The sequence below is a fragment of the Hemiscyllium ocellatum genome, chromosome 44 (assembly GCF_020745735.1).
Source record: "Hemiscyllium ocellatum isolate sHemOce1 chromosome 44, sHemOce1.pat.X.cur, whole genome shotgun sequence".
NCBI classification, from domain to species: Eukaryota; Metazoa; Chordata; class Chondrichthyes; order Orectolobiformes; family Hemiscylliidae; genus Hemiscyllium; species Hemiscyllium ocellatum.
This window is the reverse complement of record NC_083444.1, coordinates 24,796,150-24,857,097: the sequence shown is the minus strand read 5'-3', so window position 1 is coordinate 24,857,097 and position 60,948 is coordinate 24,796,150. Positions and strand designations below refer to the sequence as shown.

Sequence of the window (60,948 nt, the reverse complement as noted above, 5' to 3'; positions counted from 1 at the left end):
GGGTGTGTGTGTGGGGGGGCGGGGTGGGGTGTGTGTGTGGGGGTGGGGTGTGTGTGTGGGGGGCGGGTTGGGGTGTGTGTGTGGGGGTGGGGTGTGTGTGGGGGGGCGGGGTGGGGTGTGTGTGTGGGGCGGGGTGTGTGTGTGTGGGGCGGGGTGTGTGTGTGGGGGGGGTGGGGTGTGTGTGTGGGGGTGGGGTGTGTGTGGGGGGGGTGGGGTGGGGTGTGTGTGTGGGGCGGGGTGTGTGTGTGGGGCGGGGTGGGGTGTGTGTGTGGGGCGGGGTGTGTGTGTGGGGCGGGGTGTGTGTGTGTGGGGTGAGGTGTGTGAGTGCGTGTGTGTGTGAGGTGTGTGTGGGGTGAGGTGTGTGTGTGTGTGTGAGGTGTGTGTGAGGTGTGTGTGGGGTGAGGTGTGTGTATGTGTGTGTGAGGTGTGTGTGTGTGAGGTGTGTGTGAGGTGTGTGTGGGGTGAGGTGTGTGTGAGGTGTGTGTGTGTGAGGTGTGTGTGAGGTGTGTGTATGTGTGTGTGGGGTGAGGTGTTTGTGTGTATGTGGGGGGTGTGTGTGGGGGGGGTAAGGTGTGTGGGGTGAGGTGTGTGTGTGTGGAATGAGTTGTGTGTGTGGGGTGAGGTAGGTGTGTGTGGGGGGTGAGGTAGGTGTGTGTGGGGGTGAGGTATGTGTATGTGGGGTGAGGTGTGTGTGGGGTGAGGTATGAGTGTGTGTGGGGCGAGGTGTGTGTGGGGTGAGGTGTGTGTATATGTGTGTGTGGGGTGAGATGTGTGTGTGGGGTGAAGTGTGTGTGCGTGTGGGGTGAGGTGTGTGTGCGTGGGGTGAGGTGTGTGTGAGGTGAGGTGTGTGTATGTGTGTGTGGGGTGAGGTGTGTGTGTGGGGTGAGATGTGTGTGTGCGTGGGGTGAGGTGTGTGTGGGGTGAGGTGTGTGTATGTGTGTGTGGGGTGAGATGTGTGTGTGGGAGTTGTGTGTGTGTGTGGGAGTTGTGTGTGTGTGTGTGGGGGGGGTGCGTTGAGGTGGGTGTGTGTGTGGGGTGAGTTATGTGTGTGGGGTGAGGTGTGTGTGGGGTGAGGTGTGTGTGTGGGGTGAGGTGTGTGTGTGCGTGTGGGGAGAGGGGTGTGTGTGTGGGGTGAGGTGTGTGTGTGGGGTGAGGTGTGTGTGTGCGTGTGGGGAGAGGGGTGTGTGTGTGGGGTGAGGTGTGTGTGAGGTGTGTGTATGTGTGTGTGGGGTGAGGTGTGTGTGTGGGGTGGGGTGTGTGTGTGCGTGTGGGGAGAGGGGTGTGTGTGTGGGGTGAGGTGAGGTGTGTGTATGTGTGTGTGGGGTGAGATGTGTGTGTGGGGTGAGATGTGTGTGTGGGGTGAGGTGTGTGTGTGCGTGTGGGGAGAGGGGTGTGTGTGTGGGGTGAGGTGTGTGTGTGGGGTGAGGTGTGTGTGCGTGTGGAGAGAGGGGTGTGTGTGTGGGGTGAGGTGTGTGTGGGGGGGGTGAGGGTGTGTGAGGTGTTTGTGTATGCGAGGTGTGTGTGTGTGTGTGTGTGTGGGAGTGTGAGTGTGTGGGGTGTGTGTGCAAGTGTGTGCGTGTGCGTGGAGTGTGTGTGTAAGGGGTGAGGTCTGTGTGTGTGTGTGTGGGGTGAGGAGTGTGTGTGTGGTGTGTAGGGTGAGGTGTGTGTGTATGTGGGGGGTGTGTGTGTGGGAGTGTGTGTGTGTGTGGGGTGTGCTGGTCACCAGCGCTGCTCTGTGGTTTAACAGCATCTCTATCCACCATCGCTGCTGTGTGGTTTAACACCTTCTCTGGTCACCAGCGCTGCTCTGTGGTTTAACACCATCTCTGGTCACCAGCGCTGCTGTGTAGTTTAACACCATCTCTGGTCACCAGGGCTGCTGTGTGGTTTAACACCATCTCTGGTCACCAGGACTGCTCTGTGGTTTAACCCCATCTCTGGTTACCAGCGCTGCTCTGTGGTTGAACAACATCTCTGGTCACCAGCGCTGCTCTGTGGTTTAAACCCATCTCTGGTCACCAAGGCTGCTCTGTGGTTTAACACCATCTCTGGTCACCAGGACTGCTCTGTGGTTGAACAACATCTCTGGTCACCAGCGCTGCTCTGTGGTTTAAACCCATCTCTGGTCACCAAGGCTGCTCTGTGGTTTAACACCATCTCTGGTCACCAGGACTGCTCTGTGGTTTAACACCATCTCTGGCCACCAGCGCTGCTCTGTGGTTTAACCCCATCTCTGGTTACCAGCGCTGCTCTGTGGTTTAACAACATCTCTGGTCACCAGTGCTGCTCTGTGGTTTAACCCCATCTCTTCCCACTATTTCTGCTCTGTCGTATAACCCCATCTCTGGTCACCAGCGCTGCTCTGTGATTTATTACCATCGCTGGTCACCAGCGCTGCTCTGTGGGTTAACACCATCTCTAGCCACCAGGACTGCTCTGTGGTTTAACCCCATCTCTGGTCACATGGTCTGCTCTGTGGTTTAACACCATCTCCGGTCACCAGTGCTGCTCTGTGGTTTAACCCCATCTCTGATCACCAGCGCTGCTCTGTGGTTTAACCACAACTCTGGTCACCAGCGCTGCTCTGTGGTTTAACACCATCACTGGTCACCAGGACTGCTCTGTGGTTTAACACCATCTCCGGTCACCATCGATGCTGTGTGGTTTAACCCCATCTCTAGTCAAAAGGGCTGCTCTGTGGTTTAACCCCATCTATGGTCACCAGCGCTGCTCTGTGGTTTAACCCCATCTCTGATCACCAGCGCTGCTCTGTGGTTTAACCACAACTCTGGTCACCAGCGCTGCTCTGTGGTTTAACACCATCTCTAGTCACCAGCGCTGCTCTGTGGTTTAACCACAACTCTGGTCACCAGCGCTGCTCTGTGGTTTAACACCACCTCTGGTCACCAGCGCTGCTCTGTGGTTTAACCCCATCTCTGGTCACCAGCACTGCTCTGTGGTTTAACACCATCTCTGGTCACCAGGACTGCTCGGTGGTTTAACACCATCTCTGGCCACCAGCGCTGCTCTGTGGTTTAACCCCATCTCTGGTCACCAGGACTGCTCTGTGGTTTAACCCCATCTCTGGTCACCAGCGCTGCTCTGTGATTTATTACCATCACTGGTCACCAGTGCTGCTCTGTGGGTTAACACCATGTCTAGCCACCAGGACTGCTCTGTGGTTAACCCCATCTCTGGTCACATGGTCTGCTCTGTGGTTTAACATCATCTCCGGTCACCAGTGCTGCTCTGTGGTTTAACCCCATCTCTGATCACCAGGGCTGCTCTGTGGTTTAACCACAACTCTGGTCACCAGCGCTGCTCTGTGGTTTAACACCATCTCTGGTCACCAGGACTGCTCTGTGGTTTAACACCATCTCCGGTCACCAGCGCTGCTCTGTGGTTTAACACCATCTCTGGTCACCAGGACTGCTCTGTGGTTTAACCACAACTCTGGTCACCAGCGCTGCTCTGTGGTTTAACACCATCTCTGGTCACCAGGGCCGCTCTGTGGTTTAACACCATCTCTATCCACCAGCGCTCTTCTGTGGTTTAACCCCATCTCTGGTCACCAGGGCTGCTCTGTGGTTTATCCCCATCTCAGGTCACCAGGACTGCTCTATGGTTTTACCCCATCTCTGGTCACCAGGACTGCTCTGTGCTTTAACACCATCTCCGGTCACCAGCGCTGCTCTGTGGTTTAACACCGTCTCTGGTCACCAGCGCTGCTCTGTAGTTTATCACCATCTCTGGTCACCATCGCTGCTCTGTGGTTTAACACCATCTCTGGTAACCAGCGCTGCTCTTTGGTTTAACACCATCTCTGGTCACCAGCGCTGCTCTTTGGTTTAACACCATCTCTGGTCACCAGGACTGCTCTGTGGTTTAACACCATCTCTGGTCACCAGCGTGGTTCTGTGGTTTAACCCCATCACTGGTCACCAGCGTTGCTCTGTGTTTCAACACCATCTCTGCTGTGTGGTTTAACACCATCTCTGGTCACCAGCGCTGCTCTGTGGTTTAACACCATCTCTGGTCACCAGGACAGCTCTGTGGTTTAACACCATCTCTGTTCACCAGGTCTACTCTGTGGTTTAACCCCATCTCTGGTCACCAGCGCTGCTCTGTGGTTTAACCCCATCTCTGGTCACCAGCGCTGCTCTGTGGTTTAGCACCATCTCTGGTCACCAGCGCTGCTCTGTGGTTTAACACCATCTCTGGTCACCAGGGCTGCTCCGTGGTTTAACACCATCTCTGGTCACCAGCGCTGCTCTGTGGTTTAACCCCATCTCTGGTCACCAGGACTGCTCTGTGGTTTAACCCCATCTCTGGTCACCAGCGCTGCTCTGTGTTTTAACACCATCTCTGGTCACCAGGGCTGCTCTGTGGTTTAACCCCATCTCTGGTCACCAGCGCTGCTCTGTGGTTTAACACCATCTCTGGTCACCAGGTCTATTCTGTGGTTTAACACCGTCTCCGGTCACCAGGACTACTCTGTGGTTTAACCCCATCTCTGGTCACCAGGACTGCTCTGTGGTTTAACACCATCTCCGGTCACCAGCGCTGCTCTGTGGTTTAGCACCGTCTCTGGTCACCAGGGCTGCTCTGTGGTTTAACACCGTCTCTGGTCACCAGCGCTGCTCTGTGGTTTAACACCATCTCTGGTCACCAGGACTGCTCTGTGGTTTAACACCATCTCCGGTCACCACCGCTGCTCTGTGGTTTAATTTTTTTTTCTTTTTTCCCTCTTTTTTCTTTTTAACTTTTTTTTTCTCTTTTATTTTAATCCCACACTCCCACCTAACTGCGGTAGTGCTTATTTTTCCCCAGCCCCCATGCTGTGTGTGTGTGCAGGTGTCAGACACAGAGACACAAAGTGCATGAATCTTTATTCAATTTCCACCATCAGGAAGAGACACCTGTTTTTTTTTATTATAGGAAGATAGGAAACACCCGAGTGGCCTGTGACAAGCAGTGCCCTTCACATCAAAGGGCAATGCTGTGTGATCAAACAGTGAAGGGGAGGGCAGGAACTAAATCAAAATAGGGTTGGAGGGGGTGCTCTGTGGTTTAACACCATCTCTGGTCACCAGCGCTGCTCTGTGGTTTAACACCATCTCTGTTCATTCAAGAAATAAACCATTCAATTGCCTGGTCCTCTGAAATAGCTTACTGTGTTAGCAACACACAACACCCATGCAAATAAATTATACAATGCATATCAAATAACTCAAACCTTTACAAGCCAGCAAAGTACCCAGATGTGAATCAGAAATGGTCAATTTCAAACCATTCAGCCTCTAGCCTCGGAGGCTGAGGGGTGACCTTTTAGAGGTGTATAAAATCATGAGGAGCATGGATAGCATAAACAGACAAAGTTTCTTCCCTGGTGTGGGAGAGTCCAGAACTAAAGGGTATAGGGTTTAGGGTGAGAGGGGAAAGATATAAAAGAGACCCGAGAGGCAACTTTTTCACGCAGAGGGTGGTACGTGTATGGAATGAGCTGCCAGAGGATGTGGTGGAGGCTGGTACAATTGCAACATTTAAGAGGTATTTGGATGGGTATATGAATAGGAAGGGTTTGGAGGGATATGGGCCAGGTGCTGGCAGGTGGGACTAGATTGGGTTGGGATATTGGGTCGGTATGGCCGGGTCGGACCGAAGGGTCGATTTCCATGCTGTACATCTCTATGACTGTAAACCTCACTGGGTAGTCGTCACGTGATCCACAGTGCACCTCCTCAGCAGCATAAAGGAAGCTGGTGAGGGCTCCCATGTGATACCCAGCTGTCAACTGGAAGGGGAGAAAGGGCTGGATTGAGATGGGTTTGCGGAGCATTCTACTGTGGAATAGGCGTCTCTGTCCCCTCCCTCCCCCCCCCCCCCCCCCCCCCCCACCACACACATGTGCGCCCACTAACAGCCCTGAGGGTACCCAGACACAACACAGCTTTCAGCACAGCCTGAGACGGACAGGCTCCTGGGTGAGGGCATGGCCCTCTCTCCACTGCCACAAGTGGTGGATGAATCAGGCAGGAGATTCCGGGCGCAGCATGAGCAAGGGCAAAGGGTGAAGGAGGAAGGAGCTACTGGGAGGGGGTGGCATTGAGGTGATTGGGAAAGTGCCAGGGTCTGTGAAAACACCAGCCCACAGGGAAGATCGGAGTTGGATGGGATCAGAACCCTTCTGGTTTACCTTTGAGAAGTATAACTGGACGAGGGAAGCATCACTAAGGGATTAATCAGAGTGAAGTACAATCATGCAGGTGGACAGACACCAGTCTGCAAACATGGCTTCACAATTCACTGCCCTGGTTCGATGTTTTCACAGCAACATCGCAACTGTTCATGGATTTGGATGGGCTGCATGGCCTAATTTCTGCTCGTCTGTCTTACGGAATTTCGAAGATTAAAGGGTGGCATCCTCAAAGCTTTCAAGATATCGAGAGAAACAAACACCATGGGGAGGGAGAAATTGCTTCGGGGGGGGTTGGAAAATCCCAGACTCAGAGGCAAAGAATGAAAATGTGATCCAGCCCTTTCAGGAGCAATCACTTTGACAAAGTGAAGGAGATGGAAATTTGGAATTCTCTTCCACAAATATCACTGATGCAGGGTCAATTGTCGAATTTTAAATCTGATATTTTCCTTTTGATGACCACAGACCAGCCGTGAATTTCAATGGAAGGTCGATCCGGGTCTGAGTGGTCTCCCCCTATTCCTCCACAGGCCTGTACGATCTAGCAGCATGGATACCTCATCCTTTTTCGATGAAAGCGTCCTTCCAAGACTGCAAAATCCGTCCACATATCCGTCCACAATAGGGTTTGCCTCAATCGGTGTGCAAGCGGAAGAGGAACGAGACTCTCGCCATCTCCACGGTGTGAGGTCTGACCACAAGGCACGTGCGTTCAGGAGAAGATGGTTGGATCCAGGAGCCTGAAGGACTGGATGATGGTTCGGAACTGCTCCAGGGTCCAGTGGGGGGCAGCGCTGGCAGAGGAATCTCCTGCCTGCGCAGAGCTCCCACCCACGCTACTGCTAAAAGGACTAGTGATGGGACAGGGAAAGAGAAAAACGAGAGAGCCACAGTTAAAGAAAATGACTGCACCAAGAATTGTCACAATCCCCAAGAGCTTGGACACCCCCGATAGCTGTAATAGAGTCATAGAGATGTGCAACACAGAAACAGACCCTTCAGTCCAACCTGTCCATGCTGACCAGATATCCCAACCCAATCTAGTCCCACCTGCCAGCACCCGGCCCATATCCCTCCAAACCCTTCCTATTCATATCCCCATCCAAATGCCTCTTAAATGTTGTAATTGTACCAGCCTCCACCACATCCTCTGACAGCTCATTCCATACACGTACCACCCTCTGTGGGAAAAAAGTTGTCCCTCAGGTCTCTTTTATATCTTTCCCCTCTCACCCTAAACCTATGCCCTCTAGTTCTGGACTCCCCCACCCCAGGGAAAAAACTTTGTCTATTTATCCTATCCATGCCCCTCATGATTTTATAAACCTCTATAAGGTCACCCCTCAGACTCCAACGCTCCAGGGAAAACAGCCCCAGCCTTTTTTTAGATTACTTACAGTGTGGAAACAGGCCCTTCGGCCCAACAAGTCCACACCGACCCGCCGAAGCGCAACCCACCCATTCCCCTACATTTACCCCTAGTACCTAACACTACGGGCAATTTAGCATGGCCAATTCACCTAACCTGCACATCTTTGGACTGTGGGAGGAAACCGGAGCACCCGGAGGAAACCCACGCAGACACAGGGAGAATGTGCAAACTCCACACAGTCAGTCATCTGAGTTGGGAATTGAACCTGGGTCTCTGGCGCTGTGAGGCAGCAGTGCTAACCACTGTGCCACCGTGCTGCCTGTTCAGCCTCTCCCTGTAGCTCAAACCCTCCAACCCTGGCAACATCCTTGTAAATCTTTTCTGAACCCTTTCAAGTTTCACAACATCTTTCCGATAGGAAGGAGACCAGAATTGCACACAATATTCCAACAGTGGCCTAACCAATGTCCTGTACAGCTGCAACATGACCTCCCAACTCCTGTACTCAATACTATAACCAATAAAAGAAAGTTTACCAAACACCACCTTCACTATCCTATCTACCTGCGACTCCACTTTACCCTAGAATATAGCAACATCTGAATTAGGGGAAGGCCATTCAGCCCCTTGGACTTACTCTGCCATCCATTAGATAATGGCCATAATCCCACTTTCCTGTCTGCCATGAAAGGCAGATCACGCTTAACAAATCCACTGGAGATTTTTTGAAGATGTAACTCAGAGAATAGATACGGGAGAACCAGTGGCTGTGACAAATTTGGATTTTCGGAAGCGTTTTGATAATGTCCTTCATGTGAGTTTCAGGGAACAAGCTAAAGCACACACGAGAAGGTGTATTATATTGGTACTGATGGAAAATTGGTTGTCAGACAGGAACCAAAGGATAGGAATAAATAGGACATTTTCTGAGCAGCAGCTAGCATTCAGCAGGGTCAGTGCCTGGGCTCCAGTGACACACGGATTTACATGAATGACCCAGAAAGAACCAAATGCAACATTTCCAAGTTTGATGGTAACACAAAACTAGGTGGGATTGTGAATTGTGAAGCAGGTTCAGAGAGGTTCAAACTAGTTTAAACAAGAGGAAGTGAGTGGGGAAATACATGGCAGATGCGGCTCAATGTGGAGTTGGTGGTGAAAAACAGAAAGGAATATTGTTTAATTGGGATAGATTGGGAAACGTGACTGTACAAAGGGTGTTCTTGTCCACCAGTCAATGAAAGGAGACAGGTAGGTGCAGCAAGTAATGAGGTAATGGTGCCTTGGCGGGTCAGAGTTCAGAAGTAGGGATGTTTTCCTGGACCTATACAAGGCCTTGGTGAGACCACAGCTTTGGGAGGTTATACTTGCCAGAGAGGGAGGATAGTGGAGGTTTATAAAGCTCATCCGGGTAAAGCACCACTGCCCAAAAGGACAGACTGGTTCAACTGGGCCTGTATTTTCTGGAGTTTTTCTAGAACCAGGGGACACTGTCTCAGGAATCAGGGTAGACCATTCAGGACTGAGACAAAGAAACATTTCTTCACTCAAAGGGCGGTCAAGCTGTGGAATTCTCTACCACAGAAGGCCAAGTCACTGAATATATCCAAGAATGGGGACAGAAACATTTTTAGATTTTGATGGCATCAAAGGCTTCGAGAGTGCGGCAATATAATGTTGAGATACAGGATAAGCCATGACCATATTTAATGGCGGAGCAGGGTTGAAAGGTCAAATGGTCTACCCCGGTTTCTACATCCCTCCATATCCTTTGATTCCCTCACCAATCAACAATCTGCCTAACACGGCCTTGAGTATATTTGATGACCCAAACTCCAATGTTCTCTGGGGGAGAAAAATTCCCAACAGTAATGGCAAAAGGGTCCAGAGGGGTAACAGTTTCACACAGAGGGGCGTGAGGATCTGGAACTAGTGGTAGTAGCGAGTTTAACTTTGTCATTTAAGAAACATTTCGAGGGATATGGTCCAAATGCAGATAAACGGGACTGGTTTATTTGTGAAAACGAGACGGTATGGGAGAGTTGGGCTAATGACCTTCTGAAATTCCTGCTCAGCCCCATTTTAAATGGGAGACCCCTTATTTTTAAACTGCGTCCCCTAGTTCCATTCTCTCCCATCAGGGACAGCATCCACCCTGTCAAACACCTCCCCCCCCCCCATCAGAATCTTACCTTTCAACAAGTTTACAAAGTTGAAGCATATACAGTGCCTTTAAAAGAAAGGATGCTTAAGTATTGTAAATAGTTGTTGTTTAATGGTCACTTTCAGAGTTAAGGAATACACTAATATTATTTTCTTTAAATAGTGGAAGTTGGGAGTTCTCTGTTACTCATAGTGGGTGGCACTGCTGCCTCCCAGCGCCAGGGACCCGGGTTCGATTCCCGCCTCGGGTGACTCTCTGTGTGGAGTTTGCACATTCTCCCCGTGTCTGTGTGGGTTTCCTCCGGGTGCTCTGGTTTCCTCCCACAGTCCAAAGATGTGCGGGTCAGGTGAATTGGCCATGCTAAATTGCCCGTAGTGTTAGGTGTAGGGGAATGGGTCTGGGTGGGTTGCGATTCAGCGGGTCGGTGTGGACTTGTTGGGCCGAAGGGCCTGTTTGCACACTGTAAGTAATCTAATCATACTTTCACAGATGACGAGGTGAGGTGAGTTTGTCTGGGTGTTTGGGTTAACTAACAGAAGGGTTCACCGTCCTGTCATGACAGTGCTGTCTAAGGAGCTTGGGTGAGTTACTAAGGTACATGACCCAGGATGGCCTCTCACTCTTCTCAACCCCAAACCGTATAGTCCCAACCTGTTCAACCTCTCCCTGTGGAGTTGGCACAACCGAATGTACTGTGCTCTCAGGACATGGGAAGATCCCAACTCCAGCACCCAGCTGAGTGGCCAGTCTGTCTGCTTTTCAGTGAAGGGAAGATTATCAGGCGAGGACCTTCGATAATCTGTAACCCTGTCCTCCCCAACTTTCTCTTCTTCAATGGACTACTACCCTCAAATTCCCCCTGGAGGGCCCAGACTCTTTTGTGTGTTATGAAGAAAGGCTGAGGGAGCTAGGGCTTTTCTCATTGGATTAGATCAGATTCCCTACAGCGTGGAAACAGGCCCTTCGGCCCAACAAGTCCACACCAACCCTCCGAAGAGCAACCCACCCAGACCCATTCCCATACATTTGCCCCTGACTAATGTATCTAACACTACGGGCAATTTAGCATGGCCAATTCACCCTAACCTGCACATCTTTGGACTGTGGGAGGAAACCGGAGCACCCAGAGGAAACCCACACAGACACGGGGAGAACGTGCAAACTCCACACAGAGAGTTGCCCAAGGTGGGAATCAAACCGGGGTCCCTGGTACTGTGAGGCAGCAGTGCTAACCACTGTGCCACCGTACCACACTAAATGATGAGAGTTGATCTGATATACATGTACAAGATGATGAGAGCCATAGATAGAGTGGAGAGCCAGAGACCTTCTTCCCAGGGCGGAAATGGCTATCACGAGGGGGTATAACTGTCATGTGATTGGAGGAAGGTTTAGGGGAGGTGTCAGAAGACTCTCTTAACAGAGAGTGGGGGGTGTGTGGAAAGCACTGCCAGCGGGGGGAGTACAGTCAGAGACAGGAGGGACATTTAAGTGACTCTTGGAGAAGTGCTTGGATTGGCAGTACAATGAAGGGTATGTCAGCTAGTGTGATCTTAGAGGAGGCCAGTACAACATTGAGGGTGGAAGGGCCTGCACTGTTCTATGGTCTATGAAAGAGCAGTGGGAGCAGGTTCTAAAGAAACTTTCAAAAAAGGAAGAAATACTTGAAAAGGAAAACAGGTTTCTGGGCAAAAAAAAAAGATTTCTGTTCCTTCTGCAATTCTTCTCATTCCAAGCTAGTTAGTGATCAATTACCTGATTACTGTGGGATCATTGAATGTAATGAGGATATCAGTGGAGTACTGTGGGAGTCTGAACAGGGCCAGGTGAATTGTCACAGTATTCCTAGCCTGTTACAAAATAAAAAAGACAGAAGTAGATTAAGACAAAACAGGCAAATCACATTGTTCCCAACAGTAGCCTGATGGTCACTGGAGCTGTACTGACTGACTTCAGTGATAAAACGCTCTCCCAAGCCCAGAGATCCACACAAACTCTGCTGCCCCACATGCTCACTTATTCAAGTCCCCCTGATCCCCTGTACGCCCGTAGCCTCTGCACCAGCAGGGTCTGATATAAAAGCTCATTCTCATCCTCCAATCCACACCATCTTCCACACCCTGTAACCTCTGACCCCACACCTTCTAGGTTCCCTGCCCACCTTCAATCCCAGCCTTTAGCACCTCCACCTTCAGTATTAATGACCCCCCCATTTGCAGTTGGACCTTCAGCTCCCTGTGCCCCCCACACCTCCTTTCAAACATCCCTCTTTTTAAAAATTAGATAGATGCCCTACCATATGGACACAGGCCCTTCGGCCCAACCTGTCCACACCGACCCTCCGAACAGTAACCCACCCTGACGCACTCTCCAACTCTATATTTAATGTGTTGCTGGTTTAAGCACAGCAGGTCAGGCAGCATCCAAGGAACAGGAAATTCGACGTTTCGGGCATAAGCCCTTCTTCGGGAATGAGGAAAGTGTGTCCAGCAGGCTAAGATAAAAGGTAGGGAGGAGGGACTTGGGGGAGGGGCGATGGAGATGTGATAAGTGGAAGGAGGTCAAGGTGAGGGTGATAGGCCGGAGTGGGGTGGGGGTGGAGAGGTCAGGAAGAAGATTGCAGGTTAGGAGGGCGGTACTGAGTTCAAGGGAATCGACTGAGACAAGGTGGGGGGAGGGGAAATGAGGAAACTGGAGAAATCTGAGTTCATCCCTTGTGGTTGGAGGGTTCCCAGGCGGAAGATGAGGCGCTCCTCCTCCAGCCGTCGTGTTGTTATGTTCTGGCGATGGAGGAGTCCAAGGACCTGCATGTCCTCGGTGGAGTGGGAGGGAGAGTTAAAGTGTTGAGCCACGGGGTGGTTGGGTTGGTTGGTCCAGGCGTCCCTGAGGTGTTCCCTGAAGCGTTCCGCAAATAGGCGGCCCGTCTCCCCAATATAGAGGAGGCCACATCGGGTGCAGCGGATGCAATAGATGATGTGTGTGGAGGTGCAGGTGAATTTGTGGCGGATATGGAAGGATCCCTTGGGGCCTTGGAGAGAGGTAAGGGAGGAGGTGTGGGCACAAGTTTTACATTTCCTGCGGTTGCAGGGGAAGGTGCCGGGAGTGGAGGTTGGGTTGGTGGGGGGTGTGGACCTGACAAGGGAGTCACGAAGGGAGTGGTCTTTGCGGAACGCTGATAGGGGAGGGGACCTCACTTTTTACTCCAACTCTATATTTACCCTGACAAATGCACCTAACACTATAGGGTAAGTTAGCACGGCCAATTCACCCTGACCTGCACATCTTTGGACTGTGGGAGGAAACCCACACAGACACGGGGAGAATGTGCAAACTCCACACAGACAGTCACCCGAGGCTGGAATCGAACCTGGGTCCCTGACGCTGGGGGGGCAGCAGTGCTAACCACTGAGCCACCTTGCCTCCCACTGATTTGGTCATTCATCCCTGATATCTCCTTCTGGCGGTTGGGGCCTGGTGGGCCGGCGTTCTGCCACGTACCTCCTCGTTGAACTTTGCCACCTGCTGCCTCCCGGAGAGGAACCAGGCGCTGCTGGGATCTTGCAGTGTCAGCTGCTCACTGCTGACGGGTTCCACGCTCAGAATCTCTGCACCGTCCACCCCCGTTGCATCGTTACTGCCCGCGAGGTCAGCAAAGTGGTACCTGACAACACAAAGTAGCGCTGAATCTCCAGCAACAACCTGCATTTATATAGCCGGCGCAGCAACAGAGAATCTCAGCCAATCCCGGTTCAGCAAGAGCCGTGGGCAGCTTGTCTCCCAACCCGGAAAGATTAAAATGGCGTCTTTAAATGGACAGGCCACAATCCCGCGCTAACTGTTGGCCTTTTCAATGCTGTTGCTGTTAGTCCCACAGGCGTCCATCCTGCTCCAAGCTAATTCCAGGCACAGCTTCCCACTCCCTCCCTACACTCCCACTCTAACCACCACCAACCACACCCCCTGCCCCAGCCCCCAGGGAAACCGCCCACCACCAACAATCACCCATAACCAGCTACCTTCCCATATCCCATCACCACCCCACCCCCTCCCCCCACACTGCCCCCCACCCACACACCAACGCAGCCTCCCCACCCCCCCCACACTCCCCCCCACCCACACACCATCCCAGCCTCCCCACCCCATCCACACTCCCCCCCACCCACACACCATCCCAGCCTCCCCACCCTCACAACCACCACACCCATCCACCCCAACAACCCCCATCCCACACCACGACCCTCACAACCACCACACTCCACCACCACCCACACTCCCCCCCACCCACACACCATCCCAGCCTCCCTACCACCATCCCAGCCTCCCCACCCCACCCACACTCCCCCACACCCACACACCATCCCAGCCTCCCCACCCCACCCACACACCATCCCAGCCTCCCTACCCCCACCCCCCCACTCACCATCCCAGCCTCCCTACCCCCACCCCCCCACCCACCATCCCAGCCTCCCTACCCCCATCCCAGCCTCCCTACCACCATCCCAGCCTCCCCACCCCCACCCCCACCCACAGTCCCCCCACACACACCATCCCAAACTCCCCCACACACACACCATCCCAGCCTCCCCACCCCCACTACCCCACCCACACACCATCACACCCTCCCCACCCTCACAACCACCACACCCCCCAACCCCACACCCTCATAACCACCACCCCCCCCCACCCCAACAACCCCCATCCCACACCCCCCACCCTCACAACCACCACACCCCCCACCCCAACAACACCCACCCACACACCACCACCCTCACAACCACCACACCCCCCCCACCCAACAACCCTATCCCACATCCCCACCCTCACAACCACCACACCCACCACCACCCACACTCACCCACCCAAACACTATCCCAGCCTCCCCACCCCCACCCACACTCCCCCACCCACACACCACCACCCTCACAACCGCCACCTCCCCCCACCCAACAACCCCATCCCACACCCCACCCTCACAACCACAACCACCCCACCCCAACAAACACCATCCCACACCCCCCACTCTCACAACCACCACACCCCCCCACCCCAACAACCCCATCCCACACCCCCCACCCTCACAACCACCACACCCCCCCATCCAACAACCCCATCCCACACCCCCCACCCTCACAACCACCCCACCCCAAACAACCCCATCCCACACCCCCACCCTCACAACCACCACAACCCCCCAACCCAACAACCCCATCCCACACCCCCCACCCTCACAACCACCACACCCCCACCCAACAACCCCATCCCACACCCCCCACCCTCACAACCACCACACCCACCACCCCAACAACACCCACCCACACACCACCACCCTCACAACCACCACACCCCCCCACCCCAACAACCCCATCCCACATCCCCCACCCTCACAACCACCACAACCCCCACCCCAACAACACCCACCCACACACCACCACCCTCACAACCACCACACCTCCCACCCCAACAACCCCATCCCACACCCCCCACCCCAACACCCACCCACACACCACCACCCTCACAACCACCACACCCCCTCACCCCAACAGACCCCATCCCACACCCCCCACCCCAACAAACCCCATCCCACATCCCCCACCCCAACAACCACCACACACCCCCCTCACAACCCCATCCCACACCCCCCACCCCAACAACTCCATCCCACACCCCCCACCCTCACAACCACCACACCCCCCACCCTCACAATCCCACCCTCACAACCCCATCCCACACCCCACCCTCAAAACCACCACAACCCCCCCACCCCAACAACCACCACCCCCACCCCCCCCCACTCGGAGAGCGGTGCTGCGGTTGCAGTCACTGGCCTGGCCTGACCTGGCTGCTTCCTGATCAGCAACGTGAGCCTGGTGCTCCAGCAGCTCGATGATGATGCTCTGGTCTGTGTCGCTGTGAACAAACACCTCCTGGTTATCAGGGACTTCACGCATTTCACTGGGGGAGAGAAGGAGACCAAAGTAAAAATCCACCGCGCTGTGTTCTGTCAGGATGGTGAACGGCTCGGTGGCAATGCTCCCATGTGTCAGCTGTCCTTATCCTTCATGATGGGAACGGTCATTGGGTTTGACCATTGGTGAGTTACTGCTGACAGTCGACATTGCTGTGACTGAGCATTGCTGGTTGAGGGAATTGGTGTGGTGCAGAGCGACTGGAACGAGGCCAGGAGGATCTCATTGAGTAAGAGATCCCGGAGTGCAGCTGTTGACCTGGTCCAGTTGTAGAGTGCTGGCTGACAGCTTTAAACAGCAATCTCAGAGATTTTACAGGAAGGATGTTATTAAGTTGGAAATAGTGTAGAAGAAATTTACAAGGAAGTTGCCAGGACTCAATGGTTTGAGTTACAGGAAGAGGCTGGAATGGCGGAGTGGACTCGATGGGCTGAATGGCCTTATTTCCACTCTTATGGACAAGCTGGGAAGGAGACTGAAGGGGGACCTTTATAGAGGTGTGTAAAATCATAAGAGGTGAACGCACTCAGTCTTTCCCCCAGGGTTGGGGAATCGAGGACTCGAGGCCATCAGGTTAAGGTGAGAGGGGAAAGAATAAAAGGGAACCTGAGGGGTAAACTTTTTTTTCCCCCCAGAGGCTGGTACGCAGATGGAATGAGCTGCTAGTGGAAGTGGATTAGTGGTGCTGGAAAAGCACAGCAGTTCAGGCAGCATCCGAGGAGCAGTAAAATCGACGTTTAGGGCAAAAGCCCTTCATCAGGAATACAGGCAGGGAGCCTGAAGGGTGGAGAGATAAATGAGAGGAGGGTGGGGGTGGGGAGAAAGTAGCACAGAGTACAATAGGTGAGTGGGGGAGGGGATGGAGGTGATAGGTCAGAGAGGAGGGTGGGGGAAGGTAGCAATGGGTACAATGGGTGGATGGAGGTGGGGGTGAAGGTAATAGGTCAGAGAGGAGGTTGGAGTGCATAGGTGGAAAGGAAGATAGGCAGGTAGGACAGGTCATGGGGACGGTGCTGAGCTGGAAGTTTGGAATGAGGGTGAGGTGGGGAAGGGGAAATGAGGAAACTGGTGAAGTCCACATTGATTGGGGCGGGTACATTAACAACATTTAAAAGGCATTTGGACAAATACATGGATAGGGAAGGGTTAGGAGGATATGGGCCACGTGCAGGGTAATGGGGTTAGCATGGACGGACATTTTGGACAGCATGGACCAGTGTGGGCCGAAGGGCCTGTCTCCGTGCTGTAGGACTCTATGACTCTACTTGTTACCCATCCCCAATTGCCCTTGAACTTGCTGTTGTCAGGTGGCAGTTCGGAGTCAACCATGTTGTGATGGGTCAAAAGTCACGTGTAGGCCAGACCAGGGAAGGATGGTGGATTCCCCTCCCTCAAGAGTGTTACTGAACCAGAGTGGGGGGAGGGTTTATGACAGTGAATGGTCACCTTTACTGAAACCAGCTATGTATCCCAGATTTATTCACTGGATTTAAATTACACCAACTGCCAGGGCGGGGCTCAAACTTGTACCCTTAGCCTGGGCCTCTGGGATCCCAATCTACCCAATCGCCTTCCTCATTCCCCGCTCCCCCCTCCCCCCACACCCAAAGAAGATGAGTGCTGTAAGATGGTGAGTTACAGGATTAGCAGTTAGACCTGGAGGAGGTCAGACACTGCTGTGGTTCACATCTCTTTGCTGCAGTTACACTTGGGATGACAAGACAGGTCGACAAAGGTCGAGCAGTGGACGTGGTGTATATGGGCTTCCCCATGGTAGGCTCATTCATAAAGTCAGGAAGCATGGGATACAGGGAGATTTGGCGATCTGGGTACAGGATTGGTTGGGTAACAGAGGGCTATCGCAGGCCGCAGCGTGACAGGATGCAGAGCTGGGCTGAGAAATGCAGATGGAGTTCAACCTGGATGCATTTTGGAAGGTCGAATTCGAATGCTGAATATAGGATTAAAGACAGGATTCTTGGCAGTGTGGACGAACAGAGGGATCTGGGCGTGTACGTACATAGATCCCTCAAAGCTGCCATCCAAGTGGATAGGGTTGCTAAGAAAGCAAGTGGTGTTTTGGCTTTCATTAACAAGGGGGATTCAGTTTAAGAGCTGCGAGGTTTTGCTGCAGCTCTACAAGTCCCTGGTGAGATCACACTTGGAATATTGTGCCCAGTTCTGGTCGCCTTACTGTAGGAAAGATACAGAGGCTTTGGAGAGGGTGCGAAGAAGGTTTACCAGGATGCTGCCTGGACTGGAGGGCTTGCCGTTTGAAGAAAGATTGACTAAGCTCAGACTTTTCTCTCTGGAGAGAAGGAGGAAGAGAGGAGACCTGATCGAGGTGGACAAAATAATGAGAGGAATAGATAGAGAGAATAGCCAGAGACTTTTCCCCAGGGCAGGATTGACTGGTATGAGAAGTCATAATTTGAAGATACTAGGAGGAAGGTATAAAGGAGACGTCAGAGGAAGGTTCTTTACGCAGAGAGTTGTGAATGCATGGAATGTGTTGCCAGCTGTGGTGGTGGTGAAAGTAGAGTCATTGGGGACATTTAAGTGACTGTTGGACATGCACATGGATAGCAGTGAGTTGAGGGGTGCGTAGGTTAAGTTACTATATTTTACATTAGGATTAAACCTCGCCACAACACCGTGGGCCAAAGGGCCTGTTCTGTGCTGTACTTTTCTATGTTCTACGAGAGCTCCAGCCTCAAACTGGGACTGACTGATGGGTGAGGGGTGTTTCTGCCCGAACCCCTGTGACTATATTTGCATATGAACCACACAGTCCCCACTGTGCCTGCGATGTGACAACTATAACTCAACAGCCCGTTTCATCCCCCTCGGAGGCAGCAGTAGGCAGCAGATCAGCTTGTGCTGTGGTGCCCTCCACAGGCCACCAGCCCAGCACTGAGGGGCAAACGGAGCCGAAGGAAGGACAGGCTGACACCTATAAGAGCCACCGCCGACAGACGGAACGTGGGCAGGCCGAGGTCAGTGTGAGGCAAAAGGTTACTGAGCAGGGGGTTCAGGGTCACCTGCTTCCGGCTCACACACAAAGGTCAGGAGTGGGGTGTATGGGTGTGAGGAGGCTAAGGAAATTTGGCATGTCTGTACAAGTGTTCATAGACGCACCACAGAAAGCACCTTATGTAACTACATCATGGTGGCACGGTGGCACAGCGGTTAGCACTGCTGCCTCACAGAACCAGAGACCCAGGTTCGATTCCCGCCTCAGGCATCTATCTGTGTGGAGTTTGCACATTCTCCCCGTGTCTGCATGGGCTTCCTCCGGGTGTTCCGGTTTCCTCCCACAGTCCAAAGATGTGCAGGTCAGGGTGGATTGGCCATGCTAAATTGCCCGTAGTGTTAGGTGAAGAGGTAAATGTAGGGGAATGGGTCTGGGTGGGTTGCGCTTCGGAGGGTCGGTGTGGACTTGTTGGGCTGAAGGGCCTGTTTCTGCACAGTAGTGAATCTAATCTAATCACAGTGCAGTATGGCAGCTGCGCTTCCCAAGACTGCAAGAAACTACAGCGAGTTGTGAACACTGAGTTGTGAACACTACAGCGAGTTGTGAACACTACAGTGAGTTGTGAACACTACAGCGAGTTGTGAACACAGCGAGTTGTGAACATGACAGCGAGTTGTGAACACTACAGCAAGTTGTGAACACAGCAAGTTATGAACACTACAGCGAGTTGTGAACTCTACAGCGAGTTGTGAACACAGTAAGGTGTGAACACAGTGAGTTGTGAACACTGAGTTGTGAACACTACAGCGAGATGTGAACACAGCGAGTTGTGAACACAGCGAGTTGTGAACACTGAGTTGTGAACACAGTGAGAAGTGAACACTACAGCGAGTTGTGAACACAGCGAATTGTGAACACAGCGAATTGTGAACACTGAGTTGTGAACACTGAGTTGTGAACACAGTGAGAAGTGAACACTACAGCGAGTTGTGAACACAGCGAGTTGTGAACACTACAGCAAGTTGTGAACACAGCAAGTTGTGAACATTACAGCGAGTTGTGAACACTATAGTGAGTTGTGAACACTACAGCGAGTTGTGAACACAGCGAGTTGTGAACACCACAGTGAGTTGTGAACACTGAGTTGTGAACACTACAGCGAGATGTGAACACAGCGAGTTGTGAACACAGCGAGTTGTGAACACTGAGTTGTGAACACAGTGAGAAGTGAACACTACAGCGAGTTGTGAACACAGCGAATTGTGAACACAGCGAATTGTGAACACTGAGTTGTGAACACTGAGTTGTGAACACAGTGAGAAGTGAACACTACAGCGAGTTGTGAACACAGCGAGTTGTGAACACTACAGCAAGTTGTGAACACAGCAAGTTGTGAACATTACAGCGAGTTGTGAACACTATAGTGAGTTGTGAACACTACAGCGAGTTGTGAACACAGCGAGTTGTGAACACTACAGTGAGTTGTGAACACAGTGAGGTGTGAACACAGTGAGGTGTGAACACAGCGAGTTATGAACAGAACAGCGAGTTGTGAACACAGCGAGTTGTGAACACTACAGCAAGTTGTGAACACAGTGAGGTGTGAACACAGCGAGTTGTGAACACCACAGTGAGTTGTGAACACTACAGCAAGTTGTGAACACAGTGAGGTATGAACACAGTGAGGTGTGAACACTGCAGCGAGTTGTGAACACAGTGAGGTGTGAACACAGCCCTGTCCATCTGGCAAACCAGGCTTCCACTCCATCCCTACTTCCCTCTGCCTTGGGAAAGCAACCGACACAATCAAAGACTCTTCCCACTCCAATTATACTTTCTTTCACCCTCTTCTGTTGGGCAGAAGATATCAAAGTTTGTATACACGCATGGATTGATTCAAGGACAGCTTCTTCACCGTTAACAGACGTTTAAATGGATCTCTTTAATGTTAATGTTGAGATCTCGGAGAAGGAACCTGGTCTTGGCTGCACAGGGCTGCACAATAACGTTACTGACTGCTCTCTGGGCAATGAGGGATAGGCAGCAAATATGAAAAAAAGTCTTGCTTTCTGACCGCAGTGGACAGCGAAGAGGGTTACCTCAGATTACAACAGGATCTTGATCAGATGGGCCAATGGGCTGAGAAGTGGCAGATGGATTAATTTGGATAGGTGCAAGGTCCTGCATTTTAAGAAAGCAAATCTTAGCAGGACTTATACACTTAATGGTAAGGTCCTAGCGAGTGTTGCTGAACAGGTAGATAGGATAGTGAAGAAGGCGTTTGGTATGCTTTCCTTTATTGGTCAGAGTGTTGAGTACAGGGGTTGGGAGGTCATGTTGCGGCTGTACAGGACATTGGTTAGGCCACTGTTGGAATATTGCATGCAATTCTGGTCTCCGTCCTATCAGACAGATGTTGTGAAACTTGAAAGGGTTCAGAAAAGATTTACAAGGATGTTGCCAGGGTTGGAGGATCTGAGCTACAGGGAGAGGCTGAACAGGCTGGGGCTGTTTTCCCTGGAGTGTCGGAGGCTGAGGGGTGACCTTATAGAGGTTTACAAAATTATGAGGGGCATGGATAGGGTAAATAGGCAAAGTATTTTCCATGGGGTCGGGGAGTCCAGAACTAGTGGGAATAGGTTTAAGGTGAGAGGAGAAAGATATAAAAGGGGCCTAAGGGGCAACTTTTTCATGCAGAGGGTGGTACGTGTATGGAATGAGCTGCCAGAGGATGTGGTGGAGACTGGTACAATTGTAACATTTAAGAGGCATCTGGATGGGTATATGAATAGGAAGGGTTTGGAGGGATATGGGCCGGGTGCTGGCAGGTGGGACTAGATTGGGTTGGAATATCTGGTTGGCATGGACGGGTTGGACCAAAGGATCTGTTTCCGTGCTGTACATCTCTATGACTCTAATACGCTAACCGACAGGGAACAAATTCCTTGCTTACCTGACATCGACTGAGTGAGGGGGGATAATTGCTTCGAAGGAGCCTCCAAACAGTGGATGAGGCACGTTACTGTTCATCGCCACGTCAACTGGTTCCACACAATGTATCACTGAAGAGAGACAGGAACAGCAAAGGGTTAGATACAGAGTAAAGCTCCCTCTACTCTATTAAGCTGACCATAGTGCTCCACCCACTCACTTAAACTGACCCGTCGACAGAAAAGGAAACTGTCCCTGAACTGTTCCTATCTAACACCTCGCAAGACAAGGACAGCACAGGGTTAGATACAGAATAAAGCTCCCTCTCAAATGGAAGTAAATGGAAAATAAAGTCCCCGTGACACTTTGCCCATCGTCTGCTCAGTCAAGTTACAATACAGATTAAATATGTTAAACCCTCTTTAAACTATAATTTCCCTATATAACTGGCCCGGGACAGACACACAGCACATGGTTCAATATAAAGCTGCCTCTACTCTTAACTAAAAATAAAGCTCTCTGCACTATCCCCATCAAATACTCCCAGGACAGGGACAGGTACATACAGAATAAAGCTTTCTCCACTTCTGAAAGTAAAGCCTCCTCTACACATTTAAACTGACGGTAACTTTTCTCTCCCTCAAACACTCCCACAGACAGGCACAATCAGGGGTTCCATACCAAGAAAAAATACCTCTGCATTTTAAAATTAAAATTAGAGCAGCCTGGACATTGTCCTTATCAAACACCCCCAGGACATGGACAGCATTGGGTCAGATACAGAATAAAACACCCTCAACTCTTTTGAACTGAAAAGTAAAGCTGCCTCTACTCATTTAATCAAAGGCAATGTTCCCTTGACACTGCCCCCTTGGTATTTGTACTGCACGGACACGGACAGTATTAGGTTAGATAGAGTAAAGCTCCCTCTCATTATCAATGTTCACATGTTTCCCCTGGCATTGATTATCACTGGAATACGGTGGGTTCCCACGTTATGACTGGCACTGAGAGTCCAGGCTGGGACACACACATGATTTGCAGGGGAGCACTCGGTGCAACAGACATTGAGTCTCAGCGACTGTGACTCTCATTGGGATAAATATCTATCAGAGACGGTACAGTGTTGGAGTGGGGTCCCACTGGCAGTGACTCTCACATGGGAGGAGGCAGGGGGTTGGTTGGGCAGCACAGGCAGTGAGTGCTCCAGGGGAAGGGGGCCCGACCAGCATTGGGTGCCCCAGGACTGGGGGCATGGGGTGCTCAGGAGCTGGGCACTCTGTTGGTAGAGGGCACTCCAGGGGACATGAACCCAGCTAGCAGGGGGTGCCCACAGAGAGGGGGCGGGGCCTCCACCCACAGGGGGCGGGGTTTCCACCGACAGGGGGCGGGGTCCCCACCCACGGGGGCGGGTCTCCACCGGCAGGGGGCGGGGTCTGCACCGGCAGGGGCGGAGTCTCCACCGACAGGGGGCGGGGTCTCCACCGACAGGGGGCGGGGTCTGCACCGGCAGGGGCGTCACAGGGGGCGGGGTCTGCACCGACAGGGGGCGGGGTCTCCACCGACAGGGGGCGGGGTCTGCACCCACAGGGGGCGTATCGGGGGGGCCGGGGGCCTGTACCAACAGGGGCGGGGTCTGCACCGACAGGGGGCGGGGGTCTGCATCGACAGGGGGCGGGGTCTCCACCCACAGGGGGCGGGGTCTGCACCGGCAGGGGGCGTCCCAGGGGGCGGGAACTGCACCGACAGGGGGCGGGGTCTCCACCGGCAGGGGCGTCCCAGGGGGCGGGAACTGCACCGACAGGGGGCGGGGTCTGCATCGACAGGGGGCGGGGTCTCCACCCACAGGGGGCGGGGTCTGCACCGGCAGGGGGCGTCCCAGGGGGCGGGAACTGCACCGACAGGGGGCGGGGTCTCCACCGACAGGGGGCGGGGTCTGCACCCACAGGGGGCGTATCGGGGGGGCGGGGGCCTGTACCAACAGGGGCGGGGTCTGCACCGACAGGGGGCGGGGGTCTGTATCGACAGGGGGCGGGGTCTCCACCCACAGGGGGCGGGGTCTGCACCGGCAGGGGGCGTCCCAGGGGGCGGGGTCTGCACCCACAGGGGGCGGGGTCTCCACCCACAGGGGGCGGGGTCTGCACCGGCAGGGGGCGTCCCAGGGGGCGGGGTCTGCACCCACAGGGGGCGGGGTCTCCACCGGCAGGGGCGGAGTCTCCACCGGCAGGGGGCGGAGTCTCCACCGGCAGGGGCGGGGTCTCCAGCGGCAGGGGGCGGAGTCTCCACGGACAGGGGGCGGGGTCTCCACCGACAGGGGGCGGGGGTCTGCACCGACAGGGGGCGGGGTCACCAGCGGCAGGGGGCGGGGTCCCGCTCCTCCATTGGAAATGGTGGAGAGCAGCACGTGGCGGAAGCCCGGGTGATCCTGAGGTCAGTGTGAACCCCGATGGGAACCATTGGAGCTTCGCCGCAGTCCGGAGCCGCCTCAGACAGCACAGGGCCCGGCCCGGCCCGGAACGGCCCGTGTAACCGCTCCACCCGCCCGTCCGCAGCCATCTCTCCCTCACCGTTCCCGTCCCTGGTCCCTCTGCCATCGGAGCAAGGCCGGAAGTAGCCGAGCCGGGCCGGAGGTGGCCGAGTGGGACCGGAATCACCCGAGTCTGTGCCGGAAATGACGAAGGGCGAGCGGAATCACCCGAGAGTGTACCGGAAATGACGAAGGGCGAGCGGACCGGAAACAGCCGAAGCGGCTCCGGATCCCTCCCGGAAATGGAGGAGTGCAGCTGTAAAAGTGGAACGTGTGGCCATCAGGAGCGGGATGGTGCTGCTGCTGCTGTCAGTGGGAGGGGGCGGATGGTGCTGCTGCTGCTGTCAGTGGGAGGGGGCGGATGGTGCTGCTGCTGCTGTCAGTGGGAGGGGGCGGATGGTGCTGCTGTCAGTGGGAGGGGGAGGATGGTGCTGCTGTCAGTGGGAGCAGGCGGATGGTGCTGCTGCTGTCAGTGGGAGGGGGAGGATGGTGCTGCTGTCAGTGGGAGCAGGCGGATGGTGCTGCTGCTGCTGTCAGTGGGAGGGGGCGGATGGTGCTGCTGTCAGTGGGAGCAGGCGGATGGTGCTGCTGCTGCTGTCAGTGGGAGGGGGCGGATGGTGCTGCTGCTGCTGTCAGTGGGAGGGGGCGGATGGTGCTGCTGCTGCTGTCAGTGGGAGCAGGCGGATGGTGCTGCTGCTGCTGTCAGTGGGAGGGGGCGGATGGTGCTGCTGCTGCTGTCAGTGGGAGCAGGCGGATGGTGCTGCTGCTGCTGTCAGTGGGAGGGGGCGGATGGTGCTGCTGCTGCTGTCAGTGGGAGGGGGCGGATGGTGCTGCTGCTGCTGTCAGTGGGAGGGGGCGGATGGTGCTGCTGCTGCTGTCAGTGGGAGGGGGAAGGATGGTGCTGCTGCTGTCAGTGGGAGGGGGCGGATGGTGCTGCTGTCAGTGGGAGGGGGCGGGTGGTGCTGCTGTTGTCAGTGGGAGGGGGCGGATGGTGCTGCTGCTGTCAGTGGGAGGGGGAGGATGGTGCTGCTGCTGCTGTCAGTGGGAGGGGGAGGATGGTGCTGCTGCTGCTGTCAGTGGGAGGGGGCGGATGGTGCTGCTGCTGTCAGTGGGAGGGGGCGGATGGTGCTGCTGCTGCTGTCAGTGGGAGGGGGCGGATGGTGCTGCTGCTGTCAGTGGGAGGGGGCGGATGGTGCTGCTGCTGCTGTCAGTGGGAGGGGGAGGATGGTGCTGCTGCTGTCAGTGGGAGGGGGAGGATGGTGCTGCTGCTGCTGTCAGTGGGAGGGGGCGGATGGTGCTGCTGCTGCTGTCAGTGGGAGCAGGCGGATGGTGCTGCTGCTGCTGTCAGTGGGAGGGGGCGGATGGTGCTGCTGCTGCTGTCAGTGGGAGGGGGCGGATGGTGCTGCTGCTGCTGTCAGTGGGAGGGGGCGGATGGTGCTGCTGCTGTCAGTGGGAGGGGGCGGGTGGTGCTGCTGCTGTCAGTGGGAGGGGGCGGATGGTGCTGCTGCTGTCAGTGGGAGGGGGCGGATGGTGCTGATGTCAGTGGGAGGGGGAGGATGGTGCTGCTGCTGTCAGTGGGAGGGGGCGGATGGTGCTGCTGCTGTCAGTGGGAGGGGGAGGATGGTGCTGCTGCTGTCAGTGGGAGGGGGCGGATGGTGCTGCTGCTGTCAGTGGGAGGGGGCGGATGGTGCTGCTGCTGTCAGTGGGAGGGGGCGGGTGGTGCTGCTGCTGTCAGTGGGAGGGGGCGGATGGTGCTGCTGTCAGTGGGCGGGGGAGGATGGTGCTGCTGCTGTCAGTGGGAGGGGGAGGATGGTGCTGCTGCTGCTGTCAGTGGGAGCAGGCGGATGGTGCTGCTGCTGCTGTCAGTGGGAGCAGGCGGATGGTGCTGCTGCTGCTGTCAGTGGGAGGGGGCGGATGGTGCTGCTGCTGCTGTCAGTGGGAGGGGGCGGATGGTGCTGCTGCTGTCAGTGGGAGGGGGAGGATGGTGCTGCTGCTGCTGTCAGTGGGAGGGGGAGGATGGTGCTGCTGCTGTCAGTGGGAGGGGGCGGATGGTGCTGCTGCTGCTGTCAGTGGGAGGGGGAGGATGGTGCTGCTGCTGTCAGTGGGAGGGGGCGGATGGTGCTGCTGCTGCTGTCAGTGGGAGGGGGCGGATGGTGCTGCTGCTGTCAGTGGGAGCAGGGGGATGGTGCTGCTGCTGTCAGTGGGAGGGGGCGGATGGTGCTGCTGCTGCTGTCAGTGGGAGGGGGCGGATGGTGCTGCTGCTGCTGTCAGTGGGAGGGGGAGGATGGTGCTGCTGCTGTCAGTGGGAGGGGGAGGATGGTGCTGCTGCTGCTGTCAGTGGGAGGGGGAGGATGGTGCTGCTGCTGCTGTCAGTGGGAGGGGGCGGATGGTGCTGCTGCTGTCAGTGGGAGGGGGCGGATGGTGCTGCTGCTGCTGTCAGTGGGAGGGGGCGGATGGTGCTGCTGCTGTCAGTGGGAGGGGCGGATGGTGCTGCTGCTGCTGTCAGTGGGAGGGGGAGGATGGTGCTGCTGCTGTCAGTGGGAGGGGGAGGATGGTGCTGCTGCTGCTGTCAGTGGGAGGGGGCGGATGGTGCTGCTGCTGCTGTCAGTGGGAGCAGGCGGATGGTGCTGCTGCTGCTGTCAGTGGGAGGGGGCGGATGGTGCTGCTGCTGCTGTCAGTGGGAGGGGGCGGATGGTGCTGCTGCTGCTGTCAGTGGGAGGGGGCGGATGGTGCTGCTGCTGTCAGTGGGAGGGGGCGGGTGGTGTTGCTGCTGTCAGTGGGAGGGGGCGGATGGTGCTGCTGCTGTCAGTGGGAGGGGGCGGATGGTGCTGATGTCAGTGGGAGGGGGAGGATGGTGCTGCTGCTGTCAGTGGGAGGGGGCGGATGGTGCTGCTGCTGTCAGTGGGAGGGGGCGGATGGTGCTGCTGCTGTCAGTGGGAGGGGGCGGATGGTGCTGCTGCTGTCAGTGGGAGGGGGCGGGTGGTGCTGCTGCTGTCAGTGGGAGGGGGCGGATGGTGCTGCTGTCAGTGGGAGGGGGAGGATGGTGCTGCTGCTGTCAGTGGGAGGGGGAGGATGGTGCTGCTGCTGCTGTCAGTGGGAGCAGGCGGATGGTGCTGCTGCTGCTGTCAGTGGGAGCAGGCGGATGGTGCTGCTGCTGCTGACAGTGGGAGGGGGCGGATGGTGCTGCTGCTGCTGTCAGTGGGAGGGGGCGGATGGTGCTGCTGCTGTCAGTGGGAGGGGGAGGATGGTGCTGCTGCTGCTGTCAGTGGGAGGGGGAGGATGGTGCTGCTGCTGTCAGTGGGAGGGGGCGGATGGTGCTGCTGCTGCTGTCAGTGGGAGGGGGAGGATGGTGCTGCTGCTGTCAGTGGGAGGGGGCGGATGGTGCTGCTGCTGCTGTCAGTGGGAGGGGGCGGATGGTGCTGCTGCTGTCAGTGGGAGCAGGGGGATGGTGCTGCTGCTGTCAGTGGGAGGGGGCGGATGGTGCTGCTGCTGCTGTCAGTGGGAGGGGGCGGATGGTGCTGCTGCTGCTGTCAGTGGGAGGGGGAGGATGGTGCTGCTGCTGTCAGTGGGAGCAGGGGGATGGTGCTGCTGCTGTCAGTGGGAGGGGGAGGATGGTGCTGCTGCTGCTGTCAGTGGGAGGGGGCGGATGGTGCTGCTGCTGTCAGTGGGAGGGGGAGGATGGTGCTGCTGCTGTCAGTGGGAGGGGGCGGATGGTGCTGCTGCTGCTGTCAGTGGGAGGGGGCGGATGGTGCTGCTGCTGCTGTCAGTGGGAGGGGGCGGATGGTGCTGCTGCTGCTGTCAGTGGGAGGGGGAGGATGGTGCTGCTGCTGTCAGTGGGAGGGGGCGGATGGTGCTGCTGCTGCTGTCAGTGGGAGGGGGAGGATGGTGCTGCTGCTGCTGTCAGTGGGAGGGGGAGGATGGTGCTGCTGCTGCTGTCAGTGGGAGCAGGGGGATGGTGCTGCTGCTGTCAGTGGGAGCAGGGGGATGGTGCTGCTGCTGTCAGTGGGAGCAGGGGGATGGTGCTGCTGCTGTCAGTGGGAGGGGGAGGATGGTGCTGCTGCTGTCAGTGGTAGGGGGAGGATGGTGCTGCTGCTGTCAGTGGGAGGGGGCGGATGGTGCTGCTGCTGCTGTCAGTGGGAGGGGGAGGATGGTGCTGCTGCTGCTGTCAGTGGGAGGGGGCGGATGGTGCTGCTGTCAGTGGGAGGGGGCGGGTGGTGCTGCTGTTGTCAGTGGGAGGGGGCGGATGGTGCTGCTGCTGTCAGTGGGAGGGGGCGGATGGTGCTGCTGCTGCTGTCAGTGGGAGGGGGAGGATGGTGCTGCTGCTGCTGTCAGTGGGAGGGGGAGGATGGTGCTGCTGCTGTCAGTGGGAGGGGGCGGATGCTGCTGCTGCTGTCAGGGGGAGGGGGCGGATGGTGCTGCTGCTGCTGTCAGTGGGAGGGGGCGGATGGTGCTGCTGCTGTCAGTGGGAGGGGGCGGATGGTGCTGCTGCTGCTGTCAGTGGGAGGGGAGGATGGTGCTGCTGCTGTCAGTGGGAGGGGGAGGATGGTGCTGCTGCTGCTGTCAGTGGGAGGGGGAGGATGGTGCTGCTGCTGCTGTCAGTGGGAGGGGGCGGATGGTGCTGCTGCTGTCAGTGGGAGGGGGCGGATGGTGGTGCTGTCAGTGGGAGGGGGCGGATGGTGCTGCTGCTGCTGTCAGTGGGAGGGGGCGGATGGTGCTGCTGCTGCTGTCAGTGGGAGGGGGAGGATGGTGCTGCTGCTGTCAGTGGGAGGGGGCGGATGCTGCTGCTGCTGTCAGTGGGAGGGGGCGGATGGTGCTGCTGCTGCTGTCAGTGGGAGGGGGCGGATGGTGCTGCTGCTGTCAGTGGGAGGGGGCGGATGGTGCTGCTGCTGCTGTCAGTGGGAGGGGGAGGATGGTGCTGCTGCTGTCAGTGGGAGGGGGAGGATGGTGCTGCTGCTGCTGTCAGTGGGAGGGGAGGATGGTGCTGCTGCTGCTGTCAGTGGGAGGGGGCGGATGGTGCTGCTGCTGTCAGTGGGAGGGGGCGGATGGTGCTGCTGCTGCTGTCAGTGGGAGGGGGCGGATGGTGCTGCTGCTGTCAGTGGGCGGGGGCGGATGGTGCTGCTGCTGCTGTCAGTGGGAGGGGGAGGATGGTGCTGCTGCTGTCAGTGGGAGGGGGCGGAGGGTGCTGCTGCTGCTGTCAGTGGGAGGGGGCGGATGGTGCTGCTGCTGCTGTCAGTGGGAGGGGGCGGATGGTGCTGCTGCTGTCAGTGGGAGGGGGCGGGTGGTGCTGCTGTCAGTGGGAGGGGGAGGATGGTGCTGCTGCTGTCAGTGGGAGGGGGCGGATGGTGCTGCTGCTGTCAGTGGGAGCAGGCGGATGGTGCTGCTGCTGTCAGTGGGAGGGGGCGGATGGTGCTGCTGCTGCTGTCAGTGGGAGGGGAGGATGGTGCTGCTGCTGTCAGTGGGAGGGGGCGGATGGTGCTGCTGCTGCTGTCAGTGGGAGGGGGCGGATGGTGCTGCTGCTGTCAGTGGGAGCAGGCGGATGGTGCTGCTGCTGCTGTCAGTGGGAGCAGGCGGATGGTGCTGCTGCTGCTGTCAGTGGGAGGGGGAGGATGGTGCTGCTGCTGCTGTCAGTGGGAGGGGGCGGATGGTGCTGCTGCTGTCAGTGGGAGGGGGAGGATGGTGCTGCTGCTGTCAGTGGTAGGGGGAGGATGGTGCTGCTGCTGTCAGTGGGAGGGGGCGGATGGTGCTGCTGCTGCTGTCAGTGGGAGGGGGAGGATGGTGCTGCTGCTGCTGTCAGTGGGAGGGGGCGGATGGTGCTGCTGTCAGTGGGAGGGGGCGGGTGGTGCTGCTGTTGTCAGTGGGAGGGGGCGGATGGTGCTGCTGCTGTCAGTGGGAGGGGGCGGATGGTGCTGCTGCTGCTGTCAGTGGGAGGGGGAGGATGGTGCTGCTGCTGCTGTCAGTGGGAGGGGGAGGATGGTGCTGCTGCTGTCAGTGGGAGGGGGCGGATGGTGCTGCTGCTGTCAGTGGGAGGGGGCGGATGGTGCTGCTGCTGCTGTCAGTGGGAGGGGGCGGATGGTGCTGCTGCTGTCAGTGGGAGGGGGCGGATGGTGCTGCTGCTGCTGTCAGTGGGAGGGGGAGGATGGTGCTGCTGCTGTCAGTGGGAGGGGGAGGATGGTGCTGCTGCTGCTGTCAGTGGGAGGGGGAGGATGGTGCTGCTGCTGCTGTCAGTGGGAGGGGGCGGATGGTGCTGCTGCTGTCAGTGGGAGGGGGCGGATGGTGCTGCTGCTGCTGTCAGTGGGAGGGGGGCGGATGGTGCTGCTGCTGCTGTCAGTGGGAGGGGGCGGATGGTGCTGCTGCTGCTGTCAGTGGGCGGGGGAGGATGGTGCTGCTGCTGTCAGTGGGAGGGGGCGGATGCTGCTGCTGCTGTCAGTGGGAGGGGGGCGGATGGTGCTGCTGCTGCTGTCAGTGGGAGGGGGCGGATGGTGCTGCTGCTGTCAGTGGGAGGGGGCGGATGGTGCTGCTGCTGCTGTCAGTGGGAGGGGGAGGATGGTGCTGCTGCTGTCAGTGGGAGGGGGAGGATGGTGCTGCTGCTGCTGTCAGTGGGAGGGGAGGATGGTGCTGCTGCTGCTGTCAGTGGGAGGGGGCGGATGGTGCTGCTGCTGTCTGTGGGAGGGGGCGGATGGTGCTGCTGCTGCTGTCAGTGGGAGGGGGCGGATGGTGCTGCTGCTGTCAGTGGGAGGGGGCGGATGGTGCTGCTGCTGCTGTCAGTGGGAGGGGGAGGATGGTGCTGCTGCTGTCAGTGGGAGGGGGCGGATGGTGCTGCTGCTGCTGTCAGTGGGAGGGGGCGGATGGTGCTGCTGCTGCTGTCTGTGGGAGGGGGCGGATGGTGCTGCTGCTGTCAGTGGGAGGGGGCGGGTGGTGCTGCTGTCAGTGGGAGGGGGAGGATGGTGCTGCTGCTGTCAGTGGGAGGGGGCGGATGGTGCTGCTGCTGCTGTCAGTGGGAGCAGGCGGATGGTGCTGCTGCTGTCAGTGGGAGGGGGCGGATGGTGCTGCTGCTGCTGTCAGTGGGAGGGGGAGGATGGTGCTGCTGCTGTCAGTGGGAGGGGGCGGATGGTGCTGCTGCTGCTGTCAGTGGGAGGGGGCGGATGGTGCTGCTGCTGTCAGTGGGAGCAGGCGGATGGTGCTGCTGCTGCTGTCAGTGGGAGCAGGCGGATGGTGCTGCTGCTGCTGTCAGTGGGAGGGGGAGGATGGTGCTGCTGCTGCTGTCAGTGGGAGGGGGCGGATGGTGCTGCTGCTGCTGTCAGTGGGAGGGGGCGGATGGTGCTGCTGCTGTCAGTGGGAGGGGGCGGATGGTGCTGCTGCTGCTGTCAGTGGGAGGGGGAGGATGGTGCTGCTGCTGCTGTCAGTGGGAGGGGGCGGATGGTGCTGCTGCTGCTGTCAGTGGGAGCAGGCGGATGGTGCTGCTGCTGCTGTCAGTGGGAGGGGGGCGGATGGTGCTGCTGCTGCTGTCAGTGGGAGCAGGGGGATGGTGCTGCTGCTGCTGTCAGTGGGAGGGGGCGGATGGTGCTGCTGCTGCTGTCAGTGGGAGGGGAGGATGGTGCTGCTGCTGCTGTCAGTGGGAGGGGGCGGATGGTGCTGCTGCTGCTGTCAGTGGGAGGGGGAGGATGGTGCTGCTGCTGTCAGTGGGAGGGGGAGGATGGTGCTGCTGCTGCTGTCAGTGGGAGCAGGCGGATGGTGCTGCTGCTGCTGTCAGTGGGAGCAGGCGGATGGTGCTGCTGCTGCTGTCAGTGGGAGCAGGCGGATGGTGCTGCTGCTGCTGTCAGTGGGAGGGGGCGGATGGTGCTGCTGCTGCTGTCAGTGGGAGGGGGCGGATGGTGCTGCTGCTGTCAGTGGGAGGGGGCGGATGGTGCTGCTGCTGCTGTCAGTGGGAGGGGGAGGATGGTGCTGCTGCTGTCAGTGGGAGGGGGAGGATGGTGCTGCTGCTGCTGTCAGTGGGAGGGGGAGGATGGTGCTGCTGTCAGTGGGAGGGGGCGGATGGTGCTGCTGTCAGTGGGAGGGGGCGGATGGTGCTGCTGTCAGTGGGAGGGGGCGGATGGTGCTGCTGCTGCTGTCAGTGGGAGGGGGCGGATGGTGCTGCTGCTGCTGTCAGTGGGAGCAGGCGGATGGTGCTGCTGCTGCTGTCAGTGGGAGCAGGCGGATGGTGCTGCTGCTGCTGTCAGTGGGCGGGGGCGGATGGTGCTGCTGCTGCTGTCAGTGGGAGGGGGCGGATGGTGCTGCTGCTGTCAGTGGGAGGGGGCGGATGGTGCTGCTGCTGTCAGTGGGAGGGGGCGGATGGTGCTGCTGCTGCTGTCAGTGGGAGGGGAGGATGGTGCTGCTGCTGTCAGTGGGAGGGGGAGGATGGTGCTGCTGCTGCTGTCAGTGGGAGGGGGAGGATGGTGCTGCTGCTGCTGTCAGTGGGAGGGGGCGGATGGTGCTGCTGTCAGTGGGAGGGGGCGGATGGTGCTGCTGCTGCTGTCAGTGGGAGGGGGCGGATGGTGCTGCTGCTGCTGTCAGTGGGAGGGGGCGGATGGTGCTGCTGCTGCTGTCAGTGGGAGGGGGCGGATGGTGCTGCTGCTGTCAGTGGGAGGGGGCGGATGGTGCTGCTGCTGCTGTCAGTGGGAGGGGGAGGATGGTGGTGCTGCTGCTGCTGTCAGTGGGAGGGGGCGGATGGTGCTGCTGCTGCTGTCAGTGGGAGGGGGCGGATGGTGCTGCTGCTGTCAGTGGGACGGGGAGGATGGTGCTGCTGCTGTCAGTGGGAGGGGGAGGATGGTGCTGCTGCTGCTGTCAGTGGGAGGGGGAGGATGGTGCTGCTGCTGCTGTCAGTGGGAGCAGGCGGATGGTGCTGCTGCTGCTGTCAGTGGGAGGGGGCGGATGGTGCTGCTGCTGCTGTCAGTGGGAGGGGGCGGATGGTGCTGCTGCTGCTGTCAGTGGGAGGGGGCGGGTGGTGCTGCTGCTGTCAGTGGGAGGGGGCGGATGGTGCTGCTGCTGTCAGTGGGAGGGGGGCGGATGGTGCTGCTGTCAGTGGGAGGGGAGGATGGTGCTGCTGCTGTCAGTGGGAGGGGGCGGATGGTGCTGCTGCTGTCAGTGGGAGGGGGAGGATGGTGCTGCTGCTGCTGTCAGTGGGCGGGGGTGGATGGTGCTGCTGCTGCTGTCAGTGGGAGGGGGCGGATGGTGCTGCTGCTGTCAGTGGGAGGGGGCGGGTGGTGCTGCTGCTGTCAGTGGGAGGGGGCGGATGGTGCTGCTGTCAGTGGGAGGGGGAGGATGGTGCTGCTGCTGTCAGTGGGAGGGGGAGGATGGTGCTGCTGCTGCTGTCAGTGGGAGCAGGCGGATGGTGCTGCTGCTGCTGTCAGTGGGAGGGGGAGGATGGTGCTGCTGCTGCTGTCAGTGGGAGGGGGCGGATGGTGCTGCTGCTGCTGTCAGTGGGAGGGGGCGGATGGTGCTGCTGCTGTCAGTGGGAGGGGGCGGATGGTGCTGCTGCTGCTGTCAGTGGGAGGGGGAGGATGGTGCTGCTGCTGCTGTCTGTGGGAGGGGGCGGATGGTGCTGCTGCTGCTGTCAGTGGGAGCAGGGGGATGGTGCTGCTGCTGCTGTCAGTGGGAGGGGGCGGATGGTGCTGCTGTCAGTGGGAGCAGGCGGATGGTGCTGCTGCTGCTGTCAGTGGGAGCAGGCGGATGGTGCTGCTGCTGCTGTCAGTGGGAGCAGGCGGATGGTGCTGCTGCTGCTGTCAGTGGGAGGGGGCGGATGGTGCTGCTGCTGCTGTCAGTGGGAGGGGGGGATGGTGCTGCTGCTGCTGTCAGTGGGAGGGGGCGGATGGTGCTGCTGCTGCTGTCAGTGGGAGGGGGCGGATGGTGCTGCTGCTGCTGTCAGTGGGAGCAGGCGGATGGTGCTGCTGTCAGTGGGAGGGGGCGGATGGTGCTGCTGTCAGTGGGAGGGGGCGGATGGTGCTGCTGCTGCTGTCAGTGGGAGGGGGCGGAGGGTGCTGCTGCTGCTGTCAGTGGGAGGGGGAGGATGGTGCTGCTGCTGCTGTCAGTGGGAGGGGCGGATGGTGCTGCTGCTGCTGTCAGTGGGAGCAGGCGGATGGTGCTGCTGTCAGTGGGAGGGGGCGGATGGTGCTGCTGCTGCTGTCAGTGGGAGGGGGCGGATGGTGCTGCTGCTGCTGTCAGTGGGAGCGGGCGGATGGTGCTGCTGCTGCTGTCAGTGGGAGGGGGCGGATGGTGCTGCTGCTGCTGTCAGTGGGAGGGGGCGGATGGTGCTGCTGCTGCTGTCAGTGGGAGGGGGCGGATGGTGCTGCTGCTGCTGTCAGTGGGAGGGGGCGGATGGTGCTGCTGCTGCTGTCAGTGGGAGGGGCGGATGGTGCTGCTGCTGTCAGGGGGAGGGGGCGGATGGTGCTGCTGCTGTCAGTGGGAGGGGGCGGATGGTGCTGCTGCTGCTGTCAGTGGGAGGGGGCGGATGGTGCTGCTGCTGCTGTCAGTGGGAGCAGGCGGATGGTGCTGCTGCTGCTGTCAGTGGGAGGGGGAGGATGGTGCTGCTGCTGCTGTCAGTGGGAGGGGAGGATGGTGCTGCTGCTGTCAGTGGGAGGGGGGCGGATGGTGCTGCTGCTGCTGTCAGTGGGAGGGGGAGGATGGTGCTGCTGCTGCTGTTAGTGGGAGGGGGCGGATGGTGCTGCTGCTGCTGTCAGTGGGAGGGGGAGGATGGTGCTGCTGCTGTCAGTGGGAGGGGGCGGATGGTGCTGCTGCTGCTGTCAGTGGGAGGGGGCGGATGGTGCTGCTGCTGCTGTCAGTGGGAGGGGGAGGATGGTGCTGCTGCTGCTGTCAGTGGGAGGGGGCGGATGGTGCTGCTGCTGCTGTCAGTGGGAGGGGGAGGATGGTGCTACTGCTGTCAGTGGGAGGGGGAGGATGGTGCTGCTGCTGCTGTCAGTGGGAGGGGGGCGGATGGTGCTGCTGCTGCTGTCAGTGGGAGCAGGCGGATGGTGCTGCTGCTGCTGTCAGTGGGAGGGGGTGGATGGTGCTGCTGCTGTCAGTGGGAGGGGGCGGGTGGTGCTGCTGCTGTCAGTGGGAGGGGGCGGATGGTGCTGCTGTCAGTGGGAGGGGGCGGATGGTGCTGCTGCTGCTGTCAGTGGGAGGGGGCGGATGGTGCTGCTGCTGCTGTCAGTGGGAGGGGGAGGATGGTGCTGCTGCTGCTGTCAGTGGGAGGGGCGGATGGTGCTGCTGTCAGTGGGAGCAGGCGGATGGTGCTGCTGTCAGTGGGAGGGGGCGGATGGTGCTGCTGTCAGTGGGAGGGGGCGGATGGTGCTGCTGCTGCTGTCAGTGGGAGGGGGCGGATGGTGCTGCTGCTGCTGTCAGTGGGAGGGGGCGGATGGTGCTGCTGCTGCTGTCAGTGGGAGGGGGCGGATGGTGCTGCTGCTGCTGTCAGTGGGAGGGGGCGGATGGTGCTGCTGCTGCTGTCAGTGGGAGGGGGAGGATGGTGCTGCTGCTGCTGTCAGTGGGAGGGGGCGGATGGTGCTGCTGCTGCTGTCAGTGGGAGGGGGCGGATGGTGCTGCTGCTGCTGTCAGTGGGAGCAGGCGGATGGTGCTGCTGCTGCTGTCAGTGGGAGGGGGTGGATGGTGCTGCTGCTGCTGTCAGTGGGAGCAGGGGGATGGTGCTGCTGCTGCTGTCAGTGGGAGGGGGCGGATGGTGCTGCTGCTGCTGTCAGTGGGAGGGGGCGGATGGTGCTGCTGCTGCTGTCAGTGGGAGCAGGCGGATGGTGCTGCTGCTGCTGTCAGTGGGAGGGGGAGGATGGTGCTGCTGCTGCTGTCAGTGGGAGGGGGAGGATGGTGCTGCTGCTGTCAGTGGGAGGGGGAGGATGGTGCTGCTGCTGCTGTCAGTGGGAGGGGGCGGATGGTGCTGCTGCTGCTGTCAGTGGGAGGGGGAGGATGGTGCTGCTGCTGTCAGTGGGAGGGGGCGGATGGTGCTGCTGCTGCTGTCAGTGGGAGGGGAGGATGGTGCTGCTGCTGCTGTCAGTGGGAGCAGGCGGATGGTGCTGCTGCTGCTGTCAGTGGGAGCAGGCGGATGGTGCTGCTGCTGCTGTCAGTGGGAGGGGGCGGATGGTGCTGCTGCTGCTGTCAGTGGGAGCAGGGGGATGGTGCTGCTGTCAGTGGGAGGGGGGCGGGTGGTGCTGCTGTCAGTGGGAGGGGGCGGATGATGCTGCTGCTGCTGTCAGTTGGAGGGGGCGGATGGTGCTGCTGCTGCTGTCAGTGGGAGGGGGAGGATGGTGCTGCTGCTGCTGTCAGTGGGAGGGGCGGATGGTGCTGCTGCTGCTGTCAGTGGGAGCAGGCGGATGGTGCTGCTGTCAGTGGGAGGGGGCGGATGGTGCTGCTGTCAGTGGGAGGGGGCGGATGGTGCTGCTGCTGCTGTCAGTGGGAGGGGGGCGGATGGTGCTGCTGCTGTCAGTGGGAGGGGGCGGGTGGTGCTGCTGCTGCTGTCAGTGGGAGGGGGCGGATGGTGCTGCTGCTGTCAGTGGGGGGGGGCGGGTGGTGCTGCTGCTGTCAGTGGGAGGGGGAGGATGGTGCTGCTGCTGCTGTCAGTGGGAGGGGCGGATGGTGCTGCTGCTGCTGTCAGTGGGAGGGGGCGGATGGTGCTGCTGCTGCTGTCAGTGGGAGGGGGCGGATGGTGCTGCTGTCAGTGGGAGGGGGCGGATGGTGCTGCTGCTGCTGTCAGTGGGAGGGGGAGGATGGTGCTGCTGCTGCTGTCAGTGGGAGGGGGCGGATGGTGCTGCTGTCAGTGGGAGGGGGCGGATGGTGCTGCTGCTGCTGTCAGTGGGAGGGGGAGGATGGTGCTGCTGCTGCTGTCAGTGGGAGGGGCGGATGGTGCTGCTGCTGCTGTCAGTGGGAGCAGGCGGATGGTGCTGCTGTCAGTGGGAGGGGGCGGATGGTGCTGCTGTCAGTGGGAGGGGGCGGATGGTGCTGCTGCTGCTGTCAGTGGGAGGGGGCGGATGGTGCTGCTGCTGCTGTCAGTGGGAGGGGGCGGATGGTGCTGCTGCTGCTGTCAGTGGGAGGGGGAGGATGGTGCTGCTGCTGTCAGTGGGAGGGGCGGATGGTGCTGCTGCTGCTGTCAGTGGGAGGGGGCGGATGGTGCTGCTGCTGCTGTCAGTGGGAGGGGGGCGGATGGTGCTGCTGCTGCTGTCAGTGGGAGGGGGCGGAGGGTGCTGCTGCTGCTGTCAGTGGGAGGGGGAGGATGGTGCTGCTGCTGCTGTCAGTGGGAGGGGGCGGATGGTGCTGCTGCTGCTGTCAGTGGGAGCAGGCGGATGGTGCTGCTGCTGCTGTCAGTGGGAGGGGGCGGATGGTGCTGCTGCTGCTGTCAGTGGGAGGGGGAGGATGGTGCTGCTGCTGCTGTCAGTGGGAGGGGGCGGATGGTGCTGCTGCTGTCAGTGGGAGGGGGCGGATGGTGCTGCTGCTGCTGTCAGTGGGAGGGGGCGGATGGTGCTGCTGCTGCTGTCAGTGGGAGGGGGCGGATGGTGCTGCTGCTGTCAGTGGGAGCAGGTGGATGGTGCTGCTGCTGTCAGTGGGAGGGGGAGGATGGTGGTGCTGCTGCTGTCAGTGGGAGGGGGAGGATGGTGCTGCTGCTGCTGTCAGTGGGAGGGGGCGGATGGTGCTGCTGCTGCTGTCAGTGGGAGGGGGCGGATGGTGCTGCTGCTGCTGTCAGTGGGAGGGGGCGGATGGTGCTGCTGCTGCTGTCAGTGGGAGGGGGCGGATGGTGCTGCTGCTGCTGTCAGTGGGAGGGGGCGGATGGTGCTGCTGCTGCTGTCAGTGGGAGGGGGAGGATGGTGCTGCTGCTGCTGTCAGTGGGAGGGGGAGGATGGTGCTGCTGCTGTCAGTGGGAGGGGCGGATGGTGCTGCTGCTGCTGTCAGTGGGAGGGGGCGGATGGTGCTGCTGCTGCTGTCAGTGGCAGGGGGCGGATGGTGCTGCTGCTGCTGTCAGTGGGAGGGGGCGGAGGGTGCTGCTGCTGCTGTCAGTGGGAGGGGGAGGATGGTGCTGCTGCTGCTGTCAGTGGGAGGGGGCGGATGGTGCTGCTGCTGCTGTCAGTGGGAGCAGGCGGATGGTGCTGCTGCTGCTGTCAGTGGGAGGGGGCGGATGGTGCTGCTGCTGCTGTCAGTGGGAGGGGGAGGATGGTGCTGCTGCTGCTGTCAGTGGGAGGGGGCGGATGGTGCTGCTGCTGTCAGTGGGAGGGGAGGATGGTGCTGCTGCTGCTGTCAGTGGGAGGGGGCGGATGGTGCTGCTGCTGCTGTCTGTGGGAGGGGGCGGATGGTGCTGCTGCTGTCAGTGGGAGCAGGTGGATGGTGCTGCTGCTGTCAGTGGGAGGGGGAGGATGGTGGTGCTGCTGCTGTCAGTGTGAGGGGGAGGATGGTGCTGCTGCTGCTGTCAGTGGGAGGGGGCGGATGGTGCTGCTGCTGCTGTCAGTGGGAGGGGGCGGATGGTGCTGCTGCTGCTGTCAGTGGGAGGGGGCGGATGGTGCTGCTGCTGCTGTCAGTGGGAGGGGGCGGATGGTGCTGCTGCTGCTGTCAGTGGGAGGGGGAGGATGGTGCTGCTGCTGCTGTCAGTGGGAGGGGGCGGATGGTGCTGCTGCTGCTGTCAGTGGGAGCGGGCGGATGGTGCTGCTGCTGCTGTCAGTGGGAGGGGGCGGATGGTGCTGCTGCTGCTGTCAGTGGGAGGGGAGGATGGTGCTGCTGCTGCTGTCAGTGGGAGGGGGCGGATGGTGCTGCTGCTGCTGTCAGTGGGAGGGGGCGGATGGTGCTGCTGCTGTCAATGGGAGGGGGAGGATGGTGCTGCTGCTGCTGTCAGTGGGAGCAGGCGGATGGTGCTGCTGCTGCTGTCAGTGGGAGGGGGAGGATGGTGCTGCTGCTGCTGTCAGTGGGAGGGGGCGGATGGTGCTGCTGCTGTCAGGGGGAGGGGGCGGATGGTGCTGCTGCTGCTGTCAGTGGGAGGGGGCGGATGGTGCTGCTGCTGCTGTCAGTGGGAGGGGAGGATGGTGCTGCTGCTGCTGTCAGTGGGAGGGGGCGGATGGTGCTGCTGCTGCTGTCAGTGGGAGCAGGCGGATGGTGCTGCTGCTGCTGTCAGTGGGAGGGGGAGGATGGTGCTGCTGCTGCTGTCAGTGGGAGCAGGCGGATGGTGCTGCTGCTGCTGTCAGTGGGAGGGGGCGGATGGTGCTGCTGCTGCTGTCAGTGGGAGCAGGCGGATGGTGCTGCTGCTGCTGTCAGTGGGAGGGGGCGGATGGTGCTGCTGCTGCTGTCAGTGGGAGGGGGCGGATGGTGCTGCTGTCAGTGGGAGGGGGCGGATGGTGCTGCTGCTGCTGTCAGTGGGAGCAGGCGGATGGTGCTGCTGCTGCTGTCAGTGGGAGCAGGCGGATGGTGCTGCTGCTGCTGTCAGTGGGAGGGGGAGGATGGTGCTGCTGCTGCTGTCAGTGGGAGGGGGCGGATGGTGCTGCTGCTGCTGTCAGTGGGAGGGGGCTGATGGTGCTGCTGCTGCTGTCAGTGGGAGGGGGCGGATGGTGCTGCTGCTGTCAGTGGGAGCAGGCGGATGGTGCTGCTGCTGCTGTCAGTGGGAGGGGGAGGATGGTGCTGCTGCTGCTGTCAGTGGGAGGGGGCGGATGGTGCTGCTGCTGCAGTCAGTGGGAGGGGGCGGATGGTGCTGCTGCTGCTGTCAGTGGGAGGGGGCGGATGGTGCTGCTGCTGCTGTCAGTGGGAGGGGGAGGATGGTGCTGCTGCTGCTGTCAGTGGGAGGGGGCGGATGGTGCTGCTGCTGCTGTCAGTGGGAGCAGGCGGATGGTGCTGCTGCTGCTGTCAGGGGGAGGGGGAGGATGGTGCTGCTGCTGCTGTCAGTGGGAGGGGGCGGATGGTGCTGCTGCTGTCAGTGGGAGCAGGCGGATGGTGCTGCTGCTGTCAGTGGGAGGGGGAGGATGGTGCTGCTGCTGCTGTCAGTGGGAGGGGGCGGATGGTGCTGCTGCTGTCAGTGGGAGGGGGCGGATGGTGCTGCTGCTGCTGTCAGTGGGAGGGGGAGGATGGTGCTGCTGCTGCTGTCAGTGGGAGGGGGCGGATGGTGCTGCTGCTGCTGTCAGTGGGAGCAGGGGGATGGTGCTGCTGCTGCTGTCAGTGGGAGGGGGCGGATGGTGCTGCTGCTGCTGTCTGTGGGAGGGGGCGGATGGTGCTGCTGCTGCTGTCAGTGGGAGCAGGCGGATGGTGCTGCTGTCAGTGGGAGGGGGCGGATGGTGCTGCTGTCAGTGGGAGGGGGCGGATGGTGCTGCTGCTGCTGTCAGTGGGAGGGGGCGGATGGTGCTGCTGCTGCTGTCAGTGGGAGGGGGAGGATGGTGCTGCTGCTGCTGTCTGTGGGAGGGGCGGATGGTGCTGCTGCTGCTGTCAGTGGGAGCAGGCGGATGGTGCTGCTGTCAGTGGGAGGGGGCAGATGGTGCTGCTGTCAGTGGGAGGGGGCGGATGGTGCTGCTGCTGCTGTCAGTGGGAGGGGGCGGATGGTGCTGCTGCTGCTGTCAGTGGGAGTGGGCGGATGGTGCTGCTGCTGCTGTCAGTGGGAGGGGGCGGATGGTGCTGCTGCTGCTGTCAGTGGGAGGGGGCGGATGGTGCTGCTGCTGCTGTCAGTGGGAGGGGGGCGGATGGTGCTGCTGTCAGTGGGAGGGGGCGGATGGTGCTGCTGCTGCTGTCAGTGGGAGGGGGCGGATGGTGCTGCTGCTGCTGTCAGTGGGAGGGGGGAGGATGGTGCTGCTGCTGCTGTCAGTGGGAGGGGGAGGATGGTGCTGCTGCTGCTGTCAGTGGGAGGGGGCGGATGGTGCTGCTGCTGTCAGTGGGAGGGGGCGGATGGTGCTGCTGCTGTCAGTGGGAGCAGGTGGATGGTGCTGCTGCTGTCAGTGGGAGGGGGAGGATGGTGCTGCTGCTGCTGTCAGTGGGAGGGGGCGGATGGTGCTGCTGCTGCTGTCAGTGGGAGGGGGCGGATGGTGCTGCTGCTGCTGTCAGTGGGAGGGGGCGGATGGTGCTGCTGCTGCTGTCAGTGGGAGGGGGAGGATGGTGCTGCTGCTGCTGTCAGTGGGAGGGGGCGGATGGTGCTGCTGCTGCTGTCAGTGGGAGCAGGCGGATGGTGCTGCTGCTGCTGTCAGTGGGAGGGGGCAGATGGTGCTGCTGCTGCTGTCAGTGGGAGGGGGAGGATGGTGCTGCTGCTGCTGTCAGTGGGAGCAGGCGGATGGTGCTGCTGCTGCTGTCAGTGGGCGGGGGCGGATGGTGCTGCTGCTGCTGTCAGTGGGAGGGGGAGGATGGTGCTGCTGCTGCTGTCAGTGGGAGGGGGCGGATGGTGCTGCTGCTGCTGTCAGTGGGAGGGGGCGGATGGTGCTGCTGCTGCTGTCAGTGGGAGGGGGCGGATGGTGCTGCTGCTGCTGTCAGTGGGAGGGGGCGGATGGTGCTGCTGTCAGTGGGAGGGGGCGGATGGTGCTGCTGCTGCTGTCAGTGGGAGGGGGCGGATGGTGCTGCTGCTGCTGTCAGTGGGAGGGGAGGATGGTGCTGCTGCTGCTGTCAGTGGGAGGGGGAGGATGGTGCTGCTGCTGCTGTCAGTGGGAGGGGGCGGATGGTGCTGCTGCTGTCAGTGGGAGGGGGCGGATGGTGCTGCTGCTGTCAGTGGGAGCAGGTGGATGGTGCTGCTGCTGTCAGTGGGAGGGGGAGGATGGTGCTGCTGCTGCTGTCAGTGGGAGGGGGCGGATGGTGCTGCTGCTGCTGTCAGTGGGAGGGGGCGGATGGTGCTGCTGCTGCTGTCAGTGGGAGGGGGCGGATGGTGCTGCTGCTGCTGTCAGTGGGAGGGGGAGGATGGTGCTGCTGCTGCTGTCAGTGGGAGGGGGCGGATGGTGCTGCTGCTGCTGTCAGTGGGAGCAGGCGGATGGTGCTGCTGCTGCTGTCAGTGGGAGGGGGCAGATGGTGCTGCTGCTGCTGTCAGTGGGAGGGGGAGGATGGTGCTGCTGCTGCTGTCAGTGGGAGCAGGCGGATGGTGCTGCTGCTGCTGTCAGTGGGAGGGGGCGGATGGTGCTGCTGCTGCTGTCAGTGGGAGGGGGAGGATGGTGCTGCTGCTGCTGTCAGTGGGAGGGGGCGGATGGTGCTGCTGCTGCTGTCAGTGGGAGGGGGCGGATGGTGCTGCTGCTGCTGTCAGTGGGAGGGGGAGGATGGTGCTGCTGCTGCTGTCAGTGGGAGCAGGCGGATGGTGCTGCTGCTGCTGTCAGTGGGAGCAGGCGGATGGTGCTGCTGCTGCTGTCAGTGGGAGCAGGGGGATGGTGCTGCTGCTGCTGTCAGTGGGAGGGGGCGGATGGTGCTGCTGCTGCTGTCAGTGGGAGGGGGCGGATGGTGCTGCTGCTGCTGTCAGTGGGAGCAGGCGGATGGTGCTGCTGTCAGTGGGAGGGGGCGGATGGTGCTGCCGTCAGTGGGAGGGGGCGGATGGTGCTGCTGCTGCTGTCAGTGGGAGGGGGCGGATGGTGCTGCTGCTGCTGTCAGTGGGAGGGGGGAGGATGGTGCTGCTGCTGCTGTCAGTGGGAGGGGCGGATGGTGCTGCTGCTGCTGTCAGTGGGAGCAGGCGGATGGTGCTGCTGTCAGTGGGAGGGGGCGGATGGTGCTGCTGTCAGTGGGAGGGGGCGGATGGTGCTGCTGCTGCTGTCAGTGGGAGGGGGCGGATGGTGCTGCTGCTGCTGTCAGTGGGAGGGGGCGGATGGTGCTGCTGCTGCTGTCAGTGGGAGGGGGCGGATGGTGCTGCTGCTGCTGTCTGTGGGAGGGGGCGGATGGTGCTGCTGCTGTCAGTGGGAGCAGGTGGATGGTGCTGCTGCTGTCAGTGGGAGGGGGAGGATGGTGCTGCTGCTGCTGTCAGTGGGAGGGGGCGGATGGTGCTGCTGCTGTCAGTGGGAGGGGGCGGATGGTGCTGCTGCTGCTGTCTGTGGGAGGGGGCGGATGGTGCTGCTGCTGCTGTCAGTGGGAGGGGGAGGATGGTGCTGCTGCTGCTGTCAGTGGGAGGGGGCGGATGGTGCTGCTGCTGCTGTCAGTGGGAGCAGGCGGATGGTGCTGCTGCTGCTGTCAGTGGGAGGGGGCGGATGGTGCTGCTGCTGCTGTCAGTGGGAGGGGGTGGATGGTGCTGCTGCTGCTGTCAGTGGGAGGGGGAGGATGGTGCTGCTGCTGCTGTCAGTGGGAGCAGGCGGATGGTGCTGCTGCTGCTGTCAGTGGGAGGGGGCGGATGGTGCTGCTGCTGCTGTCAGTGGGAGGGGGAGGATGGTGCTGCTGCTGCTGTCAGTGGGAGCTGGCGGATGGTGCTGCTGCTGCTGTCAGTGGGAGGGGGCGGATGGTGCTGCTGCTGCTGTCAGTGGGAGCAGGCGGATGGTGCTGCTGCTGCTGTCAGTGGGAGGGGGCGGATGGTGCTGCTGCTGTCAGTGGGAGCAGGCGGATGTTGCTGCTGCTGCTGTCAGTGGGAGCAGGCGGATGGTGCTGCTGCTGCTGTCAGTGGGAGGGGGAGGATGGTGCTGCTGCTGCTGTCAGTGCGAGGGGGCGGATGGTGCTGCTGCTGCTGTCAGTGGGAGGGGGCGGATGGTGCTGCTGTCAGTGGGAGGGGGCGGATGGTGCTGCTGCTGTCAGTGGGAGCAGGCGGATGGTGCTGCTGCTGCTGTCAGTGGGAGCAGGCGGATGGTGCTGCTGCTGCTGTCAGTGGGAGGGGGAGGATGGTGCTGCTGCTGCTGTCAGTGGGAGGGGGCGGATGGTGCTGCTGCTGCTGTCAGTGGGAGGGGGCGGATGGTGCTGCTGCTGTCAGTGGGAGCAGGCGGATGGTGCTGCTGCTGCTGTCAGTGGGAGGGGGAGGATGGTGCTGCTGCTGCTGTCAGTGGGAGGGGGCGGATGGTGCTGCTGCTGCTGTCAGTGGGAGGGGGCGGATGGTGCTGCTGCTGCTGTCAGTGGGAGGGGGCGGATGGTGCTGCTGCTGTCAGTGGGAGCAGGCGGATGGTGCTGCTGCTGCTGTCAGTGGGAGGGGGAGGATGGTGCTGCTGCTGCTGTCAGTGGGATGGGGCGGATGGTGCTGCTGCTGCTGTCAGTGGGAGGGTGCGGATAGTGCTGCTGCTGCTGTCAGTGGGAGGGGGCGGATGGTGCTGCTGCTGCTGTCAGTGGGAGGGGGAGGATGGTGCTGCTGCGGCTGTCAGTGGGAGGGGGCGGATGGTGCTGCTGCTGCTGTCAGTGGGAGCAGGCGGATGGTGCTGCTGCTGCTGTCAGTGGGAGGGGGAGGATGGTGCTGCTGCTGCTGTCAGTGGGAGGGGGAGGATGGTGCTGCTGCTGCTGTCAGTGGGAGGGGGCGGATGGTGCTGCTGCTGCTGTCAGTGGGAGGGGGAGGATGGTGCTGCTGCTGCTGTCAGTGGGAGGGGGCGGATGGTGCTGCTGCTGTCAGTGGGAGCAGGCGGATGGTGCTGCTGCTGTCAGTGGGAGGGGGAGGATGGTGCTGCTGCTGCTGTCAGTGGGAGGGGGCGGATGGTGCTGCTGCTGCTGTCAGTGGGAGGGGGCGGATGGTGCTGCTGCTGCTGTCAGTGGGAGGGGGCGGATGGTGCTGCTGCTGCTGTCAGTGGGAGCAGGCGGATGGTGCTGCTGCTGCTGTCAGTGGGAGGGGGAGGATGGTGCTGCTGCTGCTGTCAGTGGGAGGGGGAGGATGGTGCTGCTGCTGCTGTCAGTGGGAGGGGGCGGATGGTGCTGCTGCTGCTGTCAGTGGGAGGGGGAGGATGGTGCTGCTGCTGCTGTCAGTGGGAGGGGGCGGATGGTGCTGCTGCTGTCAGTGGGAGCAGGCGGATGGTGCTGCTGCTGCTGTCAGTGGGAGGGGGAGGATGGTGCTGCTGCTGCTGTCAGTGGGAGGGGGCGGATGGTGCTGCTGCTGTCAGTGGGAGGGGGAGGATGGTGCTGCTGCTGCTGTCAGTGGGAGGGGGCGGATGGTGCTGCTGCTGTCAGTGGGAGGGGGCGGATGGTGCTGCTGCTGCTGTCAGTGGGAGGGGGAGGATGGTGCTGCTGCTGCTGTCAGTGGGAGCAGGCGGATGGTGCTGCTGCTGCTGTCAGTGGGAGGGGGCGGATGGTGCTGCTGCTGCTGTCAGTGGGAGCAGGGGGATGGTGCTGCTGCTGCTGTCAGTGGGAGGGGGCGGATGGTGCTGCTGCTGCTGTCAGTGGGAGGGGGCGGATGGTGCTGCTGCTGCTGTCAGTGGGAGCAGGCGGATGGTGCTGCTGTCAGTGGGAGGGGGCGGATGGTGCTGCTGTCAGTGGGAGGGGGCGGATGGTGCTGCTGCTGCTGTCAGTGGGAGGGGGAGGATGGTGCTGCTGCTGCTGTCAGTGGGAGGGGCGGATGGTGCTGCTGCTGCTGTCAGTGGGAGCAGGCGGATGGTGCTGCTGTCAGTGGGAGGGGGCGGATGGTGCTGCTGTCAGTGGGAGGGGGCGGATGGTGCTGCTGCTGCTGTCAGTGGGAGGGGGCGGATGGTGCTGCTGCTGCTGTCAGTGGGAGGGGGCGGATGGTGCTGCTGCTGCTGTCAGTGGGAGGGGGCGGATGGTGCTGCTGCTGCTGTCAGTGGGAGGGGGCGGATGGTGCTGCTGCTGCTGTCAGTGGGAGGGGGCGGATTGTGCTGCTGCTGCTGTCAGTGGGAGGGGGCGGATGGTGCTGCTGCTGCTGTCAGTGGGAGGGGGAGGATGGTGCTGCTGCTGCTGTCAGTGGGAGGGGGCGGATGGTGCTGCTGCTGCTGTCAGTGGGAGCAAGCGGATGGTGCTGCTGCTGCTGTCAGTGGGAGGGGGCGGATGGTGCTGCTGCTGCTGTCAGTGGGAGGGGCGGATGGTGCTGCTGCTGTCAGTGGGAGGGGGAGGATGGTGCTGCTGCTGCTGTCAGTGGGAGGGGGCGGATGGTGCTGCTGCTGTCAGTGGGAGGGGGCGGATGGTGCTGCTGCTGTCAGTGGGAGCAGGTGGATGGTGCTGCTGCTGTCAGTGGGAGGGGGAGGATGGTGCTGCTGCTGCTGTCAGTGGGAGGGGGCGGATGGTGCTGCTGCTGCTGTCAGTGGGAGGGGGCGGATGGTGCTGCTGCTGTCAGTGGGAGGGGGCGGATGGTGCTGCTGCTGCTGTCAGTGGGAGGGGGAGGATGGTGCTGCTGCTGCTGTCAGTGGGAGGGGGCGGATGGTGCTGCTGCTGTCAGTGGGAGGGGGCGGATGGTGCTGCTGCTGTCAGTGGGAGCAGGTGGATGGTGCTGCTGCTGCTGTCAGTGGGAGGGGGCGGATGGTGCTGCTGCTGCTGTCAGTGGGAGGGGGAGGATGGTGCTGCTGCTGCTGTCAGTGGGAGGGGGCGGATGGTGCTGCTGCTGCTGTCAGTGGGAGGGGGCGGATGGTGCTGCTGCTGCTGTCAGTGGGAGGGGGAGGATGGTGCTGCTGCTGCTGTCAGTGGGAGGGGGCGGATGGTGCTGCTGCTGCTGTCAGTGGGAGGGGGCGGAGGGTGCTGCTGCTGCTGTCAGTGGGAGGGGGCGGATGGTGCTGCTGCTGTCAATGGGAGGGGGAGGATGGTGCTGCTGCTGCTGTCAGTGGGAGCAGGCGGATGGTGCTGCTGCTGCTGTCAGTGGGAGGGGGAGGATGGTGCTGCTGCTGCTGTCAGGGGGAGGGGGCGGATGGTGCTGCTGCTGTCAGTGGGAGGGGGCGGATGGTGCTGCTGCTGCTGTCAGTGGGAGGGGGAGGATGGTGCTGCTGCTGCTGTCAGTGGGAGGGGGCGGATGGTGCTGCTGCTGCTGTCAGTGGGAGCTGGCGGATGGTGCTGCTGCTGCTGTCAGTGGGAGGGGGCGGATGGTGCTGCTGCTGCTGTCAGTGGGAGGGGGAGGATGGTGCTGCTGCTGCTGTCAGTGGGAGGGGGCGGATGGTGCTGCTGCTGCTGTCAGTGGGAGGGGGCGGATGGTGCTGCTGCTGCTGTCAGTGGAAGGGGGAGGATGGTGCTGCTGCTGCTGTCAGTGGGAGCAGGCGGATGGTGCTGCTGCTGCTGTCAGTGGGAGGGGGCGGATGGTGCTGCTGCTGCTGTCAGTGGGAGCGGGCGGATGGTGCTGCTGCTGCTGTCAGTGGGAGGGGGCGGATGGTGCTGCTGCTGCTGTCAGTGGGAGGGGGCGGATGGTGCTGCTGTCAGTGGGAGGGGGCAGATGGTGCTGCTGCTGTCAGTGGGAGCAGGCGGATGGTGCTGCTGCTGCTGTCAGTGGGAGCAGGCGGATGGTGCTGCTGCTGCTGTCAGTGGGAGGGGGAGGATGGTGCTGCTGCTGCTGTCAGTGGGAGGGGGCGGATGGTGCTGCTGCTGCTGTCAGTGGGAGGGGGCGGATGGTGCTGCTGCTGTCAGTGGGAGCAGGCGGATGGTGCTGCTGCTGCTGTCAGTGGGAGGGGGCGGATGGTGCTGCTGCTGCTGTCAGTGGGAGGGGGCGGATGGTGCTGCTGCTGCTGTCAGTGGGAGGGGGCGGATGGTGCTGCTGCTGTCAGTGGGAGCGGGCGGATGGTGCTGCTGCTGTCAGTGGGAGGGGGCGGATGGTGCTGCTGCTGCTGTCAGTGGGAGGGGGAGGATGGTGCTGCTGCTGCTGTCAGTGGGAGGGGGCGGATGGTGCTGCTGCTGTCAGTGGGAGCGGGAGGATGGTGCTGCTGCTGCTGTCAGTGGGAGGGGGCGGATGGTGCTGCTGCTGTCAGTGGGAGGGGGCGGATGGTGCTGCTGCTGTCAGTGGGAGCAGGCGGATGGTGCTGCTGCTGCTGTCAGTGGGAGGGGGCGGATGGTGCTGCTGCTGTCAGTGGGAGCAGGTGGATGGTGCTGCTGCTGTCAGTGGGAGGGGGAGGATGGTGCTGCTGCTGCTGTCAGTGGGAGGGGGCGGATGGTGCTGCTGCTGCTGTCAGTGGGAGGGGGCGGATGGTGCTGCTGCTGCTTTCAGTGGGAGGGGGCGGATGGTGCTGCTGCTGCTGTCAGTGGGAGGGGGAGGATGGTGCTGCTGCTGCTGTCAGTGGGAGGGGGCGGATGGTGCTGCTGCTGTCAGTGGGAGCAGGCGGATGGTGCTGCTGCTGCTGTCAGTGGGAGGGGGCGGATGGTGCTGCTGCTGTCAGTGGGAGCAGGCGGATGGTGCTGCTGCTGTCAGTGGGAGGGGGAGGATGGTGCTGCTGCTGCTGTCAGTGGGAGGGGGCGGATGGTGCTGCTGCTGCTGTCAGTGGGAGGGGGAGGATGGTGCTGCTGCTGCTGTCAGTGGGAGGGGGCGGATGGTGCTGCTGCTGTCAGTGGGAGGGGGAGGATGGTGCTGCTGCTGCTGTCAGTGGGAGGGGGCGGATGGTGCTGCTGCTGTCAGTGGGAGGGGGCGGATGGTGCTGCTGCTGTCAGTGGGAGCAGGCGGATGGTGCTGCTGCTGCTGTCAGTGGGAGGGGGCGGATGGTGCTGCTGCTGTCAGTGGGAGCAGGTGGATGGTGCTGCTGCTGTCAGTGGGAGGGGGAGGATGGTGCTGCTGCTGCTGTCAGTGGGAGGGGGCGGATGGTGCTGCTGCTGCTGTCAGTGGGAGGGGGAGGATGGTGCTGCTGCTGTCAGTGGGAGCAGGCGGATGGTGCTGCTGCTGCTGTCAGTGGGAGCAGGCGGATGGTGCTGCTGCTGCTGTCAGTGGGAGGGGGCGGATGGTGCTGCTGCTGCTGTCAGTGGGAGGGGGCGGATGGTGCTGCTGCTGCTGTCAGTGGGAGCAGGCGGATGGTGCTGCTGCTGCTGTCAGTGGGAGCAGGCGGATGGTGCTGCTGCTGCTGTCAGTGGGAGCAGGCGGATGGTGCTGCTGCTGTCAGTGGGAGGGGGCGGATGGTGCTGCTGCTGTCAGTGGGAGGGGGCGGATGGTGCTGCTGTCAGTGGGAGGGGGCGGATGGTGCTGCTGCTGCTGTCAGTGGGAGGGGGCGGATGGTGCTGCTGCTGCTGTCAGTGGGAGGGGGTGGGGGATGGTGGTGATGGGACCGCGACTCTCACAGCAGCTGGCCTGGCCCTGTCCCTGTCAACAAGGGGCCCTGACCATGGTCACTGGCGCTGACAACAACAACACCGGCACCAGTAACAATAATGGTGCTGCTCTTACCTGTATCAGTGAAATCAAGAGCAATAATACTGGCGCCATGACCACTCATAGAGACAGGAAGAACATTACAGCGCAGTACAGCTCCTTATAGAACATCACAGCGCAGTACAGCTCCTTATAGAACATTACAGCGCAGTACAGCTTCTTATAGAACATTACAGTGCAGTACAGCTCCTTATAGAACATTACAGCGCAGTACAGCTCCTTATAGAACATTACAGCGCAGTACAGCTCCTTATAGAACATTACAGTGCAGAACAGCTCCTTATAGAACATCACAGCGCAGTACAGCTCCTTATAGAACATTATAGTGCAGGGCAGCTCCTTATAGAACATTACAGTGCAGTACAGCTCCTTATAGAACATTATAGTGCAGGACAGCTCCTTAAAGAACATTACAGTGCAGTACAGCTCCTTAAAGAACATTATAGTGCAGGGCAGCTCCTTATAGAACATTGCAGTGCAGTACAGCTCCTTATAGAACATTATAGTGCAGGACAGCTCCTTATACAACATTATAGTTCAGGAAAGCTCCTTATAGAACATTACAGCTCCTTAAAGAACATTATAGTGCAGGACAGCTCCTTATAGAACATTATAGTTCAGGACAGCTCCTTAAAGAACATTACAGTGCAGTACAGCTCCTTAAAGAACATTATAGTGCAGGACAGCTCCTTATAGAACATTATAGTTCAGGACAGCTCCTTATAGAACATTACAGTGCAGTACAGCTCCTTAAAGAATATTATAGTGCAGTACAGCTCCTTATAGAACATTACAGTGCAGTACAGCTCCTTATAGAACATTATAGAGCAGGGCAGCTCCTTATAGAACATTACAGTGCAGTACAGCTCCTTATAGAACATTATAGAGCAGGGCAGCTCCTTATAGAACATTACAGCGCAGTACAGCTTATAAGAGAACATTACAGCGCAGGACAGCTCCTTATAGAACATTACAGTGCAGTACAGCTCTTTATACAACATTACAGCACAGTACAGCTCCTTATAGAACATTACAGCGCAGGACAGCTCCTTATAGAACATTTCAGCGCAGTACAGCTCCTTATGGAACATTACAGCGCAGGGCAGCTCCTTGTAGAACATTACAGTGCAGTACAGCTCCTTGTAGAACATTATAGCGCAGGGCAGCTCCTTATAGAACTTTACAGTGCAGTAAAGCTCCTTATAGAACATTACAGCGCAGTACAGCTCCTTATAGAACATTACAGCGCAGGACAGCTCCTTATAGAACATTACAGCGCAGTACAGCTCCTTGTAGAACATTACAGCGCAGTACAGCTCCTTATAGAACATTACAGCGCAGGACAGCTCCTTATAGAACATTACAGTGCAGTACAGCTCTTTATACAACATTGCAGCACAGTACAGCTCCTTATAGAACATTACAGCGCAGTACAGCTTATAAGAGAACATAACAGCGCAGTACAGCTCCTTATAGAACATTACAGCGCAGTACAGGCCCATATAGAACAGTACAGCTCCTTATAGATCATTACAGCACTGTACGGCTCCTAACACAACGTGACAGCACAGTACAGCTCCTTATAGAATATTACATTCTATAGGGCACCAGTAACAATAATGGTGCTGCTCTTACCTGTATCAGTGAAATCATGAGCAATAATACTGGCGCCATGACCACTCATAGAGACAGGAAGAACATTACAGCGCAGTACAGCTCCTTATGCAACATTATAGTGCAGGGCAGCTCCTTATAGAACATTACAGTGCAGTACAGCTCCTTATAGAACATTACAGTGCAGTACAGCTTATAAGAGAACATTACAGCGCAGGACAGCTCCTTATAGAACATTACAGCGCAGTACAGCCCTTTTTGGAACATTACAGCGCAGGACAGCTTATAAGAGAACATTACAGCGCAGTACAGCTCCTTATAGAACATTACAGCGCAGGACAGCTCCTTGTAGAACATTACAGTGCAGTACAGCTCCTTGTAGAACATTATAGCGCAGGGCAGCTCCTTATAGAACTTTACAGTGCAGTACAGCTCCTTATAGAACATTACAGCGCAGTACAGCTTATAAGAGAACATTACAGCGCAGGATAGCTCCTTATTGAATCATTACAGCGCTGTACAGCTCCTTATAGAACATTACAGCGCAGGACAGCTCCTTATAGAACATTACAGTGCAGTACAGCTTATAAGAGAACATTACAGCGCAGGATAGCTCCTTATTGAATCATTACAGCGCTGTACAGCTCCTTATAGAACATTACAGCGCAGGACAGCTCCTTATAGAACATTACAGTGCAGTACAGCTCCTTGTAGAACATTACAGCGCAGTACAGCTCCTTATAGAACATTACAGCGCAGGACAGCTCTTTATACAACATTACAGCACAGTACAGCTCCTTATAGAACATTACAGCGCAGTACAGCTTATAAGAGAACATAACAGCGCAGTACAGCTCCTTATAGAACATTACAGCGCAGTACAGGCCCGTATAGAACATTACAGCACAGTACAGCTCCTTATAGAACATTACAGCGCAGTACAGCTCCTTATGCAACATTATAGCGCAGCACAGGCCCTTATAGAACATTACAGCGCAGTACAGCTCCTTATACAACATTACAGCGCAGCACAGGCCCTTATAGAACAATACAGCGCAGTACAGCTCCTGATAGATCATTACAGCACTGTACGGCTCCTTATAGAACATTGCAGCACAGTACGGCTCCTTATAGAACATTACAGCGCAGTACAACTCCTTATAGAACATTACAGTGCACTTCAGCTCCTTATAGAACATTACAGCGCAGTACAGCTCCTTATAGAACATTACAGTACAGTACAGCTCCTTATAGAACATTACACAGCAGTACTCCTTATAGAACATTACAGCGCAGTACAGGCCCTTATAGAACATTACAACGCAGTACAGCCCCTTATAGAACACTACAGCGCATTACAACCCCTTATAGAGCATCACAGCTCAGTGCAGGCCCTGATAGAACATTACAGCGCAGTACAGCTCCTTATATAACATTACAACGCATTACAGGCCCTTATGGAACATTACAGCGCAGTACAGCTCTTTATAGAACATTACAGCGCAGTTCTGTCCTTTATTGAACATTACAGTGCAGTACAGCTCCTTATAGAACATTACAGCGCAGTACAGCTCCTTATAGAACATTACAGCGCAGTACAGGCCCGTATAGAACATTACAGCACAGTACAGCTCCTTATAGAACATTACAGTGCAGTACAGAACATTACAGCGCAGTACAGCTCCTTATAGAACATTATAGTTCAGGACAGCTCCTTATAGAACATTATAGTTCAGGACAGCTCCTTATAGAACATTAATGTTCTATAAGGAGCTGTACTGCACTGTAATGTTCTATAAGGAGCTGTCCTGCACTGTAATGTTCTCTAAGGAGCTGTACTGCGCTGTAATGTTCTATAAGGAGCTGTCCTGAACTATAATGTTCTATAAGGAGCTGTACTGCACTGTATAGTTCAGGACAGCTCCTTATAGAACATTACAGCGCAGTACAGCTCCTTAGAGAACATTACAGTGCAGGACAGCTCCTTATAGAATATTACAGCGCACTACAGCTCCTTATAGAACATTATAGTTCAGGACAGCTCCTTATAGAACATTACAGTGCAGTACAGCTCCTTAAAGAACATTATAGTGCAGGACAGCTCCTTATAGAATATTACAGCGCAGTACAGCTCCTTATAGAACATTATAGTTCAGGACAGCTCCTTATAGAACATTATAGTGCAGTACAGCTCCTTCTAGAACATTATAACGCAGTACAGCTCCTTATGGAACATTATAGTTCAGGACAGCTCCTTATAGAACATTACAGTGCAGTACAGCTCCTTATAGAACATTATAGTGCAGGACAGCTCCTTATAGAACATTACAGTGCAGTACAACTCCTTATAGAACATTAATGTTCTATAAGGAGCTGTCCTGAACTATAATGTTCTATAAGGAGTTGTACTGCACTGTAATGTTCTATAAGGAGCTGTCCTGCACTATAATGTTCTATAAGGAGTTGTACTGCACTGTAATGTTCTATAAGGAGCTGTCCTGCACTATAATGTTCTTTAAGGAGCTGTACTGCACTGTAATGTTCTATAAGGAGCTGTCCTGAACTATACAGTGCAGTACAGCTCCTTAAAGAACATTATAGTGCAGGGCAGCTCCTTATAGAACATTACAGTGCAGTACAGCTCCTTATAGAACATTATAGAGCAGGGCAGCTCCTTATAGAACATTACAGCGCAGTACAGCTTATAAGAGAACATTACAGCGCAGGACAGCTCCTTATAGAACATTACAGCGCAGGACAGCTCCTTATAGAACATTACAGTGCAGTACAGCTCTTTATACAACATTACAGCACAGTACAGCTCCTTATAGAACATTACAGCGTAGTACAGCTTATAAGAGAACATAACAGCGCAGTACAGGCCCGTATAGAACATTACAGCACAATACAGCTCCTTATAGAACATTACAGCGCAGTACAGCTCCTTATAGGACATTACGGCCCAGTACAGTTCCTTATAGAACATTACAGTGCAGTACAGGCCCTTATAGATCATTACAGCACTGTACGGCTCCTAACACAACGTGACAGCACAGTACAGCTCCTTATAGAATATTACATTCTATAGGGCACCAGTAACAATAATGGTGCTGCTCTTACCTGTATCAGTGAAATCATGAGCAATAATACTGGCGCCATGACCACTCATAGAGACAGGAAGAACATTACAGCGCAGTACATCTCCTTATACAACATTACAGTGCAGTACACGCTCTTATAGAACATTACAGCGCAGTACAGCTCCTTATACAACATTACAGCGCAGTACAGGCCCTTATAGAACGTAACAGCACAGTACAGCTCCTGATAGATCATTACAGCACAGTACAGATCCTTATAGAACATTACAGCACTGTACGGCTCCTTATAGAACATTACAGCACAGTACGGCTCCTTATAGAACATTACAGTGCACTTCAGCTCCTTATAGAACATTACAGTGCAGTACAGCTCCTTATAGAACATTACAGTACAGTACAGCTCCTTATAGAACATTACACAGCAGTACTGCTTCTTATAGAACATTACAGCGCAGTACAGCTCCTTACAGAACATTACAGCGCAGTACAACCCCTTATAGAACATCACAGCTCAGTGCAGGCCCTGATAGAACATTACAGCGCAGCACAGCTCCTTATATAACATTACAACGCATTACAGGCCCTTATGGAACATTACAGCGCAGTACAGCTCCTTATAGAACATTACAGCGCAGTACTGTCCTTTATTGAACATTACAGTGCAGTATAGCTCCTTATAGAACATTACAGCGCAGTACAGGCCCGTATAGAACATTACAGCGCAGTACAGCTCCTTATAGAACATTACAGCGCAATACAGCTCCTTATAGACCATTACAGCGCAGTACAGCTCCTTATAGAACATTACAGTGCAGAACAGCTCCTTATAGAACATTACAGCGCAGTACAGCTCCTTATAGAACATTACAGTGCAGAACAGCTCCTTATAGAACATCACAGCGCAGTACAGCTGCTTATAGAACATTACAGCGCAGTACAGCTCCTTATAGAACATTACAGTGCAGTACAGCTACTTATAGAACATCACAGCGCAGTACAGCTCCTTATAGAACATTACAGTGCAGTACAGCACCTTATAGAACATTACAGCGCAGGACAGCTCCTTATAGAACATTACAGTGCAGTACAGCTCCTTATAGAACATTATAGTTCAGGACAGCTCCTTATAGAACATTACAGCGAAGTACAGCTCCTTATAGAACATTACAGCGCAGTACAGCTCCTTAAAGAACATTATAGTTCAGGACAGCTCCTTATAGAACATTACAGCGCAGTACAGCTCCTTATAGAACATTATAGTTCAGGACAGCTCCTTATAGAACATTACAGTGCAGTACAGCTCCTTATAGAACATTACAGTGCAGGACAGCTCCTTATAGAACATTCCATTGCAGTACAGCTCCTTAAAGAACATTATAGTTCAGGACAGCTCCTTCTAGAACATTACAGTGCAGTACAGCTCCTTATAGAACATTACAGTGCAGTACAGCTCCTTATAGAACATTATAGTTCAGGACAGCTCCTTATAGAACATTACAGTGCAGTACAGCTCCTTATAGAACATTATAGTTCAGGACAGCTCCTTATAGAACATTACAGTGCAGTACAGCTCCTTAAAGAACATTATAGTGCAGGACAGCTCCTTATAGAACATTATAGTGCAGTACAGCTCCTTATAGAACATTATAGTTCAGGACAGCTCCTTATAGAACATTACAGTGCAGTACAGCTCCTTAAAGAACTCTATAGTGCAGGACAGCTCCTTATAGAACATTATAGTTCAGGACAGCTCCTTATAGAACATTACAGTGCAGTACAGCTCCTTAAAGAACATTATAGTGCAGTACAGCTCCTTATAGAACACTACAGCGCAGTACAACCCCTTATAGAACATCACAGCTCAGTGCAGGCCCTGATAGAACATTACAGCGCAGAACAGCTCCTTATATAACATTACAACGCATTACAGGCCCTTATGGAACATTACAGCGCAGTACAGCTCCTTATATAACATTACAACACATTACAGGCCCTTATGGAACATTACAGCGCAGTACAGCTCCTTATAGAACATTACAGCGCAGTACTGTCCTTTATTGAACATTACAATGCAGTACAGCTCCTTATAGAACATTACAGCGCAGTACAGCTCCTTATAGAACATTACAGCGCAGTACAGGCCCGTATAGAACATTACAGCACAGTACAGCTCCTTATAGAACATTACAGCGCAGTACAGCTCCTTATAGAACATTATAGTTCAGGACAGCTCCTTATAGAACATTATAGTTCAGGACAGTTCCTTATAGAACATTACAGCGCAGTACAGCTCCTTATAGAACATTACAGCGCAGTACAGGCCCGTATAGAACATTACAGCACAGTACAGCTCCTTATAGAACATTACAGCGCAGTACAGCTCCTTATAGAACATTATAGTTCAGGACAGCTCCTTATAGAACATTATAGTTCAGGACAGTTCCTTATAGAACATTACAGTGCAGTACAGCTCCTTAAAGAACATTATAGTGCAGGACAGCTCCTTATAGAATATTACAGCGCAGTACAGCTCCTTATAGAACATTATAGTTCAGGACAGCTCCTTATAGAACATTACAGTGCAGTACAGCTCCTTAAAGAACATTATAGTGCAGTACAGCTCCTTATAGAACATTACAGTGCAGTACAGCTCCTTAAAGAACATTATAGTGCAGGACAGCTCCTTATAGAACATTATAGAGCAGGGCAGCTCCTTATAGAACATTACAGCGCAGGACAGCTTATAAGAGAACATAACAGCGCAGGACAGCTCCTTATAGAACATTACAGCGCAGTACAGCTTATAAGAGAACATTACAGCGCAGGACAGCTCCTTATTGAACATTACAGCGCAGTACAGCTCCTTATAGAACATTACAGCGCAGGGCAGCTCCTGAGAGAACATTACAGTGCAGTACAGCTCCTTATTGAACATTGCAGCGCAGTACAGCTCCTTATAGAACATTACAGCGCAGGACAGCTCCTTCTAGAACATTACAGTGCATTACAGCTCTTTATACAACATTACAGCACAGTACAGCTCCTGATAGAACATTACAGTGCAGTACAGGCCCGTATAGAACATTACAGCACAGTACAGCTCCTTATAGAACATTACAGTGCAGTACAGCTCCTTATAGAACATTACAGTGCAGTACAGCTCCTTACAGAACATTACAGCGCAGTACAGCTCCTTATAGAACATTACGGCCCAGTACAGTTCCTTATAGAACATTACAGTGCAGTACAGGCCCTTATAGATCATTACAGCACTGTACGGCTCCTAACACAACGTGACAGCACAGTACAGCTTCTTATAGAATATTACATTCTATAGGGCACCAGTAACAATAATGGTGCTGCTCTTACCTGTATCAGTGAAATCATGAGCAATAATACTGGCGCCATGACCACTCATAGAGACAGGAAGAACATTACAGCGCAGTACAGCTCCTTATAGAACATTACAGTGCAGTGCAGGCCCTTATAGAACATTACAGCGCAGTACAGCTCATTATAGAACATTACAGCGCAGTACAGCTCTTTATCGAAAATTACAGTGCATTACAGCTCCTTATAGAACATTACAGTGTAGTACAGCTCCTTATAGAACATTACAGCGCAGTACAGCTCCTTATAGAACATTACAATGCATTACAAGCCCTTATGGAACATTACAGCGCAGCACAGCTCTTTATCGAAAATTACAGTGCAGTACAGCTCCTTGTAGAACATTACAGCGCAGTACAGCTCCTTATAGAACATTACAGCGCAGGACAGCTCTTTATACAACATTACAGCACAGTACAGCTCCTTATAGAACATTACAGCGCAGTACAGCTTATAAGAGAACATAACAGCGCAGTACAGCTCCTTATAGAACATTACAGCGCAGTACAGGCCCGTATAGAACATTACAGCACAGTACAGCTCCTTATAGAACATTACAGCGCAGTACAGCTCCTTATAGGACATTAGAGTGCAGTACAGCTCCTTACAGAACATTACAGCGCAGTACAGCTCCTTATGCAACATTATAGCGCAGCACAGGCCCTTATAGAACATTACAGCGCAGTACAGCTCCTTATACAACATTACAGCGCAGCACAGGCCCTTATAGAACAATACAGCGCAGTACAGCTCCTGATAGATCATTACAGCACAGTACGTCTCCTTATAGAACATTGCAGCACAGTATGGCTCCTTATAGAACATTACAGTGCACTTCAGCTCCTTATAGAACATTACAGCGCAGTACAGCTCCTTATAGAACATTACAGTACAGCTCCTTATAGAACATTACACAGCAGTACTCCTTATAGAACTTTACAGCGCAGTACAGGCCCTTATAGAACATTACAACGCAGTACAGCCCCTTATAGAACACTACAGCGCAGTACAACCCCTTATAGAACATCACAGCTCAGTGCAGGCCCTGATAGAACATTACAGCGCAGAACAGCTCCTTATATAACATTACAACGCATTACAGGCCCTTATGGAACATTACAGCGCAGTACAGCTCCTTATATAACATTACAACACATTACAGGCCCTTATGCAACATTACAGCGCAGTACAGCTCCTTATAGAACATTACAGCGCAGTACTGTCCTTTATTGAACATTACAGTGCAGTACAGCTCCTTATAGAACATTACAGCGCAGTACAGCTCCTTATAGAACATTACAGCGCAGTACAGGCCCGTATAGAACATTACAGCACAGTACAGCTCCTTATAGAACATTACAGTGCAGTACAGAACATTACAGCGCAGTACAGCTCCTTATAGAACATTATAGTTCAGGACAGCTCCTTATAGAACATTACAGCGCACTACAGCTCCTTATAGAACATTATAGTTCAGGACAGTTCCTTATAGAACATTACAGTGCAGTACAGCTCCTTAAAGAACATTATAGTGCAGGACAGCTCCTTATAGAATATTACAGCGCAGTACAGCTCCTTATAGAACATTATAGTTCAGGACAGCTCCTTATAGAACATTACAGTGCAGTACAGCTCCTTAAAGAACATTATAGTGCAGTACAGCTCCTTATAGAACATTACAGTGCAGTACAGCTCCTTAAAGAACATTATAGTGCAGGACAGCTCCTTATAGAACATTACAGCGCAGTACAGCTCCTTATAGAACATTATAGTTCAGGACAGCTCCTTATAGAACATTATAGTGCAGTACAGCTCCTTCTAGAACATTACAGCGCAGGACAGCTCCTTATAGAACATTATAGTTCAGGACAGCTCCTTATAGAACATTACAGTGCAGTACAGCTCCTTAAAGAACATTACAGTGCAGGACAGCTCCTTATAGAACATTACAGAGCAGTACAGCTCCTTATAGAACATTATAGTCCAGGACAGCTCCTTATAGAACATTATAGTGCAGGACAGCTCCTTATAGACCATTACAGTGCAGTACAGCTCCTTATAGAACATTATAGTTCAGGACAGCTCCTTATAGAACATTACAGTGCAGTACAGCTCCTTAAAGAACATTATAGTGCAGTACAGCTCCTTATAGAACATTGCAGTGCAGTACCGCTCCTTAAAGAACATTATAGTTCAGGACAGCTCCTTATAGAACATTACAGTGCAGTACAGCTCCTTAAAGAACATTATCGTGCAGGACAGCTCCTTATAGAACATTATAGTTCAGGACAGCTCCTTATAGAACATTACACTGCAGGACAGCTCCTTATAGAACATTATAGTTCAGGACAGCTCCTTATAGAACATTACAGTGCAGGACAGCTCCTTATAGAACATTACATTGCAGTACAGCTCCTTAAAGAACATTATAGTGCAGTACAGCTCCTTATACAGCTCCTTATACAGCGCAGTACAGCTTATAAGAGAACATTATAGTTCAGGACAGCTCCTTATAGAACATTACAGTGCAGTACAGCTCCTTAAAGAACATTATAGTGCAGTACAGCTCCTTATTGAACATTACAGTGCAGTACAGCTCCTTAAAGAACATTATAGTTCAGGACAGCTCCTCATAGAATATTACAGTGCAGTACAGCTCCTTAAAGAACATTATAGTGCAGGATAGCTCCTTATAGAACATTATAGTTCAGGACAGCTCCTTATAGAACATTACAGTGCAGTACAGCTCCTTAAAGAACATTATAGTGCAGGATAGCTCCTTATAGAACATTATAGTTCAGGACAGCTCCTTATAGAACATTACAGTGCAGTACAGCTCCTTAAAGAACATTATAGTGCAGGGCAGCTCCTTATAGAACATTACAGTGCAGTACAGCTCCTTATAGAACATTATAGTTCAGGACAGCTCCTTATAGAACATTACAGTGCAGTACAGCTCTTTAAAGAACATTATAGTGCAGGACAGCTCCTTATAGAACATTATAGTTCAGGACAGCTCCTTATAGAACTTTACAGTGCAGTACAGCTCCTTATAGAACATTATAGTGCAGGACAGCTCCTTATAGAACATTATAGTTCAGGACAGCTCCTTATAGAACATTACAGTGCAGTACAGCTCCTTAAAGGACATTATAGTGCAGGGCAGCTCCTTATAGAACATTACAGTGCAGTACAGCTCCTTATAGAACATTATAGAGCAGGGCAGCTCCTTATAGAACATTACAGCGCAGTACAGCTTATAAGAGAACATTACAGCGCAGGACAGCTCCTTATAGAACATTACAATGCAGTACAGCTCTTTATACAACATTACAGCACAGTACAGCTCCTTATAGAACATTACAGCGCAGTACAGCTTATAAGAGAACATTACAGCGCAGGACAGCTCCTTATAGAACATTTCAGCGCAGTACAGCTCCTTATAGAACATTGCAGTGCAGTACAGCTCCTTAAAGAACATTATAGTGCAGTACAGCTCCTTAAAGAACATTATAGTGCAGGACAGCTCCTTATAGAACATTATAGTTCAGGACAGCTCCTCATAGAATATTACAGTGCAGTACAGCTCCTTAAAG

At 56.8% G+C, this 60,948-nt stretch overlaps 1 protein-coding gene across 1 annotated transcript; it reads right to left on the bottom strand.

The window, feature by feature from the left end:
• Positions 1-5,916: 5,916 nt before the first annotated feature.
• rangrf (RAN guanine nucleotide release factor) lies at positions 5,917-24,241 on the bottom strand. Its single transcript, XM_060854482.1, has 6 exons — positions 24,174-24,241; positions 21,629-21,737; positions 15,571-15,687; positions 13,234-13,396; positions 11,491-11,585; positions 5,917-7,050 (listed from the first exon to the last, which is right to left on the bottom strand). The coding sequence occupies exons 2-6, from the start codon at positions 21,703-21,705 to the stop codon at positions 6,912-6,914; spliced, it is 591 nt and encodes a 196-aa protein (XP_060710465.1). The 5' UTR covers positions 21,706-21,737; positions 24,174-24,241; the 3' UTR covers positions 5,917-6,911.
• Positions 24,242-60,948: the final 36,707 nt, after the last annotated feature.

What these genes read in the sequence shown, in the direction of transcription:
- rangrf (XM_060854482.1), bottom strand. Translation starts at nt 21,705, where the DNA reads ATGAACAGTAACGTGCCTCATCCACTGTTTGGAGGCTCCTTCGAAGCA. An exon ending in CCTCACTCAGTCGATGTCAG is followed by an intron (nt 15,688 to 21,628) that starts GTAAGCAAGGAA and finishes TCTCTCCCCCAG; the next exon opens with TGAAATGCGTGAAGTCCCTG. An exon ending in TGGCAAAGTTCAACGAGGAG is followed by an intron (nt 11,586 to 13,233) that starts GTACGTGGCAGA and finishes ATTTTGTAACAG; the next exon opens with GCTAGGAATACTGTGACAAT.